This window comes from Lethenteron reissneri, chromosome 10 (assembly GCF_015708825.2).
Source record: "Lethenteron reissneri isolate LAM-NWPU_2019-01 chromosome 10, ASM1570882v1, whole genome shotgun sequence".
Lineage (NCBI taxonomy): Eukaryota > Metazoa > Chordata > Hyperoartia > Petromyzontiformes > Petromyzontidae > Lethenteron > Lethenteron reissneri.
The window spans coordinates 2963891-3035979 of NC_083788.1; the positions used below are offsets into that span (position 1 = coordinate 2963891).

Here is a 72089-nt window from a genome sequence, read left to right on the forward strand (position 1 = left end):
CGACGTTTCGGCCACAACGCAAGCAGCCGTCAGACGCTGTCTCCCCGACAGACCTGTTCTTCACCTGAGGACGGCTGCTTGCGTTGTGGCCGAAACGTCGTGAGAATTATTTTATTATGTTTATTTTATTATTTTATTATTATTTCCCTTCTACGTGACTTTACCGAAAGAACCAAGAAGATGAATCCCTGCAGTCACGAAAGCTTTAAATATTATGTTTTATTTTATTATTTTATTTTTTTTCTCTTCTACGTGACTTTACCGAAAGAACCAAGAAGATGAATCCCTGCAGTCACGAAAGCTTTAAATATTATGTTTTATTTTTATTATTTATTTTTCCCTTCTACGTGACTTTACCCAAAGAACCAAGAAGATGTTTACGATGTCTACGATATCCCCACGTGGCGGTGTTTACCTGGCGATGTCTCCTTTTGTCTCCCACGTGGCGATGTTTACACTTTCCAACTAAACTATAATTTCAATTTAAAGCTTTCGTGACTGCAGGGATTCATCTTCTTGGTTCTTTCGGTAAAGTCACGTAGAAGGGAAGTAATACAATAATAAAAATAAAACATAATAAAATAATATAATAATATTATGTTTTATTTTTATTATTTTATTACTTCCCTTCTACGTGACTTTACCGAAAGAACCAAGAAGATGAAACTATATTTTTGTGACCACGTAAGGCCCACTGAGTTGTGTGTAGCTCTTTTTTTTCAGAAGCGACTTGGCCACAAATAACAGCTCAACCAGGTGGCTTACCGCGTGGCAATGTATAGCAGCCGAATACCATCAAGGCATACTTCTAAACGTGGAGGGGAAAACCGGAGGACCCGGAGAAAAATCCACGCGACCACGGGGAGGAAATGCAAACTTCAAATATACAGGCGTATCAGGGTCAGGATTGAACCCATGACCTCCTGTATACCAGTCTATATATTAATATATTTACGCGATCTAACCCAAAAAAAAACCTCTTTTATAGTACTGTGTATGTTTTCACGTTTAAAAATATATTTTGTCTAAAGTGTATGGAAAAATGACGTCATAATTATTCGATAGGACCGCGTTTCATGACGTCAGTACAACCACCGCGTGCTCGATGGAACGTGACGTCGCAACTCTCTCCCGGTAATCCGTCCCGGTATACGAGTGCGTGACGTCACGCGCAGAACACTTTACGGGTTACATGACGTCACGCACACCCTGCCTCCCCCCCACTACATATAAAGAGTGACGTCACATCCGCCTTCTCTCTCTCCCGTGCCCGGCAGCCGAGGAAGCCATTAGTGAGTATTCCTCTCCGTTCCATCGCGCGCCATCCGCCTTCATCCGACACCATCCGCGCGTTTCGTCGCCATGTACGCGCGCCTCGATGTCGCGGCGAGCAGCCCGACTCATCACGTCGCTTTTGTTTTCGCAGGTAAACGAACGAAATGGCGGAGGCGGAGGCGTAAGTGTTTCACCGCTTTACACACCCGAGTTGATAACGCGCCGGACCTATAAGGTTGACCCGAGCATTGTAATAGGACTAGTTTACGTTCCCCCCTCAACCCACCCACCCCAGCTATTAATTGTAGCCGGAATCTGGGAACTTGTTAACAAAGTTTAGAAATAAACGTGTTGTTGTGTACGATTCTTAGGTTTCCCTGGTGGCACGTGAGGCGGTCGTGTAAGCCGAGTTTTCGAGTCTGCGCTTGAGACTTAAGGACATATTTGTGGTTTCAATTATCAACGTTAATGTTTCAGATTCGTAGTTCGACTCGGGCTGCTTTAGTAGTCCCCAAGTGCTGTGCCCCATGACTCGCAGTGCCAGAGTTAAGGGCTCTCTGGTTCCAATCGTTTGCGTTATAATTATTGAGGCCCGTAGAGCAAGCAGACTAAGTAGCCCTCGTAACATTTTACATTTTGCGTTGTGAATTATTGAGGGCCCAGACTGAGGTTAACTTTTGACCTATTAAAGTTCTGTGTTCATGTGCGAGGCGCGTAGTCCCAAAGTCTTTGTTCTTTTCAAATATCAGCAGAATTGTATTCCTCACATGTATATATACTTTAATAATATATTGACATATTTGGCTCTGTAGACCAATATTATCCAGCAGCATTTGTTTAAAACACGCAAACTTGTTTCAACATTTATATTGTTTTATCATTGTTTAGGCTTTAATTATGCCATGTTGAGTATTAATGTGATTGCGCTTTGAGTGGCATATTTGTTTTAATTCTAGATGCAAACAAAAATACAATCGGTCTGACAACCAGATGTAATTGGCAAGAGCACTTCGTGGATGGGGTAAAGTTTTAAGTCCCCAGGTAGTGCCACACACGAGAGGGCTATCTATGCGTTGGTTCACAATGCACAGTTTGCTCGCTTAAGCAAAATGCTGCTGGATAACATCGTTGTCGGAAGCCAACATAATACAAATATAAAACTAAATGTTATTGTTTTATATTGTATTATTTCCCTTCTACGTGACTTTACCGAAGAAACCAAGAATATGAATCCCTGCAGTCACGAAAGCTTTACATCGAAACGTACATTTAAGTTTGTGGAGTAGCACTCGATGGAGTTGTGCTCAGGGTAGTTTTTTCGGAGGCAGATTAAAACACACACGGGTTGCGATAGTTTTAAGGGTATTCTCTAGGGTTTCGGAGCCAGAACTCGGGCAACTCCTATGACTAAATTGGGAATGGGACGCAAGCGTAGGATTGATCACCCTGTCGCTGGCCGCCTTTGGGGAGCGTGTATAGTGTGAAAGGCCGAAACACCCTAGGAACCAAAGGTTCACTACTGACGATGCGCTCCCCAAATTTCACCAGGCTCACTGTTCATGAACTCTTGGAAGTGCTTGCACAAAGGATAGTAACATCTCATCCTGTGTTCTTGGAATCTACGATGATGTAGGCTTTGTTGTTAATGCACCAGGTTCTTTGAGCCAGGCTGAAGCCGCATTTTATTGACGAGGGCTCGTGGTGCCACACCAGGGCTCTCTAGGCCCAGTACCCGCGTAGCTGTGTTGATGAACTTGACGTCGGATTCCCAATCACTCATCGATGAGTGAGAACGTCTTCTGAGCAGGCAGCGGGGTAGATCCACTGGATGTGTTAGAAATGTCTCTACTCACGTGTGCCACTGCATCTGCACGAATGTCCCCACTAGGTTCGAGTAATTGGCTGCTCTTAATATCCACGTGATCAGCCACTAAGCTGAGCTATCGTTTGTGGCCAGGTCGCTTCTGAAAAAATTAACCCGTAAAAACAAAGTTTTTCACTATAAATCCTTTATATGCTTGCATCGGTTTTATTTTATTATTCATTTCTGTTTTTCTTGAGTAAGAGTTTCATTTTATCACATTGGTATTTTAAATTAAATATGAAAATTTTTTTTTCATAAAAAGTGGAAAATTTAGGAAAAATTTTCACGAAAATAAATTGTCACGCACATCGAGTCTGTGTGCAAAAATGTCAGCTCGATTGGATCACGGGAAGTGGGTTAAAAAACGACCGAAAGATTTGCACGGTCGTAAGCAAGCAAGTGAACTTAATATAAAGGATTTAAAAAGAGCTGTGTAGCGCAGTGGGCCTTGCCTGGTAAAATAAAAAGTTTAGTATCGTACTGGTGTCACTTTCACTGGTACCTTACCAGCAACACATACTCTGCTGAATACTAAAAAGTGATGCATTGCAGACTCACGGATTTAGGATGAGGTTAATTCCACAGTATATCATTGGGGATAATTATGATGAAGATAATCATTGACGATATACTCCTACAACCACGTGTACACGCCATCACCGCCACGAAGCTCAGCTATATTCATCTTGGTTCGGTAAAGCCACGCTGTCTTTCTGACAGACCTGTTCTTCACCTGAGGACGGCTGCTTGCGTTGTGGCCGAAACGTCGTGAGAATTATTATGTTTTATTTTTATTATTTCCCTTCTACGTGACTTTACCGAAAGAACCAAGAAGATGAATCCCTGCAGTCACCAAAGCTTTAATTCGAAATTTAACTCAGCTATATTGTTTGCAATAGTTTTAGTATCACTCTCACGTGTGCGTGTGTCACTGCGCGTGCGTCCTCAGTGTCAGCGGCGGACCCATGGACGTGAACACGGCCTTGCAGGAGGTTCTAAAGACGGCGCTGATCCACGACGGACTCGCCCGCGGTCTCCGCGAGGCGGCAAAGGCCCTCGACAAGTGAGGAGCGAGCGGCAGTGTGCAGATGCCACCCGCGGTCACGCTTACAAAATAATAGCCGCAGCCACACCCCTTCAATATCTAAAGGCCTCGCCACCAGATAACAACCTCAACAGCTCACGTCTCGTGCGTGTGCTCATTGGCCTTTGTGCGCGTGCTTGTGAGGATGTGCTCAAGTGGTGCAGTGTGATGTGTAAACGGCGCCACTCGGGAGATGAACGTCGGGCGTGGTGTTGGCCACCCACACGCTCGTGTACCGTGCCGGCCTTCAGAGGTGTTCCCTAACAGCACTTGCACAAAAGTTTAAGGCTACGTGGGGGGGGGGGGGGGGGGGGGGGGGGGGGGGGGGGCGGGATCTTTGTTTTCGCTCTGGTGGTGATAATAATGAAGTGATGCTACCCTTTGCTGATATATTTTGCGTGATATTGCGTGTACGTGCATTATTCCGTGTTGCGTGCATACGCATGCTTTTGCGTGTGTGATTGTTTAATGTGTACAATACTTTGGTTGTGTTGCGAGCATGCCGTATCTGTGCTCTTGCTTCAGAGCGCACATTGCCTGGCTCTAGCGCTGTTGTGACGTCCTACTCTTGACCCAACTATCCAGCTCGCCCACCTCGATGTATAATCGCAGTTCCGGCTCTTACGACAACATCGGCCAATACGAAGAAGTGGCAAATGGTTCTTGTGTTTTAACTTTGCCGCGGTGTCGTGTTTGCGTGTGCAGGCGGCACGCCCATCTGTGCGTCCTCGCCAGCAACTGCGATGAGCCCATGTTACGTGAAGCTGGTGGAGGCCCTGTGCAACGAGCACCAGATCACCTCATCAGGTCCGTCGTTGGATTGCGCGTTCTTTATCCCGGGAGATTCGGTAGCGCCCGTTATTTGGCGACGCTGCTGCGGTGTTGATAGTGGTGCGTGAGCGCGATGAACGAACTCGACACGTGCATCATAACATTGGTTTTACAAGGAAAAGTAATGTAACATGTTGTGAAGGGCCATTAAACTCGGAACGTAACCCATTCTAGGCGTTTACCTTTTTATAGCCACAATGTTATTGTTGTAATTTGTGGTGTTTGCAATGAACCCAGTGAGAGCCGTGAAACAACATTGCCTCTTGCCAGGGTGATTTGGGTGCATCTAGAGCAATTAAGTATGCATTTTCATGCGGACAACTTGTAATGCAGCAGCATTTGTTTAACAAACCTGACTTGATGCGACCTAGATTGTCGAAAACTGGTCGACTGTTTGCTCGCTTAAAGCAAATGCTGCTGGATAACATTGGTCTAGAAAGCTAAGAGAGGCTGATGGACTAAAACGTACATTTATGTTTGTGGAGTACACTTGATGTTTTTGGAGGCAGATTAAACGCAAGCCCCAATAGTTTTAAGGTTAATGCTTGAGGTTCTTAGAGCCAAACTCGGATACCCTTAGTATGGTGAAGGCTTTGTTGTTAATGCACCTGGTTCTTTGAGCCTGCTTTTATTTTTGAGGGCTCATAGTGCCACACCAGGGCTCTCTAGGCCCAGTACCCGCGTAGCTGTGTTGATGAACTTGACGTCGGATTCCCAATCACTCCTCTATGAGTGAGAACGTCTTCTGAGCAGCAACGTGGTTTGTCCCCCCCTCCCTAGGTCCACTCTGAAACCGGCTACCCGAGTTTGATTCCCGTTAAGGACCAACACCCGTGACATCTAAACCATTCCTGGGTCTCCCCCATGGCGAATCGGCCTTAAAGAGATTACCTGGTGCGGTGTCTATCACGAGGGAGACAAAGGTGGCCAGACATGGTGCTGGCCAACCACAACTTCATTAGCTTCGTTGGGCTTAATGGATGCTCGCTAACAGCACTTACCCCAAAAATATTTTAAATGTCATGGGGGATCTTTGTTTTGATGGTAGTTTATAGTGACGTTAATGATGGTGGCAGTGATGATGGTTATAGTGGTAGCAGTGTAACTGACGCTAACGATGACGGCGATGATGGTGTTGATGCACAACGCAGGTGGACGATAACAAGAAGCTTGGCGAGTGGTCGGGGCTCTGCAAGATCGACCGCGAGGGGAAACCACGCAAGGTGGTCGGATGCAGCTGCGTGGTCGTGAAGGTGCGTAAGATAAGTGGGCCTCTGCGGTCCAGCGTGTCATCACGAGCGTTGTGTTCTTGTGTGTGTGTGTGTGCGTGTGTGTTCGTTTGTGCGTGTTCGTGCATGCTCATTTGTGAGTCCTGTAATGTAACGGACTGGTGCGTCCCAGCATGTCATCACGAGGATTTTTGCACGTTTGTGTTTTTTCGTACTGGGAGTGTTAGTGTAATGCGTTGCCAACGTAACGAGCTGAGTTAGTCGCAGCCCAGACTAACAGTGATGAATGTCCTACCAGGCTGTGGGCCTCCGTAGGTCGACTGCTTTATTAAATGAGTACTACCTGGTGTTGCGTTTGTTAACATCGGTACTGCGAGGCGACACCACTCACCCCCCTCAAACCTGCGCCGTGCCGGCCTTCATAGGCGCTTGCTATCACAGCACTTGCCCCAAACGGCCTGTGTAGGCTACATGGGTGATCTTTGTATTTGTGTTCTCGCGTGCGCTTCCCCGTCCCCTCAAACCTGCGCCGTGCCGGCCTTCATAGGCGCTTGCTAATCACAGCACTTGCCCCAAACGGCCTGTGTAGGCTACATGGGTGATCTTTGTATTCTCGCGTGCGTTTCCCCGTCCCCTCAAACCTGCGCCGTGCCGGCCTTCATAGGCGCTTGCTTTCACAGCACTTGCCCCCAAACGGCCCCTGTGTAGGCTGCATGGGTGATGTTTGTATTTGTGTTTTCGCGTGCGCTTCCCTGCAGGACTACGGCAAGGAGACGCAAGCCAAGGACGTGCTGGAGGAGTACTTCAAGGGCAAGTGAAGCTCTTCCTGCTCCTCCTGCATCGTCCCGACGATCGCGATGGAACAATAAAAGTGTCACTCAACCTGCCGCCGTCTCCATCCTTGTTGTGTTTGTTTAGCTCCTCGAGCCGCGTAGCACAACCTCATGAACGCCACATTACACTGGTCAACACACTTTTTCTGGCATAAGGTATTCCAACGGGTTTAGGTAATTTTGGGGTGCTGATTCCAAATCTGGCATCGGTTTTTGAGATATCAAATATTGCATTTTCAATAAAAACTGCAGAAGAAAAATATTAAATAAATGTAGATATCTACATAAAATGATATTATAAACACACTATCCTAAAAATACAGCACCATATTTTAACACTAAAGCAGTCGCTGACATCGCAACAACTTGCAATCATAAGTGACAGAGTTAATTTCGGGTAAAATCGATGAAAATGGGGTATGCCGATAGCATAAAAATGAGATGTGATGGAGCAAATCTGAGATCAGATTTGGAATCCGCACCCTGAAATTAGTCTAAAACAGCTGCAAAAGTCCAGGCCAAAAAAAAAATGCTTTTTTTTGTTGACGCTGCGTTGGCAGTTGGGGGTGCGTAAGCACAAACGACAAGAAGAAACTCTACACGTTCGTCAAAAAACATCGTGGCCTTGCAAGGAAATATACGTAATAGGCCGCGTTTCAGGAAACGGTACTTCTCCATAGAACAAATGTGAGAATGACCATTGCCTGGAAACCTCAACTATTATATGATTTTCAAGGGCATGGTGTTATATGAGTTTATCATTAGAAATAATGGGATGGTCACATCAACTCCCTTTGATAATGGTGGCCTAAATGATAATACAGTTCTTTTGAGCTGGTGGTCTAGACAAGGCTGAGAGCATTGTAAGTGCAATTTGGTTGCACAAAATGCACGTGGATGTGAGTTGTCTGTGCAGCACACCTTTGCATGCGTCTGGTAAAAAATGTAGAGCGGCCAAATACTCTAACATGTTTGTAAATGTGGAGGGAAAACAGGAGGACCCGGCGAAAAATCAGCACAACCGTGGTGAAAGCATGCAAACTCCAAATATTCAAGACTTGTGGCTGAATCGACCACTGCATACCAGGCAAGCAGTGGCGGCTCGTGACATTTCCACTAGGAGGCGCTGTTGTGATCTGAATGTGTTGTAAGAGAAACCATGTTATTGGCCTTATGGTGAAAGTGATACAACTTATCTACCAACGGTAGGCATTTATAAACAAAGCATTCAAATGTCACCATGACCATCCAGGCAACACCATATAACTCCGTGGAAACTGCGAAAGCGTCGAGCGTGTAGACCGTGACCTATGTCTGCACAGTGCAACCTAGCGTTGTGACATCGTCATAGCAGCCATGGGCGCCTTTTTCATCGCCCTAAATGGGTCGCAAACGTGGTGGTTACATTGCGAAGCTCGTCGCAATGAAGGAATATCTTTCACTCGGATGCCTTCACAGCCGCTCCGAGACCTCGCCCGAGGCACAGATCAGACTTGCAGCGGTTTCTCATTAACTTAAAATGTTATCTTCTTGGTTTTTTCGGTAAAGATGAATCCCTGCAGTCACGAAAGCTTTAAATCGAAATTAAAAATGTTATCTTCATTAGAAAATTCTCCGCCAGCTCGCGGCGAGCGTGGAGAGAGAGAGAGAGACGCGACGGTGCAAGAGTCACGGCAGTAGAGAGGGAAGACATCCAGAGAGAGAGAGCAGAGCTGTGCAGTCGTTAATACTGGTAAGAACCCACTGGTTCCACCAGCCCACAGAAGATTATTGTGTCCGTCTGTCGTGCATACAAAATGGGAGGGGGTGGGGCTGGGTGGGGAGGGTGGGTTGGGGTGGGAGGGAGGGGCTGGGTGGGGAGGGTGGGGCTGGGTGTGGCTGGGTGGGGAGGGTGGGGCTGGGTGGGGAGGGTGGGGATGTGCGGTCAGGGGAGGCAGAGCCTCGGCTGTCAAACTCCAATCAAAATAGCTGTTACTAAAAGTAAAAAATTATTAAATCAAATGAAAATGAAGATTTTTTTCCCACTGCTCTGTGTTATAAATGTAATTTCTGTATGATTCCCAAAAAAATATATACTCAAAATCGCTAAATATGCGGAGCTCCGCTGCAAATGCAGGGAGAGACGGGAGGCGATTGCGCAACCCTTGAGACACTGGATGTAGCGCGGCAACAAGCGCGTTCGTGCCTGTTACCAATGATGACATTGCACCAATGATTACATTGGTGACATTTTTTTACTATAGAAAAATTTATTGGAATCATACAGAAATGACATTTATAACACAGATCGTTGGAAACATCTTAATATTTATTTTTCGTAAAAGCTATTTTCATTGGAGTATGTCAGGTGAGGATCTGCCCTCCCCTGGCCGCACCTGCCACGCACCGAGGCTCACCTGGGCGAGCCCCAAAGCTCTAACCGTAATTGCAGGGGCGGTGCGCAGGTGGGCGCCTTACCACGATGACCAGGTGATGCTCATTGCAGGCCGGCTTGTCCGCATTGTGCGGCTCTGTGATTCCTCGGCCCGGATAACTTTGGGCAGAACCGCGAGAGACCCTAACCGAGCTGTAGCGCTAAGATACGAACGTGACGTCAATGCGCCGTCCGTGTTCTTGAGTCACGCCTTAGCTCCGGCTTGCTCCTCCCTCACCCTCTCGGTTGCTTTCGACGGCAGAGGAGTAAGCGGCTCATCCTTGGCTCTGGGCTCAACTCATGTGAATATTGAGCATACCGTTAGGTTTTTTCGGTAAAGTCACGTAAGTAAAAAATAAAATTAAAAGTTAATAAAAGTAATAATGGAAATAAAATAAAAAATCACGTTTCGGAGGCAACACAAGTCTCCGTCATCAGGTGGGACCGTCACAGCTAAAATTACTGCATCAATTTTAGCTGTGACGGTCCCACCTGATGACGGAGACTTGTGTTGCCTCCAAAACGTCGTGATTTATTATTTGATTTCCATTATTACTTTTATTAACTTTTAATTTTATTTTTTACCTACGTGACTTTACCGAAAAAACCTAACAGTATGAATCCTTGCAGTCACGAAAGCTTCAAATCTAGAAATATTGAGCATGCTTGTGACCCATACTCGAGAGCTGGCTCCAGCATGGCTCCGAGCCAAGCCCGAGACGGGTTTCACAGTTCCAAATAAAGCATGTAATCTGACTCAAGTGTTTTAACCCTTAACATAGCCTTATTCTGGCTTTATGAATATGGCGTTACCGTCGTCTTTCTTGATGTTATAGTTTGGCTCCGTTGATAGCAGTGAAGTCTAGAAGTAACCTCAATATTCCACCACGAGGCGAGCATGGTGGCTCAGCGGTAGAGACAGTGGGCCACATCGGCAGGTTGAGCGTTCACATCGTGGTTGGAGGTTGACTCGTCCCTCGGACCTTTTGAGGTTTTCACACAAGAGTATGTCGTAACTTGCCGACCCACTCATACCGGACATCCGTGAAAGTTTAATAGCTTATTGGATTCTTCCAGTCGAAATAATCTGACTGCACACGCCGAGAGTTGAGGCATGTGCATAGCAGCTGGACAGCCAACAGAGCATAGCAGTCCACCAGGGGACATGAGCATTTATTAGTTTAATTGGTATACAAGTCATCCATTAAGTTAGTCTGATAATTAGTTTTTTACCCTTTTATCTGGCAACAAAACCGACACCTTTTTTACAAGGAGTCATGTTTGCATTGACCACAATACCTGCAGTCGGAATGCAAGCAAAAAACATAACTCTGATAATGTATGCACTATCCTTGAAATTGAGACTAGGCTCTAAAGGAAAGCTGTCTCGGGTGTGGACCAATCAACTTCAAGGACAGTGCCTACATTAGAGTTGTTTTTTGTTTGCATTCCGACTGCAGGTATTGTGGTCAATGCAAACATGACTCCTTGTAAAAAAGGTGTCAGTTTTGTTGCCAGATAAAGAGTAAAAAACCAATTATCATATTTTGCTACTGGCAAATGAGGTTCCAATGGTGTAAGTTAAAGTCCTAACTTATTTCAAGAAAAAACAATAAAACAAGTTTTCACGTCAGCAAGAGCCTGGCGTTTCAGCTAACTGGCTTTTTCACAAATGTATGCTTTACAAGATCAGGATGAAGAAAAACACACCAAACACCATCAGCCAACAAGCAAACAAGGCACTTCTAAATTTTTCATTTTTATTTTTCAAATTCTTTAACAAATGCACGTGGCATCGGTTCTCCACTGCTCGATGGCACTCGGTTTCCGCTGCACTCACTGCCCGACGCAACACCATCCCGCGTTAGCGTACAACGTGTACACTGTTGTGTGCACGCGCGCGCTATGCTTACTCAGTGTGGGTACGGTGTACACAATGTGCGAGTACCTGGTCACGCAGGCCCACCTGAGTGTTCCTTTACGTAATCAAACACACAAGCACGCGCTTACACGAGCGAGCAATCAAACGGGTGGGTGAGCGATCGGGCGAGTGAGCGAGTCATCGGGCGAGAGCCTAAGCGTCGGCGATGGTGACCTCCACCTCGACGCCTGGCTCGATGCTGATGGAGGTGATCTGCTTGACGATCTCGGAGGGGCTGTGCAGGTCGATGAGCCGCTTGTGGATGCGCATCTGGAAGCGATCCCACGTCTTGGAGCCCTCACCGCACGGGGTCTTGCGCGTTGTGATGCGCAGCACCTGCACAAAGCAGCGAGATCACCACCGTCGCCTGTCGTCATTGTCACCAGCCGTGAAACTATCCCAGCGCCGAATGGAGACCTCCCCAAAACCATCGCCGTCTTTCACGGGAGGGATGTGTTCCCGATTGTCAGATCAATCTGATCCAAAGTTTTTTTTGCATAGTTTCTGCACAGTGAAACGAAATCTTGCACTTGTCCTAGATACCCAGACATAGTCTTAGAGAGCAGACGCAGAGAAGTTGTGCAACCAAAACTGCAAAGATCGACTATCTTGCCTGGGAAAAAAAAAACATGGAACGATGATAAATAAAGTAGTAATAGTTTTTACCCTTTCAACTGGTACAAAAACTGACACCTTAATACAAGGCATCATGTTTGCAATACACACAACACAAGCAGTCAAAATGCAAACAAAAAGAAACAACTCTGATGATGATAATGATATGCGCTGTCCTGTTATCATCATCAGAGTTGTTTCTTTTTGTTTGCATTTTGACTGCTTGTGTTGTAGTTATTGCAAACATGATGCCTTGTATAAAGGTGTCAGTTTTTGTACCAGTTGAAAGGGTAAAAACATATTACTATAGTTTGCCACTGGTAAAGGAGGTAAAAGAGATCTCAGTGTAAATGCTTACCCCGAGCTCTCAATACTCTGATATTGCACTGTGTTTGAGTTGTACGCCTTCTGGTGTCATCTGGTCCAACACCAATGGGGACTAGGCTCTAAAGAAAGCCGTCTCGGGTGTGGACCAATCAACTTCAAGGACAGTGCATATTATTATCATTATCAGAGTTGCTTCTTTTTGTTTGCTTTTTGACTACTTGTGTTGTGGTTATTGCAAACATGATGCCTTGAACAAAGGTGTCAGTTTTGTACCAGTTTAAAAGGGTAAAAACCTACTACTGAGGTCTCATAGTGATGATAAATAAAGCAAGAAGAAAGCAGCGAGCAACTGGTGCAGGAGCCCCCACCTTGGTGGGCATGCGGACCGGTCCCTTCACGCGAAGATTCTTGTCCTTGGCGCCACGGATGAGGTCGGCGCAGACTGCCCAACGGAGAGACGCCCCGGGGAGGGAAATGATTAAGACAGCAAACGCAGTTATTGCCAATCAAGTGACTGCACACACCTCCTCTGCACCTGCGCAAGTTAACATTGTACATGTACAGCCCTTTTGTCACTCCACCACTGGAACAGAGACTCCCCCCACACACCTGGCAGACCGTGCGAGTTATTTCCCTTTTACACGCACCTTTACATCATCCGCACCTAGTTTACACAACAAAGGCTCATTCCTAACAGCGTGCTTCAGCCGCACCGGACCTCACAAAAATAATATTCAGGGCCTACCTTGGCTCCTCCCACCCTCAACCAGTATATATACAAGGACTGTTTTCTTGGAATTTTCTCACTTGACACAGCTATCGTGCTGTGACGGTTCCACCTGAAGACGGAAGCTTGTGTTGCCTCCGAAACGTCGTGATTTATATTTTATTTTATTAATTTTACATTTTTACCCACGCGACTTTACCGAAAAAACTAAGAGTATTTTACCATACTTCAACTTCAGCACGTTAATGTCAGTGTGGTTTAGTGAATGCTGGTGGGGGGGGGGGCGGGTGGGTTACCGGTTCAGCCATCACTCGTCACCGATGTTAGCCGTGGCAGGAAATCAACCACAGGTCACTGGATTCATCGTGCGGCATGTTAACCACCGTGGCACCACGTACCATGTTTTGGCAAATAATTATCACGAGTCGTAATAAAATTCTTCTCACGACGATTCGGCCACAACGCAAGCAGCTGTCCTCAGGTGAAGAACAGGTCTGTCGGAAAGACAGCGTCTGAGGACGGCTGCTTGCGCTGTGGCCGAAACGTCATGAGAATTATTTTATTATGTTTTATTTATTACTTTATTATTTCCCTTCTACGTGACTTTACCGAAAGAACCAAGAAGATGAATCCCTGCAGTCACGAAAGCTTTAAATCGAAATGTAATAGATTAATCAACATTTCGTTGATTGGCTTCCCACAAAGCGGTAACCATTTTATCGGCCGCGGAGGGATGATAAGTCGGCAAACACGAGCGGTGGGAGGTGTTTGGCTCAGAATAGCGTATAGGTGAATCACTGTGAATCATAGCTGTGGTTTGTCCTCATCGCCAAACGCCGCTCGCTATTACCGCATCAACTCCGCTGACCGTGTTAACAACACCTTGTGATATTAACGATCCCCTGCTCAAATGTTACCATTGTTAGAAATACCTGTAATAAAGATATCATTTTTATAGATACCTGTCAAAACTACCCGTTCTAAAGACACTTGCTTGAGCACTGTAGATTCTGGCTTGATGCTACCTTTAATGTTACGTTTACTAAAGTTACCAGCGCTCTGATGTTGTGTCAATTGGGAAGCAACAAAACATTGCGTTAACTGGTGAGTGGCTTTAGGTGAGTCGTGAGTATAGAGTATCATGTCACACGATTTATAGGACAGGCTAGCCACCAGCAAAAAAAACAAGAGGGTCACACTACATGGAGATGTTTGGCCATGAATTCCATTAGCGGGCGCGTTTGGCTTCATATCCACACTCAACGCCCCTCACAGATGGATTCAAGAATCAGCGGCCACTCACCCTTCTCCAGAGACTTGACATTGCGGCTGGTGAGGGTGATGCGGATGCGATGGATGGACACCTCCGAGTCCACGGGAGCCTTGCCTGCGTCTTTGTATGCCTGGCGGAGTCACACACACACACACACGGGTTACACACTACTGTATATCCAACACGTAACATACATGTACAGCAAGACGGCCCTTGCCTATGGACATCTGGCAGTACTCCAGAATTGGTTCAAGTAAGCCTAACTGCTGATGCGATGACGAACGTCAAAAACAGGCCCAGTTTGCTCGCATTAATCCGAAGCTGCTTAAATTATGCATTCCCGGATGACTGTGTTGCTGATGGGATGTATAAATTATATATATTCTTCATGTCGAGGGGCAAATTTGGGGCGATTAGTCGGTTAAGTAAACTAAAAATACAATCCAGTAAACCACTCGCTTCTGTGCATGACGTCAATCATATGTAATTGCATTTGAATAATTTAATATTTTAATTAATGTTAATTGCATCCCACAAGGCTTTACAATAATTCAGTGGTTCTTAACCTTGACTGCTACAGCCTTGCACACCTTTGATTCTAAATCGTAAAAAATGTACGTTAACAAACACATAGGTTTGATGAAACAAAGTTGTAACTTAACGTGCCCATACTTATATTCTTAGGTTTTTTCGGTAAAGTCACGTAGGTAAAACATTAAAATTAATAAAAGTAAAATAAAATAAAAAATCTTGATGCAGCAAATCTGGCTGTGACGGTCCCACCTGATGACGGAGACTTGTGTTGCCTCCGAAACGTCGTGATTTTTATCTTATTTTACTTTTATTAATTATAATGTTTAACCTACGTGACTTTACCGAAAAAAACCTAAGAATATGAATCCTTGCAGTCACGAAAGCTTCAAATCTAGAATTAGTGCCCATACTTAATTTGCGTTTCAACGATTTACCTTCGAAAACAAAATGCGGGAATTTCTCGCACCCCCATAAAGGGCATCTCGCACACCACAGGTTAAAAACCACTACAATAATTGTACACAGGGACCAAATACATATAGCGATGACAAAGAAGATGAAAACTTCCCGAACGTAAAAGTAAAAAAAAGCACAAAACATATATAAACACAAAGTTGTCACGCGAGAAAGTATTCCAAGTCACATCCTAGACCCAAAACTTAGGTCTCCCTGTTGATCCCACACCCTACTTTATCGACCGCGCAAGAGGCTGATGGATATTGCAATCGCTGCACACACACGTGCGCTGTAGCTGGGTGCGTTTGGCTCAGAATAGCGTATAGGTGAATCACCGTAAAAAAGTCATATCTACGATTTATCCTCATAGCCAAACGCAGCTCGCAACCACCACGGGCCAACGTATCCTTTATATATTGTTTTTATTTAAAAACGCGGGGAGAAAGTGCGTCTCTTACAATGCCTGCTGCCCAAAGGGGCTCGCATCGCACAGGCCGCAATGGCGGACCCAGTCGTTAAAATCCACCACCACGTCAACTTGCACCGCATGATACACCAAACAATTCGCGAGCGAGTGCCGGTAACGAGGCGAGAGACGCTCACCATCGTGACCGCCGGCCGACGTATTCGTCCCACAGACAATGAGTTGAACTCTCTGAAGCGACGAACAGCGGTGAGCCGGGCACGCGTCTTGCTCCTCCTCGTGCTGCTGCTGCTGCTGCGCGCGGGGGTGCTTGGGAAAGGGACGGCGTCACGTGACGCGGCGGCTTTTATAGCGCGAAGGGGGGTGGGGGGGAGGGGTGGGGAGGAGGCGGGGCAGTCGAGGGGTCCCGTGACATCATCGCGTAACGTAGACAGGCGGCGGCCATCTTACGTGAGGGTACGGGAGATATGGGGTGTTAACGGTTAAGTGTTGGGCGCCGCGGCCATCTTACGTGAGGGTACGGGAGATAGGGGGGGGGGGGGGTTAACGGTTAAATGTTGGGCGCCAGCGGCCATCTTACGTGAGGGTTACGAGCGATGTGGGGGGGGGGGGGTCACCGGTTGTGTTGGGCGCCGCGGCCATCTTACGTGAGGGTACGGGAGATGGGGGAGGGGGTCACCGGTTAAGAGTGTTGGGCGCCGCGGCCATCTTACGTGAGGGTACGAGCGATGAGGGGGGATCACCGGTTGTTGGGCGCCGCGGCCATCTTACGTGAGGGTACGGGAGATATGGGGGGGGGGGGGTTAACGGCTAAGTGTTGGGTGCCGCGGCCATCTTACGTGAGGGTACGAGCGATGTGGGGGGATCACCGGTTGTTGGGCGCCGCGGCCATCTTACGTGAGGGTACGGGAGTTGGGGGGAGGTCACCGGTGAAGTGTTGGATGCCGCGGCCATCTTACGTGAGGGTACGGGAGTTGGGGGGTCACTGGTTGTGTTGGGCGCCGCGGCCATCTTACGTGAGGGTACGGGAGATGGGGGAGGGGGTCATCGGTTAAGAGTGTTGGGCGCCGCGGCCATCTTACGTAAGGACTCAGAATGGGGATATTTATTTAGACTGCAGGAGGAAATCAGATGAGATTTGAAGTTCTTTGTCACAGATGTCAAGTGCGGCTGTGGTGAAAGAAGTCGCAGCACGCAGCGAACGGAACGTAGACTGATGGCCCCCACCAAACACAACATCTGAATATTTAAGAATACTCGAGGAGGAAATTTTTTTCCACAGAAGTCCAGTAGGGGGCAGGTCAAAACTTTGCTACAATAAATGATACATTATAAAATTGGAGTGCAAAGTACAGGAAAGGTAAACAAATCACTTAAATATACATACAAATAAAACTAAACTTTTTTTATTACCAGGTAAAGCCCACTGAGCTATTAGCTTATTTTTCAGAAGCGACCTGTCAACAAATGATAGCTCAACTTAGCGGCTTATCATGTGGAATTTTATAGCAGCACCTCAAAATGCATGTTATAATAATATTTCGAACTTCTTTCGCACCGTACGTAGCCGGCCGTGCTAATCTAACAGTGACATAAACACACGCACACAGAAAAAAGACAGTGAAAAACATGTGGGAGCATTACATTTACACTGGTTTTGGCTCGCGCGTGTTTCCTTTTGGACCGTCAAACACCTCGTTTGTTAGTTGTGCAATATTCCCTAAGTACCCTTGTCTCGTTCTCTACAATATATTGTTTTTTTTAAATCCTTTATATTAAGTTCACTTGCACGCTTGCTTGCTTGATCGCTTACGACCGTGCAAATCTTTCGGTCGTTTTTTAACCCACTTCCCGTGATCCAATCGAGCTGACACTTTCGACACAGACTCGTTGTGCGTGACAATTAATGTTCGTGAAATTTTTTTTCCTAAATTTTACACTTTTTAGGACAAAAATATATTTAATTACCAATTGCTTAATGGTGCCATGCAATCATCTAACCCATAGGTGGCAGCCATCTCAAGCCAGAGGACGAGAGGACTCTAGCCACCACGCATATAAAGGATTTATAGTGAAAAACTTTGTTTTTTACGGGTTATACTTGTCTTTGTGATTGTTGATGCTGTGCTCACGCACCACTGGATCTCCGTGTGTGAGTCCCTTCGCACTCACAACTTATGCCCCTGTCATTACATCCCGTGGCCACCAGTCCCATCGCACTCACAACTGACTCACTTGTCATTACCTCCCGTGGCCACCAGTCCCTTCACACTCACAACTGACTCCCTTGTCATTACCTCCCGTGGCCACAAGTCCCTTCGCACTCACAACTGATACCCCTGTCATTACCTCCCATGGCCACCAGTCCCTTCGCACTCACAGCTGGCTCCCCTGTCATTACCTCCCGTAGCCACCAGTCCCTTTGCACTCACAACTGACTCCCCTGTCATTACCTCCCGTGGCCACCAGTCCCATCGCACTCACAACTGACTCACTTGTCATTACCTCCCGTGGCCACCAGTCCCTTCGCACTCACAACTGACTTCCCTGTCATTACCTCCCGTGGCCACCAGTCCCGTCGCACTCACAACTGACTCCCCTGTCATTACCTCCCGTGGCCACCAGTCCTTCGCACTCACACCTGACTCCCCTGTCATTACCTCCCGTGGCCACCAGTCCCGTCGCACTCACAACTGACTCACCTGTCATTACCTCCCGTGACCACCAGTCCCTTCGCACTCACAACTGATACCCCTGTCATTACCTACCGTGGCCACCAGTCGCTTCGCACTCACAACTGATTCCCCTGTCATTACCTCCCATGGCCGCTGGTCCCTCCACACCGCAGCAGGCTCTATTGTCATTACACAAGGATAATATCCTTACACGTACATACATGAAAACGAGATCATTCGTGTAACGGATCAAATAAGTATTCTTTGGGTCTTTCGATAAAGTACTGATGACGAACGCTTGTGTTGCGATCGAAACGTTGTAGTTTTCTTGTTTTCTTTTGTCATTTTCTTTGAACCTATCTTCGTGACTTTACCGAAAGACCCAAAAAATATGAATTCCTGCAGTCACGAAAGCTTTATGTCAAGGATCAAATAAACTCAAACTCGAACGACACATTCGTCTATAACACAAACTTAAAAGGGGGGGGGGGGAAGTTTATTAAATATATCATAAACAACGTTTCGGACAACGGCCCGAATTCAGAGCATAAGATAAAACCAAATTACCATACTAGCTGTTTTATTTTGAGTGCAATAAAAACATGAATGGGACTGCGTTGACAAACAAGCACTCGTTTAAACTGAACATTCCCGCCATGAAAATGATTATCACTGCGCTGCAACAACAACAACATAAACGAACACGTATTTATCTGTAGGGGTGTCAGGGGAATGATTCCCACCAATAGGAGGGTTAGTGGGAGGGGTGATCGAGGGGATATTAGGGGAGAACGGGCGGGAAGAGGGGGCCTTTGGTGGGAACGAGATTGGGACGGCTGGGGACAGGTGTGGATGGGAGAAAATAATTAAAAGACGAACCCCCTGCAACCTTGCGTCGGCTCTCCTTTACATAAACATTAGTACAACATTTCAGATCCCCCTCCTTCATGTCGTTTGTCGAAAACGTTAGTCCCAAAATATTTACTTTCCCCCGAGTAACGCAGCGGGCACGCCGCGTTTGTTATTCCGTGCTGCGTTATACACAATCGGACAAATGTGACTCGATTCCAAATCGCGATTTCATTCAGAGGGTCGCACGAAGTCTGTCCGCTTTGGTTTGTCTCCGTTGGTCATTAACAAACCGAACGGCAGCAAACAAAGGCGCGACATCACGAGTAATCGCATCCGAGCTGCGCGCACAATGCGACGTGCGTGCATTCGTATAACGAGGCGGTGTCTGAATTCAGCAGTTCTAGATTTGAAGCTTTCGTGACTGCAAGGATTCGGTAAAGTCACGTAGGTAAAAAAATTAAAATTAAATAAAAATTAATAAAAGTAAAATTAAAATCACGACGTTTCGGAGGCAACACAAGCTTCCGTCTTCAGGTGGAACCGTCACAGCACGCTTGCTGTATCAAGTAAAAGAGAAATTCCAAGAGACCCGACCTTGTATATATACTGGTTGAGGGGGGAGGAGCCAGGGTAGGCCCCTGGATAGGAGTTTTTTTTATTATTATGATAAGCTTCAGCCGCACCAACCTTTTCATTTTATTTATACTTACGTTACTTTACCGAAAGAACCAAAGAGTTTGGGTGATTTGTTTATCTTTCTTGTACGTTGCACGACTATCATCTTTTTCTACTGTTTTTTGTAACATTGTTACCCGCTCCTACTGGACATCTGTGACAAAATAGCGTTTTTGCTCATCGGAATTCGCCAGTATAAATATTCTGATTCTGACTGAGATAACTGGCAGATGTGCTCCCCACTATGTAAACTTTCTGTGTTTTATTCGCCCGGCGCTCCGCTCGTTGTTGTGAGCGTCGCTCCCCTGCCCTCCGTCATTAGTGAGGTTCGGTGCGGCTGAAGCACGCTGTTAAGAATGGGCCTTTGTTGTGTAAACTAGGTGCGGATGATGTAAAGGTGCGTGTTAAAGGGACTGAGCCTTTTTGTTACGTAGAGATGATGCGGCCTACCTTGGCTCCTCCCACCCTCAACCAGTATATACAAATACTGTGTTCTTGGAATTTCTCTCACTTGATACAGCTATCGTGCTGGGACGGTTCCACCTGAAGACGGAAGCTTGTGTTGCCTCCGAAACGTCGTGATTTTTTTATTTCATTTTACTTTTATTAATTTTAATTTTTTACCTACGTGACTTTACGGAAAAAAAACCTAAGGATAGGTATTTGACCGTGAGTGATGGCACAGACGACGCGGGGGAGGCCCACATCCAGCAGTGGATAGACAACGATTTCTGCCATTACTCATGATGACGAGTGATGGCGATGATTGAGATAGTATGTCAACCGATTAGGACAGGAATGGAGAGAGACAAAATTCGTTCGCCTTTCTCGATAAGGGTGACAGGTTCTAAGGTAATACCAATCGCATTTACACTAACCTCTGCTGCTGTAACTTCTTCTAATGCTAAACGAATTCTGTCTAGAACAGCGGTCGGGAACCTATGGCTCGCGAGCCATATATGGCTCTTCTGGTGACGGCATATGGCTCCCAGACAATTTTGAGTTGAAAAAAAATACAAAAATCAGTTTGGAACTGATTTTAAAATACTTTGCTGAATAATACCGTGTCATTTTAAAGTAAACAGAAATTAGTTTTGAAGATAGATTTCACGGGTCACGGGGCCTCAACGCCTGCATGAAGCTCAACCTCACCACGTACGAACCAGACTACAAGGCCATCAGCAAAACCATGCAGCACCAGAAGTCGCATTAAAAGTAATACATATTTAATTTATTATACGTTAAAAATACTATATGGCTCTCAATGCAATATATTTAGAAATATTTGGCTTTTATGGCTCTCCCAGTCAAAAAGGTTCCCGACCCCTGGTCTAGAACTAGCTTAGCTCTTATCTCAGAGAAAATCAGACTTACGCGCACCGAACTAGATCACTTAGACAAGACACTCTACAAATCACACTTATCTTTAACTGAAATTCCTCTTGATATGCAAATTCTTTTGTCAAGGCGCCCTTCAACCCTTCCAACCCATCTTAAATAGACGCTCCAAGCGTGGTGGTGTTTCATTCAGACGCTGTCTCCCCGACAGACCTGGTCTTCACCTGAGGACGGCTGCTTGCGTTGTGGCCGAAACGTCGTGAGAATTATTTTATTATGTTTTATTTTTATTATTTTATTATTTCCCTTCTACGTGACTTTACCGAAAGAACCAATAAGGAAAAAATTAACCCGTAAAAACAAAGTTTTTCACTATTAAATCTTTATATGCGTGGCGGCTAGAGTCCTCTCGTCCTCTGGCTTTAGATGGCTGCCACCTATGGGTCAGATGATTGTCTGCCAGCATTAAGCAATTGGTAATGAAATATTTATTTATTTTTCCCTAAACAGTGTAAAATTTAGGAAAAAATTTTTCACGAAAATTAATTGTCACGCACAACGAGTCTGTGTGCAAAATGTCAGCTCGATTGGATCACGGGAAGTGGGTTAAAACAAGACCGAAATATTTGCACGGTCGTAAGCAAGCAAGCAAGCACGCAAGCAAGCAAGCAAGCGAAATTAATATAAAGAATTTAAAAAAGGGTGATAGGCTCGCAAAATGTCACTGTGGAGCCACCTGAGCTGGGAGGGATGACGGTGATGGAGCGTTCGATGCCTGCGTGTTGCGTCCGCCAAATTAAGACATTCCACAAATAAGCCCCAGCGTGTTCCAAAAATATGCACAATCACCAATAAAATGGCACCGTTCGCGTATTATTAGAATGGTTTTGGCAATTGCTGGCTGTGAAGTTGCCGATCGGTAGTCGAGTGAGACATTGAGTTGCGGCCAGAGAATTAGACGGAGTGTTTCTTTTTTGTTATTGTTGGAAGGCGCCAGCGGATTTAGCCCCCCCCCCCCACCTCTCTACCCCCCCCCCCCCACTTTTCTACCCTCCACCTCTCTACCCCCCCCCCACCTCTCTACCCCCCCCCTTTCTATTCTCCCCACCCAGCATTTTACCCCCCCCCCCACCTCTCTACCCTCCCCACCACCTTTCTACCCCCCCCCCCCACCCCTCTGTTTCCCCCCCCCCACCTTTTTATCCCGCCAACTCTCTATCCCCCCACCTCTTTGCCCCCCTCCTACCTTTCTACCCCCCCCCACCTCTCTTACCCTCCTCTACCTTTCTGCCCCCCCTCTCCCCCCCCCCCCGAGAATTAGAAAAAAACCAAAGACCCCCGTATAGCCGTAACAGACTGTTGGGGCAAGTGCTGTTAGCGAGCACCACAGAGACAAAGATCTCCCGTATAGCCGTAACAGACTGTTGGGGAAAGTGCTGTTAGCGAGCACCACAGAGACAAAGATCTCCCGTATAGCCGTAACAGACTGTTGGGGCAAGTGCTGTTAGCGAGCACCACAGAGACAAAGATCTCCCGTATAGCCGTAACAGACTGTTGGGGCAAGTGCTGTTAGCGAGCACCACAGAGACAAAGATCTCCCGTATAGCCGTACCAGACTGTCGGGGCAAGTGCTGTTAGCGAGCACCTATGAAGGCCGGAACGGCACACGAGGGAATGGGGTGGCCAGCACCACCCCCGGCCGCCTTTGTCTCTCGAGTAGCGATGTTTACACAGCGCCACCGGGGACTCATTTGAGGCCGAGTAGAGCCACTCCGCTGATACACAGAGCACACGGTTGATGATGATGATGGCAGTGATGATGCTGCTGCTATGATGAGGGTGATGATACCGTGATGATGGAAGTGATGCTGCTGCTAAATTGCTATGACAGTGATGCTGCTGCTATGCTAATGGTGTAAGTGTTGGCAATGGTAGTGATGCTGCAATGATTGTGATGGAGCCGTGTTAAAACGATGGTAGTGATGATGTTGCCATGGGAATGTGGAATTTCCACCACCGGCTCAGGGTTGTGAACGGGTGATTAGCACCGCGTCGATGCTAATTTCGCATCGATGCGGTGCGTTAGAACTGCTTTTTGTGTTGAGTTTGTTGTCCTTAGGGACCGTCCATAAATGACGTCACGCGATTTTGGACGATTTTTGACCCCCCCCCCCTCGTCACACGGCGTCACAAAAAGTCAGACCCCCCCTCAAATATGACGTCACAAAGCTCTGCCCCCCCCCAAAAATAAAAATGCTTCAAATCGCTTTAAACTATTGTCATTGTAGTGTGTTTTTAATGTGGCGCTGCACTCTGATGTTGTAGGAGAAAACATTTATAAAAAAAAGTCTAATTAAGTAAAACGTGTTGTCTATATTTATTTAAAGTTGCGCATTTTGATGTTACGTCACATTTCTCAACCCCCCCCCCCCTCGTCACACATCGTCACAAATGTCTGACCCCCCCCCCCAAGGTGCGTGACGTCATTTATGGACGGCCCCTTACCCCGCATCTACGATTAGCACGGTTGGCTACGTACAGTGCGAATAAAAGTTCAACATAAGTACCATCTTGGCAACAACAAAAAACACTCCGATCTTTTTGGGCTATTGCCCGAAACGTCGCCCTTTTTTTTTTCAAGCACAGAGCTGGTGATGGGGGTGAGGAGGAAGCCACGGGTGACCGAAACGGAAGGGTTAATCAATAACACAACTTAGTAACACTGCAGTCAATCATACTTATACATTGTGATGATTCACAGAATCGATTATGCTGTAATTGGTGGTGATGATGGTGGTGGTGGTAGTCGTGATGATGATAATGGTGATAATGGTGTTGATGGTGCGTTGCCGCTATGATCATAGTCATTATGACGCCTTGTTGATGATCGTGATGCTGCTGGCAACACATTCCTGCGGAAGGAGCTGGTAGGAACGTTGGGTTACTCGGTCAATGGCCAGGGTCAACGGCGGCGTGGTGTATTCCGCAAATATGCCTGACTATGAGGGCGGGCACAAGCCGGCGTGAGTAGGTTAAAAGTTGAGTTTTATAAGGGTACCACGGGGTGAGCAGCCCCTCCCCACCCAGCCCCACCCCTCCCACCCCCCACCCAGTCCCACCCCTCCAACCCAGCCCCTCCCCACCCTCCCCACCCAGCCCCTCAAGCCCCACCCTCCCCACCCAGCCCCTCCCCATCCTCCCCTCCCCACCCAGCCCCTCCCTCCCACCCAGCCCTCCCTGCACGACGGACACAATAATCCCCTGTGGGCTGGTGTAACCAGGAGGTTCCTACCAGTATATTGCAGCTATATTAGTAATTATGATTCTGCTGATATGACACTGGTGTATGTGTTGATGAGGGTAGTGATAGTGCTATGTTTGTGATTATTCCGTATTGATGACTAATGGGAGTGATGCTGCTAATACGATGATCGTGATGATGCTCTGTCGATGATGATGATGGTAGTAGCAGTGACAATGCTGTGTTGATGGTAGTGATGATGATGATAATGTTACTGTTATGATGATTGTGATGACGATACGTTTATGATGAGGATGGTACTGAAGCTGCTGATATGATGATCGTGATGATGCTCTGTCGATGATGATGGTAGTCGCAGTGCCAATGCTGCGTTGATGATGGCAGTGATGCTGCTGATATAATGATGATGATAGCGATGATGTGTTGAAGGTTGTGATGTTACTGCTATGATGATTGTGATGAAGATGCGTTGATGATGATGGTAGCAATACTGCTGATATGATGATCGTGATGATGCTCTGTTGATGATGATGGTAGTCGCAGTGCCAATGCTGCGTTGATGATGGCAGTGATGCTGCTGATATAATGATGATGATAGCGATGATGTGTTGAAGGTTGTGATGTTACTGCTATGATGATTGTGATGAAGATGCGTTGATGATGATGGTAGCAATACTGCTGATATGATGATCGTGATGATGCTCTGTTGATGATTATGGTAGTCGCAGTGCCAATGCTGCGTTGATGATGGCAGTGATGCTGCTGATATAATGATGATGATGATAGCGATGATGTGTTGAAGGTTGTGATGTTACTGCTATGATGATTGCGATAACGATGCGTTGATGATGATGGTAGCAATACTGCTGATATGATGATCGTGATGATGCTCTGTTGATGATGATGGTAGTCGCAGTGCCAATGCTGCGTTGATGATGGCAGTGATGCTGCTGATATAATGATGATGATAGCGATGATGTGTTGAAGGTTGTGATGTTACTGCTATGATGATTGTGATAACGATGCGTTGATGATGATGGTAGCAATACTGCTGATATGATGATCGTGATGATGCTCTGTTGATGATGATGATGGTAGTAGCAGTGACAATGCTGTGTTGATGGTAGTGATGATGATGATAATGTTACTGTTATGATGATTGTGATGACGATACGTTTATGATGAGGATGGTACTGAAGCTGCTGATATGATGATCGTGATGATGCTCTGTCGATGATGATGGTAGTCGCAGTGCCAATGCTGCGTTGATGATGGCAGTGATGCTGCTGATATAATGATGATGATAGCGATGATGTGTTGAAGGTTGTGATGTTACTGCTATGATGATTGTGATGAAGATGCGTTGATGATGATGGTAGCAATACTGCTGATATGATGATCGTGATGATGCTCTGTTGATGATGATGGTAGTCGCAGTGCCAATGCTGCGTTGATGATGGCAGTGATGCTGCTGATATAATGATGATGATAGCGATGATGTGTTGAAGGTTGTGATGTTACTGCTATGATGATTGTGATGAAGATGCGTTGATGATGATGGTAGCAATACTGCTGATATGATGATCGTGATGATGCTCTGTTGATGATGATGGTAGTCGCAGTGCCAATGCTGCGTTGATGATGGCAGTGATGCTGCTGATATAATGATGATGATGATAGCGATGATGTGTTGAAGGTTGTGATGTTACTGCTATGATGATTGCGATAACGATGCGTTGATGATGATGGTAGCAATACTGCCGATATGATGATCGTGATGATGCTCTGTTGATGATGATGGTAGTCGCAGTGCCAATGCTGCGTTGATGATGGCAGTGATGCTGCTGATATAATGATGATGATAGCGATGATGTGTTGAAGGTTGTGATGTTACTGCTATGATGATTGTGATGAAGATGCGTTGATGATGATGGTAGCAATACTGCTGATATGATGATCGTGATGATGCTCTGTTGATGATGATGGTAGTCGCAGTGCCAATGCTGCGTTGATGATCGCAGTGATGCTGCTGATATAATGATGATGATGATAGCGATGATGTGTTGAAGGTTGTGATGTTACTGCTATGATGATTGCGATAACGATGCGTTGATGATGATGGCAGCAATACTGCTGATATGATGACAGTGATGATGATGATGGTAAGGGTGATCGTGTTGAGGGCTGGACGCATCACCCGGCCCGGATCGCGCAGTCACTGGAGCGGAGTGCGAGTCGTGACCAGTGGCTCCACGGGGTAGGAACGGGGGAACTCGGTGTACAAAGGGGGTGGGGTGTGCACGTGTGTACACAGGTGAATTCTAGATTTGAAGCTTTCGTGACTGCAAGGATTCATATTCTTAGGTTTTTTTCGGTAAAGTCACGTAGGTAAAAAAATTTAAAATGAAAATTAATAAAAGTAAAATAAAAAATAAAATAAAAATCACGACGTTTCGGAGGCAACACAAGCTTCACCTGAAGACGGAAGCTTGTGTTGCCTCCGAAACGTCGTGATTTTCATTTTATTTTACTTTTATTAATTTAAATTTAAATATTTTACCTACGTGACTTTACCGAAAAAAACCTAAGAACACAGGTGAATGTTCACGGTGTGTATGTCATTACAGGTGTGTGTGTGTGTGTGTAGGAGTGTGTACATCACCACTGGGGAGACAAAGGCGGCCGGGCGTGGTGCTGGCCACCCACCCCCTCGTGTGCCGTGCCGGCCGTCATAGGTGCTGCTCGCTAACAGCACTTGCCCCGACAGTCTGTTAACGCTATAGGGGTGATCTTCACGTTTGTACGTGTGCGTATGAGATGGTACACATAGCTGGGTGTACACCAATCTGTGTGTACCCGCATGTGCACACACACACACCCGCGCGTACACACACACACACTCACGTTTACACACACACACGTGTACACAGGCTCGGATGTACACACACGTGTACACATCCCTAGGTGTATACACACACACGTGTACACACCCTCGGATGTACACACACATACATACGTGTATACATCCCCGGTCTACATATACACACACACGTGTACACACTCACGTGTACACACACACGTGTACACAGCCTCGGATGTACACACACGTGTATACATTCCTGGGTGTATATACACACACACACACACTGTGTACACACACATTCACGTGTACACACACACACGTGCACACATTCCTGGGTGTATACACACACGTGTACACACACACTCACGTGTACACACACACGTGTACACAGCCTCGGATGTACACACACGTGTACACATCCCTGGGTGTATACACACACACGTGTACACACACACACGTGTACACACACGTGTACACAGCCTCGGATGTACACACACGTGTACACATTCCTGGGTGTATACACACACACGTGTACACACACACACACACGTGTACACACACACACGTGTACACAGCCTCGGATGTACACACACGTGTACACATCCCTGGGTGTATATACACACACGTGTACACACACACACACGTGTACACACACACACGTGTACACAGCCTCGGATGTACACACACGTGTACACATCCCTGGGTGTATACACACACGTGTACACACACACACGTGTACACACACACGTGTACACAGCCTCGGATGTACACACACGTGTACACATTCCTGGGTGTATACACACACACGTGTACACACACACGTGTACACACACACACGTGTACACAGCCTCGGATGTACACACACGTGTACACATCCCTGGGTGTATATACACACACGTGTACACACACACACGTGTACACACACACACGTGTACACACACACACGTGTACACAGCCTCGGATGTACACACACGTGTACACATCCCTGGGTGTATATACACACACGTGTACACACACACACGTGTACACACACACACACGTGTACACAGCCTCGGATGTACACACACGTGTACACACACACTCACGTGTACATACACACACGTGTACACACACACGTGTACACACACACACGTGTACACAGCCTCGGATGTACACACACGTGTACACACACACTCACGTGTACACACACACACACACGTGTACACACACGTGTACACACACACACTCACGTGTACACACACACACGTGTACACACACACACGTGTGCACACACACACACGCACCGCGTGCTGCAGTCGTGTTATTTTCATTGCTTCGCTCTCTCTCCTCCGTCTGGCTCCGCGGGTGGTCGCCAAGGCAACCGCGCGATGAGCGTTTCCCTGGCGACGAGGCGCGCGGATGCTGGTCTGCGGGTCACGTGACCCCCCCCCATCCTCACCACCATCACCACCCCAGCACTCCTCCTCCTCCCACCTCACCGTCTCCCTCCCCATCCATCGCCATCCCTCCCTTCCTCTCTCTGCACACACGGCGCACACACACAGCGCGCTCTCTCACGACACACTCCGTGCGGATGTTCATCGGAGACGAGCGCACAACGCAGCCAACACCACCACCAACACCACCAACACCACCGCCACCAACACCACCACCGCCACAGACGGTGGTTGTTGTGACGGCGTCTGCACGGTGTGTATGCTACAAACCTCGGGGGGGGGGGGGGGGGGGGGGACATTTGATGTTTGGATAATTTAACAACCAAAAAAAATAACGAATTTCATTGTCGATTAGAATTATACATCGATCTGTTTTTTTGAGTTCGTCTTCATGATTTCTGTATTTTTTTTAGACGTTGCGGTTTCTGTGTTGCACGGATGCAGTTGTCAATAACCACTATAGCAATTTAAATGTATCCTGCATCATCATCATCATCAGCAGCGTGAGCCTTGATCTATCCACTGTTGAATGAAGTACTCCTCACCCCCCTGCTGCTCCCTCTTACGATCCATCTATCGATCCATCCTGAACCCCTTCACACACTCCATCTCCACGGGGGACGTACCCTCTCTCTCTCTCGTTCGCGTGGCTCCACATCTCCTTTGGCCGCCGTCGTCAGCACATTTAAAAAAACAATTTGTGTGTGTGGATTTGCTCTCCAACACACAAACCCGCCGTGTGCTCCACTAGTAACTGACTGGCACGTTCCGTTTACGTGACACACCTTAACGAATTGTCGGGTGGTGGCGAGTTTGACGACACACAAAAAAACCACCTCTACTACGGACGATGACATTGCTCGCGAAAGACACCGACGCGTTACACTGACACCGACAATTCTTCACCGTTCGCGTTTTGCGCTAGGCGGAGGTGGCGATTGTATTGGGGGGGAGATGCCTTCATCCAGCAGTGGATTGCACATGACTGATGGTCATTATTCATTTCTCTCCCCCCTCTTCCTCCTCCTACCCCCGTCTCAACTCCAGCCAGACGACGCCTCCATCGCCTCCCCCCCCGCCACGTCTCAGGGCGACGTGTCTAAGTTCAGTACAACGGCGTGGAGAGACGCACACGAGGAGCGATACGCAGCAGACACGAGGTGAGAGAGAGAGAGAGAGCGAGCGCCCTTGATGGCTTCCGTTCATCTTCAAAGGACCGTAAATACTAATCATACATATGGGGGGGTGAGCGAGCGGTGGCGCAGTGGTTAGCGCGCTGTGCTCTAAGAATCCCTGCCACAACATTCGTTCGATTCCCAACACGCAGCGGTTAATCTCTCCCCCCGCGTCCACCCTTCACGAACCCGCACTGACCAGCGCGGTGAAGTATGGTCAAACAACACCCTCCCCCCCCCAGCCCCCCATCCCATTCATCCCATGAGCGACACACACGGCGTAGGGGGGGGGGGCTTTAAATACCCGTCGGCCCCGTGAACGAAGCATCCGGGAAGCTAAGCAGGTAAGAGCCTGGATCGCGATTGGGTGGGTGACTACCACCGTGCAAAGGCAAAGATCCCCCGTATAGCCTCAACAGACTGGAGGGGCAAGTGCTATTGTAGCACCTATGAAGGCCGGCACGGCACACGAGGGGTGGGTGGCCAGCACCACGCCCCGGGCGCCTTTGTCTCCCCAGTGACGATGTTTACTACACACCGCACCAGGTACTCATTTTGAGGCTGAGTCGACCTAGGGGAGGCCCAGGACCGGTTCAGATAATCGTCACTGGGTGTTGGCCGTGTGCGGGAATCGAATTCGGGTCGCCGGGTTCGTAGCGCAGCGTAGCGCTAACCGCTACACCACCGCTCCCCACCTACCACCGTGCACCACAGGTGTTGCAGGCGTATTCCAGGCAGTGCCGTGGCGGTCAGCAGAGGGCAGTGCGGCCGAAATTCAATTGTTGTGTTGTACTTCTATGTTTCCGCACCTGCGATCTGTTGCCAGATAGAATGGTAAAAACAAATTATCATATTTTTTACTGGCAAATGAGGTTTCAATGGTGTAAATGCTTACCCTGAGCTCTCATACTCTGATGGTGCATTGTCTTTGAGTTGTGCGCATTTTGGCGTCATCTGGTCCAACCCATGTGAGACTAGGCTCTGAGGAAAGCTGTCTCGGGTGTGGACCAATCAACTTCAAGGACAGTGCATACATTATCAGAGTTATGTTTTTTGTTTGCATTATGGCTGCAGGTATTGTGGTCTATGCAAACATGACTCCTTGTAAAAAAAAAAAGGTGTCAGTTTTGTTGCCAGATAGAAGGGTAAAAAACAATTATCGTCTTCACCTTGTTAACCATACGAGGGTCAGGTGAGACGGTCAAGTTTGCCGGGCACGGCGATGACATCAGTTACTCGGGGCACGCACGACACCGGCTGACAACCGGCGTGGTGAAGTATGGCTGTGAGCAAACGGCCCACGAGCGACAAGGCGAAGTAAACTGCCCCTCGGTTCAACCAGCGGTGGATTGTAGGCGGCACTGGTGCAGTACAGGGCGGGGGTATGGAACATCGATTCTGATAATCATGATAACAATACCGATGAAGTATTAGATCCTCAAAGATGCATCGCACACACACATTGATGGCACTGGCCACGGCCCAGCGAGTGCTGTGCTTACGCACCTGCCTAGCCTCTAGCCCAGTGGCTCTTCACCTGGGGTGGCACGCACCCTCTGGGGTTGCGAGATGCCCTTTCTGTGCGTGCGAGACACGGACGGATTTTTTTTTATATATAGAAGGTAAATTATCGACACAAAAATTAATCACGGACACGTTAAGTTACAACTTACTTTAATAATAAGGGTTTTCCCCCTTTTTTTCTGGCAACAAAACTGAAACCTTTTTTTATAAGGAATCATGTGCGCATTAACCACAATACTTGTGGTCTAAATGCAACCAAAAACACACTGATAATATATCCATTGTCCTTGAAACTGATTGGTCCACACCAGAGACGGCTTTCGTTGTTAACGACTGAGTAGCAAAGGGGTCCAAGGCTGCAGTGAAAGGTGAAGAACCACTGCTCTCGATGGTGTTTTGGCCTACTCCTCCATCGTTGGCCAGGCGCCTGAGGGGCGACGGTGGGAAAGGTGTGGGGGAGGTGGAGTGGCGGAGGTGGGGGCATTTTTTTTTAAGGAAATAGCCATATTCTTTGGTTCTTTATGTAAATTATAGATTTGAAGCTTGCGTGACTGCAAGGATTCATATTCTTAGGTTTTTTCGCTAAAGTCACGTAGGTTAAAAATGTAAATTTAAATTAATAAAATTAAAATAAAATAAAACCGTCACAGCACGATTGCTGTAATCTTACTTGATACAGCTATCGTGCTGTGACGGTTCCACCTGAAGACGGAAGCTTGTGTTGCCTCCGAAACGTCGTGATTTTTATTTTATTTTTATTTTATTAATTGTAATGTTTTACCTACGTGACTTTACCGAAAAAACCTAAAAATATCTTTCGGTAAAGTCGCGTAGATATTAAAATAAAAATAAGTGAATAAAAAAAATGAAATGAAAATAATTGAAAAACAAAAAAACACGAATGTAGACTGTAGCCTGGTTCTTAATCGGAGTGAGGATACTGACAGTCTATAATGTAGACTGTAGCCTGGTTATTAAGCTGGGTGAGTGTACTGGCAGTCTATAATATAGACTATAGCCTGGTTATTGAGTTTGGTGAGTGTACTGGCAGTGTATAATATAGGACTGTAGCCTGGTTCTTAATCTTGTGAGCGTACTGACTGGCAATCTGTAATGTAGACCGTAGCTTGGTTATTAAGCTGGGTGAGTGTACTGGCAATCTATAACGTAGACTGTAGCCTGGTTATTAAGCTGGGTGAGTGTACTGGCAATCTATAACGTAGACTGTAACCTGGTTATTAAGCTGGGTGAGTGTACTGGCAGTCTATAATGTCGACTGTAGCCTGGTTCTTAATCTCGGTGAGCGTACTGGCAATCTATAACGTAGACTGTAGCCTGGTTCTTAATCTCGGTGAGCGTACTGGCAATCTATAACGTAGATTGTAGCCTGGTTATTAAGCTGGGTGAGCGTACTGGCAATCTATAACGTAGACTGTAGCAATGGTTATTAATCTCGGTGAGCGTACTGGCAATCTATAACGTAGACTGTAGCAATGGTTATTAATCTCGGTGAGCGTACTGGCAATCTATAACGTAGACTGTAGCCTGGTTTTTAAGCTTAAATGCCAATTCTATAAAACTGTCAGCTGCCGCGCTCCGGGAGAACGATGGACGCAGGTCGCTAAGCGCTCTCGCAGGGTCCTCCTGCGAATGAGCGTCAAGACTCAGCGGTCAGCGGTGTTCGGAGGGTGTTGTCATGATCGGGTGAGTGTTGCTTGGAATGAATGAATGAATGTAGAACGCAAGCGAATCGGATATAGAGGAATGATTTGGTCCAGAATGATCTCACGGGTGTTATCAGAACCTCTTGTGCAGTACTCGGAAAGCCACACGGTACGAGATAGACACGACGGGGGGGAGGGTGTGATGTACTGTACATGTCGCACACACAAAGTTCCCCCATATAGCCTTCAGGGGCAAGTGCTGTCCGCGAGAAGCACCTATGAAGGCCGGCACGACGCACGAGGGGGTGGGTGGCCAGCACCACGCCCGGCCGCCTTTGTCTGCCAAGTGGTGATGTTTACACACCCACGCCGGGTACTCATTTTGAGGCTGAGTCGATCCAGGGAAGGACTAGGACCGGTTCAGATAATCGCCACCGGTGTTGGCCGTGAGCCAGAAGCGAGCTCGGGTCGCGGGTTCGACTGCGCAGCGCACTGATCGCTGCGCAAATGTTCCCCGCTACAAAGACAAAGATCCCCCGTATAGTCTTAACAGATTTAAATTTCGATTTAAAGCTTTCGTGACTGCAGGGATTCATCTTCTTGGTTCTTTCGGTAAAGTCACGTAGAAGGGAAATAATAACATAATAAAAATGAAACGTAATAAAATAATTCTCACGACGTTTCGGCCACAACGCAATCAGCCGTCCTCAGGTGAAGACCAGGTCTGTCGGGGAGACAGCGTCTGAATGAAACACCACCACGCTTGGAGCGTATATTTAAGCTGGGTTGGAAGGGGGGAAGGGCGCCTTGACAAAAAAATTGCATATCAAGAGGAATTTAGCATATTTATGGGAAATGCAGGTATGTAATTAGTACTACGCCTTAACAGACTTTTGGGGCAAGTGCCATTAGCGTGGCACCTATGAAGGCCGGCACGGCACACGAGGGGGTGGGTGGCCACGCACATACACATCCAGACACACAAGAGTGGGAGATAATTATTGAATCAGCTTGTGAATTAGAAGAATCTATCCGTTTATCAGTGACGCATGTGTAAAGTGAGACAGGAGAGACGCGGAGAGAGAGAGAGATGGGGAGACATAGTCATGGAGACAGAGAGAGCGATATCCGTGTATAAAGTGTGTGTGTCTGTACCCTTATCGGTCGGGAGCGGTGGTACAGTGGTTGGCACGCTGCGCTACGAACCTGGTTCGATTCTCGCTCCCGATATTCGTCGCAATAAGAGTGACGATTTTCTAAACCGGTTCTGGGTCTCCCCTTAGGTCGACTCAGCCTCAAATGAGTGCCTGGTGCAATGTGTAAACATTGCCACTGCAGTGGCGTGGTTGGCCACCCACCCACTCGTGTGCCGTCGTTGATAGGTGCTCGCTCATAACACTTGCCCCAAAAGTCTGTTAAAGCTATACGGGGGGTCTTTGTCTTGTAGTAGACGTAAAACATAAAAACTTAAATATTTTAACGTTTTTTTATTTTACCAAGTAAAGCCCAACTCAGAAGCGACCTGGCCACAAATGATAACTCAACGAAGTGGCTTATCACGTGGAAAATACTTAAATGTGGAGGGAAAAACCGGAGGACCCAGAAAAAATCCAAACGACCACGGGGAGAGAAACACGCAAACTCCAAATATACAACAGCGGGCGTCAGGGTCGGGATCGAACCCACGACCTCCTGTAGACCACGCGAGGTAGTTAACATCTCTTAGCCACCGTGATGATGATGAGTGAGAGAGACACGCAAACTCCAAATATACAGCAGGCGTCAGTCAGGATCGAACCCACGACCATCCTGTATACCAGGCGAGGTTGTTAACATCTCGCCACGGTGGCGCTGTATCTCTTTCAGTGCAGAGACGGTGAAACAGATACGTAGAGATAGAGACAGAAAGACAGAGACGGGCAGATACAGGCAACCAAGAGATAACGACCCCGACAGAAATGATGACTTAGCACGGAGGCTTTCGCGACCAATAATATCCATAACAAATCTGGCTCTCGCCTGATTTTGTAAGTTGTGATTGCTGGCGAAACGTCGTACTCGAATTCTAAATGTTGTGCGTTTACTCTCCAACACATCGGTGTGCTGTACTAGTAACTAATTGGCATGTTTTTTTGACGTGACAAGCCTTAACTAATTGGCTGTGTCGGATGGTGGCGGGTTTAACAACACATTTATATTTACGCGATTTAACCCCCAAAAAAAACCCTCTATTATGGAGAGATGATTATCATTCCGCTTGTTGACCCAGCAAAGTTTCACTGAGTCTTATGACTCTTTTTCAGGAGGGTCCTGCCAGGCTCACGCAGAAGGGGGTGATGTTGATTGCTGCTGCTGCTGTGTGATTTTCTGAACCGGTCCTAGGCCCCTCCTACTGTAGGTCGACTCAGCCTCAAATGGGTACCTGGTACCGGCGTGGTTTTGGCCACACCACCTACAGCACCTCCTCATGTGCCGTGCCGGCCTTCATAGGTGCTCCTCGCTAACAGCACTTATCCTAACCGTCTCTTCAGGCTATAGGGGGGATCTTTGCCTTTGCTATCATTACACACAAAGTGCTTGACACAAAGGAACCACAATACCATGCTGATCTCGTCAAGCAGCATAAACCATCACGCGAACTACGGTGGTCATCCTCGTAGCAGCGGCTTTTCGCTGCGAGCCATCGAACAAAGACGGTCACTCCTTCGCGCGGCGCTTTCAGATGCACTTCTGCGGCCGTCTGGAACGCTCTTCCTTCCGATATTAGGAAGCCACTGGAGCTATGCAATTTTAAATCATCATCTAGTTTGACAAACTAATTTCTTTAGAACTGCTTCTTGTTGTGTTTAGTGGTGTTGTCCTTCCTCCGCACCTCCGATTAGCACGGTTGGCTACGTACGGTGCAAAAGAAGTCCAACATATTCTTAGGTTTTTTCGGTAAAGTCACGTAGGTACCTACGTGACTTTACCGAAAAAACCTAAGAATATGAATCCTTGCAGTCACGAAAGCTTCAAATCTAGAAGTTCAACATACTTGCATACATTGAGTCATTTTAGAGATATATAGACAGAGACGGGCAGCATCAAAGAGAGCGAGACGAACACAGAGGCAGGCAGGCAGAAACAGACACGAGTAGAGACAGACACAAACAGACGGAGGTTTTGTGGGTGGGGGGGGGTGATGTCGTCAAACTCTGTGGGTGGGACGAGACTGGGCATAGGCAGGGAGAAATACAAAGGTTTCATCTTCTTGGTTCTTTCGGTAAAGTCACGTAGAAGGGAAGTAATACATTATTATATTATTATATTATTTTAGTATGTTTTATTTTTATTGTTTTTTTATTTTATTACTTCCCTTCTACGTGACTTTACCGAAAGAACCAAGAAGATGAATCCCTGCAGTCACGAAAGCTTTAAATCGAAAACAAAATACAAAGGTGGCGAGGAGGAGAGAGTGAAGAGAGAGGGGAGAGATGGGGGAGGCGAGAGAGAGGTAAACTCGGTGAGCGGTAATGCTGTAATGAGAATAGTTAACGGAGCGTTGGAAATCGGGTTTCTAGCGCAGTGTGCTCACTGCTGCGCCACCGCTCCCACCACCTACCCCACCCACCATATCGCGGTGACCTTCACGATGATGGATCGTTTGCGGTCAGCGATGGTGTCGATGTTGATGGCAGTAACACTGGCGATGTCAACGATGATGATGATGATGAAGAATGTATGATGATGTCAACGATGGTGTTAATGATGGCAATTTAACTTTGATGGTGATAATGATCAGTGCCGGATTATCCTAGTTGCACAAGTAGCTACAAATGCTACGGGCCGCGCACTTTCAAGCTATCAATTCCGGTTCAGTGATTCTGCACTTGCTCTATTACTATAGTACTATACCGCCTTCAACTTTTATGAACGACTGGGTGTTTAAGGTTAGCGATTTGTCGTATTATCTGGTTGTATAGCAAATGAAAAAATACGATTGCTTTACTATGCAAGTAAAAAAATGTGTGTTTTAATAATTAGGTGTTATTTTATTTTAGGGCCCCTTTATAACATATGCTACAGGCCCCGCACTAGCTTAATCCGGCACTGATAATAATGCGGATGTTGTCGATGATGATTTTTGTTATTGATGATGATGATGATAATAGCAACGCTACTCGCGGCGACCACGTTGTTGACGATGTTGTTGTTGTTGTTGTCGGTAATTATTCCGATGTTGACGTCGGCCATGAGTAACAGTGAGGGCCGTAAATGTTGTTGCTATTCACGGCGACGGCGTGGGTGATGTCAGTGACGGTGATGTCAAGCAGCGACGTTGCCGTTCGCCATGCTGCGAGCCTCCTTGATGCGCACGTGAAGATGTTGCTGTCGACCTCGATGCTCACGGTGTCGATGTGGGTGCCGTTGAGGAGGTTAGCGATGATGTGGCGTTGCAAGCGGTTTCAGTTTCAGTTTATTAGGTATAGCCCTCTTCTTGGTTCTTTCGGTAAAGTCACGTAGGAAGGGAAATAATAAAATAATGAAAATAAAAGAGAGAATTATTTTATTATGTTTTATTTTTATTATTTTATTATTTCCCTTCTACGTGACTTTACCAAAAGAACCGAGAAGATGAATCCCTGCAGTCACGAAAGCTTTAAATCGAAGGTATAGCCCTGTGAGCCATTCGGCTCTTGAATCGGGTGCAACCGCAACAAACAGAAAACATGAACAAAAAAACATCTTAAAGTGACTGCGCGCAACAGAAAAATCCAGGAAAAAACAGCAAAGTCTTCCAGGAAAAGCACCGTGTATCAATGCTGTGTGCAAAACAATAACAACAACCATAAGACAATTTAGATTAAAATGATCAGTCTAACTCTGTACTACAACAAACAAACATTGCTAAACCAAAACGTTTTCGAAATCACCCAGCGACTCGAGTTCCATTCGCGCTCACGGCCACCAACACCAGTGACGAAATCTGAACCGCTCCTGTGCCTCCTTTAGGTCGACTCAGCCTCGAATGAGTACCTGGTGCGGTGTGTAGTTAACAATCGCCACTGCGGTGAGACAAAGGCGGCCGGGCGTGGTGCTGGCCACCCACCCCGTCGTGTGCCGTGTCGGCCTTTAACGAACAGCACTTGCCCCCCCCCCCAACAGTCTGCGAAGGCTATACGGGGGATCTTTGTCTTTGCTCATGTCAATGGTGGTGTTCCTCAGGCCCACGGCGATGGGAAAGCAACGCCTGACGCTGGGACTCCGTCTCCCACGCTCCACTCCCCGCAGGAACAGCCTCTCGTCTTCCCTGGAGGCGCTCTCCCTCTACCTGCCCTGCCTCTCGCCTCCCGGCTCGCACCCCGGTGCGGGTGCGTGCATGCGTCTAGGTCGACTCAGCCTCGAATGGGTACCTGGTGCGGTGTGTTGTAAACATCGCCGCTGGGGTGAGACAAATGCGGCCGGGCGTGGTGTTGGCCACCCACCCCCTCGTGCTCCGTGCCGGCCCCTTCATAAGTGTTGCTCGCTAACAGCACTTGCCCCGACGGTCTGTGAAGGCTACCCGGGGTGCCTTTGTCTTTGTATGCGATGTTTGCCGAGTGAAGTGGGGAGCGGTGGTGTGGCGGTCAGCGCGCTGCGCTACGAACCCGGCAAACCCGAGTTCGATTCCCGCTCACGGCCCACCAATGCCAGCGACGATTCTCTGAACCGCCTAAAATGAGCACCCGGTGCGGTGTCGTTAACATGAGTACTGGAGAGACAAAGGCGGCCGGGCGTGGTGTTGGCCACCCAGCCCCCTCGTGCACCAGAGTGCGTGGCCTTCGTACAGTGAGGGAAACAAGTATTTGATCCCCTGCTGATTTTGTACGTTTGCCCACTGACAAAGAAATGATCAGTCTATAATTTTAATGGTAGGTTTATTTGAACAGTGAGAGACAGAATAACAACAACAAAATCCAGAAAAACGCATGTCAAAAATGTTATAAATTGATTTGCATTTTAACGAGGGATATAAGTATTTAACCCCTCTGCAAAACATGACTTAGTACTTGGTGACAAAACCCTTGTTGGCAATCACAGAGGTCAGACGTTTTTTGTAGTTGGCCACCAGGTTTGCACACATCTCAGGAGGGATTTTGTCCCACTCCTCTTTGCAGATCTCCAAGTCATTAAGGTTTCGAGGCTGACGTTTGGCAACTCGAACCTTCAGCTGCTCGGTAACAGCACTTGCCCCAACACTCTGTTGAAGGCTATACGGGGGATCTTTGTTTTGCTGGACACGCGTGTGTAGTAGGGTTAGGTGGCGGCTAACCACGTGACCTCTAGTCCATCACCGTGGAGGCAACAGCAAGGGATTGGTGGATAACACAGACATGTTGCGAAACTTCCCTTCCCCTGGGTGGGCGTCGAGGAGGAGCCGTACCCCATGGCTCTGCCAGGAGAAGGCGGCACAGCAAAGATGTGGGCTCCCATCTGTTCCGCCTGCACGGGGATAGAGCGTTTCCCCCTCGCGTGCGTGGGCTTTCTCTGGGCGCTCCGCTTTCCTGCCACGCGTAAACATTCATTATTGGCACCACGGTGGCAAGATGTTAACTACCTTGCCTGATTTAAATTTCGATTTAAAGCTTTCGTGACTGCAGGGATTCATCTTCTTGGTTCTTTCGGTAAAGTCACGTAGAATGGAAAGAATAAAATAATAAACATAAAACATAATAAAATAATTCTCACGACGTTTTGGCCACAACGCAAGCAGCCGGGTTCGATCCTGACCCTGACGCCTGCTGTATATTTTGAATTTGCATGTTCTCCCCAATAGCACATTCATATAAACAGTGGAGCGCAGAGCTTGGGCAATTGTTGGTAGCGCTGGCTTCTAATCACCGCGTGGCTGCTGTCGCTGCCTCCCCACTCGTCTGTGGTTCCTTCTCCTGGTGCCTCTGAGTCGTCCCCCCTCCTCTCTCTCTTTGAGTCGTCCCCTCTCTGAGTCATCCCCCCTCTGAGTCGTCCCCTCTGACTCGTCCCCTCTCTGAGTCGTCTCCTCTCTCTCTGAGCCGTCCCCCCTCACTCTCTCTGAGTCGTCCCCTCTCTGAGTCGTCCTCTCTCTCTCTCTGAGTCGTCCCCTCTCTCTCTGAGTCGTCCCCTCTCTCTCTGAGTCGTCCCCTCTATGAGTCGTCCCCTCTCTCTCTGAGTCGTCCTCTCTCTCTCTCTCTGAGCCGCCCCCCCTCTCTCTGAGTCGTCCCCTCTATGAGTCGTCCTCTCTCTCTCTCTGAGCCGTCCCCCCTCACTTTCTCTGAGTCGTCCTCTCTCTCTCTCTCTCTCTGAGTCGTCCCCTCTGAGTCGTCCCCTTTCTCTGAGTTATCCCCCCTCTGAGTCGTCCCCTCTATGAGTCGTACCCCCTCTCTCTGTCTGAGTCATCCTTTTCTCTGAGTTGTCCCCTCTATGTGTCGTCCCCTCTCTCTCTCTGAGTCGTCCCTGAGTCGTCCTCTCTCTGAGTCGCCCCCTCTCTCTATGACTCGTCCCCTCTCTCTGAGTCGTCCCTTCTCTCTCTCTGAGCCGTCCCCTCTATGAGTCGTCCCCCCTCTCCCTGAGTCGTCCTCTCCTATCTCTACGAGAGCGAGGAGCGGATATCGTGCAGCAGCGCAGCGTTACGAGTTGAGCTCATTATGATTACAGTATTATTGCCCTAACCCAGTTTCCTTCACTCATTTTCAGGGGGCGGGGGTGGTGGGACACTTTCGCCGATAAGACATAATCCGTTTTGAGGGCCTGGCACGCATTTGAATCCATTAGGGTGTTATATTTAAAAAAAAACGTTAAAATTAAAACACATACATGTTTTACTTGCATAGTAAAGTAATTGTATTTTTTTCATTTGCTATACAACCGGATAATACGACAAATCGCAAACCTTAAACACCCAGTCGTTCACACAAGTTGAAGGCGGTATAGTACTATAGTAATAGAGCAAGTACAGAATCACTGAACCGGAATTGATAGCTTCAAAGCATTTAGCGCGGGGCCCTTTAAAGTGCGGGCCCCGTAGCTACTACATGTAGTAGCTACTACATATGAAGTAGCTACTATCTTCTTGGTTCTTTCGGTAAAGTCACGTGGAAGGGAAATAATAAAAAGAATAAAAAGAAAACATAATTAAATGTTTGATTTTAATTTTTATTATTTTATTATGTTTTATTTTTATTATTTTATTATTTCCCTTCTACGTGACTTTACCGAAAGAACCAAGACGATTAATCACTGCAGTCACGAAAGCTTTAAATCGAAATTTAGTAGTTACTACTTGTGCTGCTAGGATAAACCGGCACTGACGTCATGGGGTCGCACTAAAGGCCATTAAGGGGCCGCCATTGGCCAGCGGGGAGGGCCTTGCAATGACGAAACGCTGCCAACTAAAACCGTGGCGAATCACGGCTGCAACGGCCACCTCCTCGCGACGCGCACGGGGCGAGCCGTGGGGATAGGGAGCCTCAGGACATCGGTGAGCGCGCGTGTCCCACCAACCCCTCGAAGCCGCTGCATCCGCTACCGCTGTGTTGCAGGCGGCCACGTGTAGCATCGCCCCCCCCCCCCCCCCCCAGCTGCGCGTCGTGGGCCACACGGGGAGATCTTTAAAACTCGACTAATTTTTATTATACCAGGTAAGGCCCACTGAGCTATGTAGCTTTTTAAATTTTCGGACGTGACCTGGCCGCCACAAATGACAGCTCAACGTGGAAATGTTTTTGCGGGAGCCGAATACTCCGAAGAAAAGGCATGATGTTCATTCTAAATGTGGAGGGGAAAACCCGGAGGACCCGATGAAAAATTCACGCGACCACGGGGAGAGAAAGAGAGAGAGACACACTGCAAACTCTAAATATACAGCAGCAGCAGGTGTCAGGGTCGGGATCGAACCCACGACCTCCTGCATACCAGCCGAGGGAGTTAACATCTCATAGCCACCGTGATGATGATGATGAGAGAGAGACACGCAAACTCTAAACATACAGCAGCAGGTGTCAGGGTCGGGATCGAACCCACCACCTCCTGCATACCAGGCGAGGGAGTTAACATCTCATAGCCACCGTGGCACCCAAAGGTCAGGAGATGGCAGCACCGTTACCCAAAAGTAAGGGGTGCCATGGTGGCTAGGAGATGTTAACTACCTCGCCTGGTATGCATGAGGTCATGGGGTAGATCCCGACCCTGACGCCTGCTGCTGTATATTAGTAATTTGCGGTGTCTCTCTCTCTCATCATCATCACGGTGGCTAGGAGATGTTAACTACCTCGCCTGGTACACAGGAGGTCATGTGTTAGATCCCGACCCTGACGCCTGCTGCTGTATATTTGGAATCTGCGGTATCCCTTTCTCTCTCTCCCCGTGGTCGCGTGGATTCTTCTCCGGGTCCTCCGGTGTTTTCCCCTGCACATTTAGAATCAACGTCGCGCGTTTAGAGTATTTGGGCTGCTGTACATTTCCACACACTGATGACCAGCAACTTCGCTGAGCTGTCGTTTGTGATGGCCAGGCCGCTTCTGAAGAAGAGCCACATAGCTCAGTGGGGCCTTACCTGGTAACATAGAATTTTTTTTAATTATGAATACTTTTTGTCTGTCCCCCCCCCCCCATGCCCCCCAATTTACCCCCTCCCAATGCCCTCCTCCCAATGCCCCCCATGCTCTCCCCACAATGCCCCCCATGCCCTCCCTCCAATGCCCCCCATGCCCCCCAATTTACCCCCTCCCATGCCCTCTCCCCATGCCCTCCCCCCATGCCCTCCCCACAATGCCCCCTCCCCCAGGTGTGCGTCGGCACAGCACGGTGCGGCGCAGCACGGAGACGGGTTTGGCCGCGGAGCCCCCCACGCGCTCCCCGCGGGGGGGGGCGCCCCCCCCTGCCGGCCTCTCCCCCCGGCCCACCCCCACCCCGCACCCCCGCGCCTCCGTCTCCAGCCGAGCTCACAGCCTGCCCTGCGAGTCCACTCTGTACGCGGGCCACAGCACGGGGGGGAGGGAGGGGGGCACGTGGGGCACGGGGGGGGGGGGCAGCACGTGGGGCACGGGGGGGGGGCAGCACGTGGAGAGAAGCACACGGGGCAGCACGCGAGTGGGGGGGGGGGGTGAGCACAGAGCAGCAGAGGAAGATCGGGGGCAGCGTGGGGGCAGTACACAGAGCAACAGCTGAGGCATGGGGAAAGCAGAGGAAGGTCTGGGCAGCATGGGGCAGTGGGGGCAGCAGGAGCAATGCAGCAGGAGCAGCTGTAAGGTGGGCATAGTGTTAGGGTGAGTTTAGTAGGGAGCACAGAACAGGGCAGGGTTGAGTGGTTAAAGGTAAGGGTGGCTAGGCCGTAGCTAGTTGACGCAGGGCGCTGTACCCCCCCAATAGTAATTGTTGTGGTTGTTGTGGTTGTGGCAGGGCGCTGTACCCCCCCAATAGTAATTGTTGTGGTGGTTGTTGTGGTTGTGGCAGGGCGCTGTACCCCCCAATAGTAATTGTTGTGGTTGTTGTGGTTGTGGTAGGGCGCTGTGCCCCCCCAATAGTAATTGTTGTGGTTGTTGTGGTTGTGGCAGGGCGCTGTACCCCCCAATAGTAATTGTTGTGGTTGTTGTGGTTGTGGTAGGGCGCTGTGCCCCCCCAATAGTAATTGTTGTGGTTGTTGTGGTTGTGGTAGGGCACTGTACCCCCCCAATAGTAATTGTTGTGGTTGTTGTGGTTGTGGCAGGGCACTGTACCCCCCCAATAGTAATTGTTGTGGTGGTTGTTGTGGTTGTGGCAGGGCACTGTACCCCACAATAGTAATTGTTGTGGTGGTTGTTGTGGTTGTGGCAGGGCGCTGTACCCCCCAATAGTAATTGTTGTGGTTGTTGTGGTTGTGGCAGGGCACTGTACCCCCCAATATTAATTGTTGTGGTTGTTGTGGTTGTGGCAGGGCGCTGTATCCCCCAATAGTAATTGTTGTGGTTGTGGCAGGGCGTTGTGCCCCCAATAGTAATTGTTGTGGTGGTTGTGGTGGTTGTTGTGGTTGTGATAGGGACCTGTACCCCCCAATAGTAATTGTTGTTGTGGTTGTTGTGGTGGTTGTTGTGGTTGTGGCAGGGCGTTGTGCCCCCCAATAGTAATTGTTGTGGTGGTTGTTGTTGTGGTTGTGGCAGGGCGCTGTACCCTCCAATAGTAATTGTTGTGGTTGTTGTGGTGGTTGTGGTTGTGGTTGTTGTGGTTGTGGCAGGGCGCTGTACCCCACAATAGTAATTGTTGTGGTGGTTGTTGTGGTTGTGGCAGGGCGCTGTACCCCCAGGTGAGGCTGCACTCCCACGCTGAGCTGAGCGGCTTTCTGGACGGACTGGGGCCGGGCCAAGTGGCAGGGAGACAGAGCCTGGCCACCCTCTCCCTCGGTACGGCAACCACCAACAACAACAACAACACCACCACCAACAACACCACCAATACTAATACCAACACCACCACCAACAACACCACCACCACCACCAACAACAACACCAATACTAATGCCAACACCACCACCACCAACAACAACACCAATACTAATACCAATACCACCACCAACAACACCACCTCCAATACTAATACCAAAACCACCAACAACACCACTATCAATACTACCAATAGCACCACTGCCAATGCCACAACCACCATCACCACCAAAAATTACACCACTGCCACCAACACCACTATCACCATCAACAACAACACCACCACCAACAACAACACTACTAATACCGCCAACACGACCATCCAATACTAATAACAACACCACCACCAATACTAATACCAACACTACCACCAACAACACCACCACCAATACTAATACCAACACCACCAACAAGACCACAACCAACACCACTATCAATACCACCAAGAGCACCACTGCCAATGCCACAACCACCATCACCACCGACAATAACACCACCAACACCACTATCACCACTATCACCACCACCAATACCACCACCAACAACACCCCCAATACCACCAACACCACCATCACCACCATCACCACCACCAAAATTAGCACAACACCAACAACAAGTACAATAATATCACCACTAACGCAACACTACCACCGTGCGCAATGAATGGGGTGTGTACGTGGTGGTATGTGAATGTGCTGTGTGTGCTGTGTTGGTGTGTGCTGTGTCTTGGTGTGTGCTGTCTTGGTGTGTGTTGTGTGTGGTGGTGGTGTGTGCTGTGTGTGGTGGTGGTATGTGTGGTGGTGGTGTGTGCTGTGTGTGGTGGTGCTGTGTGTGGTGGTGGTATGTGTGGTGGTGGTGTGTGCTGTGTATTGGTCAGTCCCTCCAGAAAAACGCGATTATGCGATCGCAAGATTCCACGCAAAATCAGCCAAAGTTCGCATATTTATGCGGGGGGCGCGTTTTTTCAAATACGCCGCACTTTCGCCGCATAAATTGCAGATTTCCGCGCGCAAAATATGCGGGCTTGCATGATTTCATAATCCCCGCATTTTCGTTGCAAAAAGTCACATATATCTTAGCAGAAAGTTGAAAAATGTTGCGTTTACTTCACACAAGCGCAGCCATTTCCCCTGTTGCCATGGGAACGTTATGAAGTGTTAGAGGCTACGTAGTTAGTTTTATTTAGGAGTTTATGCAACTTTACAGTTGTAAGATTGCACTTTTTTGTTAGTAGTATGTAAATTTACATTACTGTAAGACTGTACTGTTACTGTATTGCTTACGTTACTGTGCACTGAAAACACTTATTTTAACAGAAGATGTCTGTTTTGTATAGCTACCTCTGTAAAACAGGAAGCACACATTTTATTTTTTTATATTTTATTTATTCATTTTTACAGAAGTTGTAGCATATTCATTTTGTAAAGCTACAGAACTTGTTCGACTCAATGTTTTGTAAGTTTGAGCCATCTGGTTGTTAAGGTCTGAAATAAAACAAGATGAGAACTTAAATATTCCCAGCACTTGCTGTGATGTAGTATGCTTGCTTATCATAGGAAGTAATAAGAAATGACTCTTTACATTAAAATAGTAGCCTAGTGAATAGGGTGTTGGGGGAATCACTTTTTTTTCTCTTTTTCATCAAACCGCAGTTTTTGCAAGTTCCCGCAATTTAATCGCATAAAATTGAATAAATATCCCGCATATTCCATCGCATTTTTTAAGAAAACGTGCCACATAATCAACGATTTTTGCCCGCAACAATCACCAAAAAACTCCGCGTTTTTCTGGAGGGACTGATTGGTGTGTGCTGTGTGTGGTGATGACCCGAGTGTGTGTATGTGGTGGTGTATGTGGTGTGTGTTGGTGTGTGCTGTGTGTGGTGGTGCTGTGTGTGGTGGTGTGTGCTGTGTGTGGTGGTGGTGTGTGCCGTGTGTGGTGATGACCAGAGCGTGTGTATGTGGTGGTGGTGTATGTACTGTGTGTGGTGGTGGTGTGTGTTTGTGGTGTGTGCTGCGTGTTGTTGTGTGTGGTGGTGGTGGTGGTGTGTGTGCTGCGTGTTGGTGTGTATGGTGGTGGTGCTGTGTGTTGGTGGTGACCGGAGTGTGTGTATGTGGTGGTGGTGTATGTACTGTGTGTGGTGGTGGTGTGTGTTGGTGGTGTGTGCTGAGTGTTGTTGTGTGTGGTGGTGGTGGTGTGTGTGCTGCGTGTTGGTGTGTGTGGTGGTGGTGCTGTGTGTTGGTGGTGACCGGAGTGTGTGTATGTGGTGGTGGTGTGTGTGCTGTGTGTGGTGGTGGTGTGTGTACTGTGTGTGGTGGTGGTGTGTGTGGTGGTGTGTGTGATTGTGTGTGGTGTATGTGGTGGTGGTGTATGTGGTGTGCGTAGGGGACGTGGAGCTGGGCGTCTCTCTGAAGGACGAGGGCCTCACTGTGGATCTGCTGCGAGCCCGCAACCTCGTTCCGAAACCCGGAGCCAAGACACTGCCACGTGAGAGCCACAACCACGACCACGCCACAACCATGCCACAATCACGCCACAACCACAACCACACCACAACCACGACCACGCCACAACCATGCCACAACCACGCCACAACCACAACCACACCACAACCACGACCACACCACAACCATGCCACAACCACGCCACAACCACAACCACGCTACAACCACAACCATGCCACAACCACACCACAACCATGCCACAACCACGCCACAACCATGCCACAACCATGCCACAACCACACCACAACCATGCCACAACCACGCCACAACCACAACCACCCCACAACCATGCCACAACCATGCCACAACCAATGCCACAATCACCCGACAAGCATGCCATGCCACACCACAACCACACCACAACCATGCCACAACCATGCCACAACCACAACCACACCACAACCATGCCACAACCACTCCACAACCAATGCCACAATCACCCGACAAGCATGCCATGCCACACCACTCCACAACCATGCCACAACCATGCCACAACCACACCACAACCATGCCACAACCACTCCACAACCAATGCCACAATCACCCAACAAGCATGTCATGCCACACCACACCACAACCACCTCGCAACCAAAGCACAACCACGTTATGGCACACCACGCCACAACCACGCCACAACCACACCACAACCACGCCACATCCATAGCAGAGCACAACAACCCCACAACAAACCCACACACCAGCACAACCACATCACAACCACAGCACGCCACAACCAAACCACAACCAAACCCACACCACACTACAACCACGCCATAACCACACCACAACCACCCCACACAACAGCACAACCACACCACAACCATAGCACGCCACAACCAAACCACAACCAAACCCACACCACACTACCACGCCACAACCACCCCACAACCAACCCACACAACAGCACAACCACACCACAACCACAGCATGCCACAACCAAACCACAACCAAACCCACACCACGCCACAACCACCCCACAACCAAGCCACAACCACGCCACAACAGATGAAGCGATGAAACGGAGACTGTGTGTGTGTGTGGAACTCTGTGTGTGTGTGTTTGATTGTTCAGCGCTTACAGCGCTGCGCTATGAACCCAGCAACCCGAGTTCGATTCCCACTCACGGCCAATATCAGTGTGAACATCACACGAGGTACTCATTGGTGATACAGTAAAGTCAGCCGGGCGTAGTGCTGGCCACCCCCTTGTGTGCCATGGCGGCCTTCATCAACGCTGCTCGCTCACACACCCCCATCGGTGCGTGGAGGCTACCCGGGGGATCTTTGCCTGTGCCTGTGTCCTCACTTGCCCCGGTCGGTGTGTGGAGGCTACGCTGGGGATCTTTGCCTGTTCATAATCAACGTACTGATTGGCCGTGTCGGGTGGTGGAGGGTTACGACACATTTATAAATAAACGCGATCTAAACCCAAAAACGTTGATTATGAATAACATTGGTCGCGAAAGCCTACGTGTTAAACTGATCTTTGCCTGTGTCTGTGTGTGGCAGTGCTCACGGTGAAGGTGTACCTGCTGTGCGGGGGGGCGTGCGTGGACAAGCGCAAGGTGCGTGCCGCGCAGCGCTCGCTCGAGCCGGACTTCCACCACAAGCTGACCTTCGACGAGACCCCGCGCGGGAAGGTCCTCCAGGTGAGGTCGCACTCACCACCAGCGGCCACGCTCACCACACTCACCACACTCGCCACGCTCAACACACTCACCACGCTCACCACACTCACCACACTCACCACGCTCACCACACTCACCACACTCACCACGCTCACCACACTCACCACACTCACCACGCTCACCACACTCACCACACTCACCACGCTCACCACACTCACCACACTCGCCACGCTCAACACACTCACCACGCTCACCACACTCATCACACTCACCACGCTCACCACACTCACCACACTCACCACGCTCACCACACTCACCACACTCACCACGCTCACCACGCTCACCACACTCGCCACGCTCAACACACTCACCACGCTCACCACACTCGCCACGCTCACCACACTCGCCACACTCACCACGCTCACCACGCTCACCACACTCGCCACGCTCACCACCCTCAACACACTCACCACAATCAACACACTCACCACGCTCACCACACTCATCACGCTAACCACAGTCCCCGGCTCGCCACACTCGCTACGCTCAACACACTCACCACGCTCACCACGCTCAACACACTCACCACGCTCACCACACTCGCCACGCTCAACACACTCACCACACTCACCACACTCACCACGCTCAACACACTCACCATGCTCACCACGCTCAACACACTCGCCACGCTCAACACACTCGCCACGCTCGCCGCACTCACCACGTTCGCCGCACTCGCCACTCGCCAACTCACCACACTCGCGACACTCCCCGACTCACCACGCTCGCCAGACTGGCCAGGGCGAGCTCACAACAACGGCGGCAGCAACAAGAAAAGCCGCAGTTCGCCACCAAGTGCAGATGGCGTACCCACCACGGCGCCTGCGCCAGGCTAGGTGCACTTTGAGGCCACGTGACGTGTGGGCTCTTTGCTGGCAGGAGGTCATGGTGCAGACCCAGGTGCTGTGAGTTGACCGACCGAGACGACCGTTTTATCCGCCCGGCGCTCCGCTCATTGTTGTGAGCGTGGCTCCGTTGTTGCCGTAGGGGGGTAGGGGGTGGCTGCTGCCTCCAACTGCCCAGTGGCTCCCTCCCAGTGGCTCCCTCCCAGTGGCTCCCTCCCAGTGGCTCCCTCCCAGTGGCTCCCTCCCTCCCAGGTGGTGCTGTGGGGCGACTACAGCCGGCGCGACAGCAAGTCCTTCATGGGGCTGGCTCAGATCGCTCTGGACGAGCTGGGCCTGCACCCTGCCTCCTCGACCGGCGACGAAGACGAAGAGGAGGGCGGCGGCGGTGGCGGCGGCGCCAACAACAACAACAACAGCAGCGGTGCCAACGCCGGCGACGCCGGCGACTCCGGGGGCACGGACGCCGCGGCCGCCGGTGCTACCGGTGCCGCCGGCGCCCCCCCCGTCTCGACCGTCGCTGCCGCCGAGTGCCACGCCCCGGCGTGGTACCGGCTGTTCCCGCGCGGCGCCGGCGCCCTGCTGGCGGGGCGGCCCACGGCGCGCGCCATCTCCGAGTCGTCGCTGGAGAGCGCGTCGGCGCTCGACCCCAGCTCGCCGGGCTACGAGTCGCTCTCGCCGGGCGTGGAGTCGCTCTCGCCGAGCCCCTTCGGCTCGCGCTCGCTCATCACGCCGAGCCCCAGCTTCGAGGGCCACGCGGCCGGAGGGGCCGCGGCGGCGGCGGCGCCGATGGCCGGCGCGAGTTCGCTGGAGCGGCCGCTGAGTTACGGCGAGGTGAGAGGAGAAGCGTCGTGAAGGGGGCCGAGAGGCCCGAGGGAGGCGACGATGCTGCTGCTGCTGCGTCGCGCCGTGAGGGAGACGCTGCCACGGGAGACGGAGGGAGCAGGGGGGGGCAGGGGGGGAGGTGCGTGGGAGAGCGAGTCTCTGATACTGATGTTCCACAGTTTTTATTAATTTTTATTACGATCGTAGGGGAGATTTTTTTGTCCCGAGGTTGTTGCGTTTCCGCCCATTCGCTGCCCTATTCACTATTTTGCGTCGGTAGCCCCCAGCTCATGGAATACGGAGGGGGAAGCCCCTTGGTTGGTGTCTGTGGAGTGTTCGGGATAGAGCTTAGCGCTAGCTGTTGTTACTCTGGAGGGTTAGCGTTAGGGTTTTGAGTTAAGGCTGATGGGGTATAGGGGTTAGGCTGCAGCGTTAGGGTTACTAATTAATTAGAGCTTAGCGGTTAGGGTTAAGGATTAGTGTTAGGAACCACCCCTCGCAGCAGGAACCACCTATTTGTTCTAGATTCAACGACTAATGCCAGCAGACTCGTTTCTGAGATCAGAGGCAATACACGGGCCACAAGACTTCCCCAACACGATCTTCTAAGATGATCATTACCGTCAAAATGACCCCCTCCACCCCCGTCGCCCAATTCGCCGAACGTCGTTGCGTTGTCGGGGGCGGACGTTGAGCGAGCGAGAAGCGAGGTCAGAACGGACGCGAGAGGGAGTGGAGGACGAGACGGTGGTGGTCGCGGTGGTGGCGGCGGTGGCGGCAGTGGTGCGGTTAAAATCTGCGATGTGCACCTCCCGTCATCGTCGTCGTCGTCAGCTGCTGCTGCTGCTGCTGCTCCGCTATCCTGATCAGGGCCGTCCAGACAGGTTGGGGGTGTAGGGGGCGGTGGCGGTAAGCAAAGCGCCACTTGGCACCGGACCTCACACGAAAGAGGGGACCCCCGCGGCACTGATGCCGATTGATCTTTACAAAAGAATAATAATAATTAAGAATCTTACCGAAGCATTCATTATTTATTAATATCCGTCCAACAAAAAAGGGCTGTCCCGTCGCGGTCTTCGCGCTCCGGCCAGCCAGCCAGCGAGCCATTGGAACTTTGCGCAACACGGACAACGCCACGGGTGACAACGCCGACCGCCTGTGGCGGCTCTGCATTTAAAGAACGGAGCGCTCTGAACGTCGGGGATCCAGGGCTCCGTCGGGCGCACGGCAGAGGTCGCAAACGGGTTTTGATTCCTTACCCGTACCCGTACCCGGCCGCACCAGGGTCGCAAACGGGTACCCGTTCCCTACCCGTACTCGTACCCTACCCGAAATGAGTGACAAACGGTTACTCACCAGTGACTCACAGCCTACCCGTACCCGGCCGCACCAGGGTCGCAAACGGGTACCCGTACCCGGCCGGGTACGGGTAGCCGGGTATCGGGTAGGGTACGGGTATCGGGTACCCGGTTGCGACCTCTGGCTGCTGCGCGTCGCGACGCTTCCGGCCGTGCGCCAAAGCCTCTGGCCAAGCGTGGCACGCAAGTCGGACGCTTCTCGATTTTAAAGTTTCCCGTCACGGTTCTTGGGTGGGCTCCGGGGGAGGTGGGGGGGGTCGTAGGTTCCGAGCCGGCGCCGCCAAACTCCTGGGTTCGAATCTGGGGGTCCAGCCGCAGCGATGGAGCCGAGGACTCGAGTCGTACCGACGTCGACGATCTCAGCCCGGTCACCCGAAGACCGCCGAAACAAAAAACCACTCGCTCGCATTCGATTTAACGGAAAGTTTGAGCTTCCTTTGGCTAAATCAGAAATCCGAGAATTGAAAAAAATATCTTTCGATTTAAAGCTTTCGTGACTGCAGGGATTCATCGTCTTGGTTCTTTCGGGAAAGTCACGTAGAAGGGAAATAATAACATAAAATAAAAAAGTTTTATTATGTATTTATTTATTTTATTTATTCCCTTCTACGTGACTTTACCGAAAGAACCAAGAAGATGAAAAAAGATCGATCGGTTCAACTGCCGTGCGACGAGCATTTCCATCCGCGGCAGAACGAGCGCCGCCCCATCGTGCACACGCGTGCGTGCGGATGAAAACAGGCACACCATTGGAACCTCATTTGCCAGTAAAAAATATGATTATTGTTTTTTTACCCTCTTATCTGGCAACAAAACTGACACCTTTTTTACGAGGAGTCATGTTTGCATAGACCACAATACCTGGAGTCATAATGCAAACAAAAAACATAACTCTGATAATGCATGCACTGTCCTTGAAGTTGAATGGTCCACACCCGAGACAGCTTTCCTTAGAGCCTAGTCTCACATGGGTTGGACCAGATGACGCCAAAAGGCGCACAACTCAAAGACGATGCACCATCAGAGTATGAGAGCTCGGGGTAAGCATATACACCATTGGCACATTTGAAGGGATCTCAGAAGTAGCTCTGCCATGTCCGCTTCGGCGGGGTCGTTCCCTAACACGTGGGGTGACGCAACTCCGCTCTGCGAGAGTTCCGAATTGGTTCCCTCCCGGTTCATAGCACAATGGCGAGAGCACAATCAGAAAGTGTCAAATGCAGCTGAATCCCTCTCAACGACGGTGATTGGTTCCACGGAACCGGTCGTCAAGTGATTTGGTCGTTAAGCGAGTACAGGAAATGCACGTTAAAGGTTTCATGAGTTCCGATAGCATCGAAAATTGCCATCTTTGACCCGATAAAACGTACTTTATCATATTTAAATACTGGCTATTCATACATAAAGATACCAACAACAGTATAAACACACAATAATATTAAAATAAACAGTTAATTAATCCATTAATTATTATTTACTGTAGCTACAACAGCTTGTCGTTAACAGGGGAATGGTCGGTAAGCGAACACATTGGGCTCTATGGAGGCACTACACTACTTTACACTACACTATACACTACACTACTATAAACTACACTATACACTACACTATACACTACACATTGGGCTCTATGGAGGCACTACACTACTTTACACTACACTATACACTACACTACTTTACACTACACTATACACTACTATACACTTCACTACTATACACTACCATTCACTATACAACTATACACTACACTACTATACACTACAAATTGGACTCTATGGAGGCCCAAGAACCAAGAATATGAATCCCTGCAGTCACGAAAGCTTTAAATAAAAAAATACACAATTATATTTACGCGATCTAACCCCCAAAACATCGTTACGAATCGGAACTAACTTGGGAGTGGTGGGGGGGAAAGGCCACGACACTTAAGAAAAAAGCGAACACGACGACAGGTCGATTACTCGATGGCGCGGGGTGTGTGACGTCACAGTGCGTAGCGTTTCCGTGGCGACCCCTCCATTGATGTCGCCAACGGTATCGGGGTCGCGACTTCACGGAAAACCTTTAGGAACGCCCGAGTTAACGGTGGAGGTGGTGATCAATCAGCCGGACTTGCTTCAACTCCTGCGTGTATATATGTCGGCTAGAAAGCTGGACGAAAAAAAAAATGTATGCTTACAAAGTCGGGCGAGCGCAGCCTGGCTGTCGCCTGGGTACATTTCTCCACGTGGACTCGAGACATCGAACTCCCTTTCCTCTCTCGCTCCATCCCTGGCTCCGTCTCTTCCCCGTCTCTCCCTCTCCGCGCGCTCTCCCACCCCGACTCCTCTACGTGTGTACGCGTGCGTTTTTGTATGGAGTCCTGTTTTGCACATTTTCTTACGTTTTTTTCTAGTATTTTGTAACCGTGAGCCGCAGAACTGCGTGTGTGTGCGTTTGTGTCTTTGTGCTACGGTGTGTAAGTGTGCTTGTGTGGGGTGTGGGGAGCGGTGGCGTAGCGGTGAGCGCGCTGCGCTACGAATCCGGCGACCCGAGTTAGAGTCCCCCTTCGCGGCCACCAACACCCGGTGACGATTATCTGAACTGGTCCTGGGCCCCCTCTAGGTCGACTCAGCCTCAAACGAGTACCTGGTGCGATGTGTAAACATCGCCACGGGGGAGACGAAGGCGACCGGGCATGCTGCTGGCCACACCACCCGCTCGTGTGCCGTGTCGGACTTCATCGGTGCTACTCGCCAACAACACTGGCCCCCAAAAGTCTACGAAACCTATACGGGAGGTGGATGTGGTGCGTATGTTCGCGAACATCACTTACTTAGGCCACCAGGCGACTGCGATCATCCACGCGGGTGGCTCTCAATGGGCTCCACCGCGATGCACCGCCAGAAAGCTGTGGTCAACAATCGCCCCGGGTGGATAGATGTTTTGTTAAGAGACAGAAAACGTAATCATATCTGAAATTTACTAATAGGGTTTTTCCCCTTTTTTCTGGCAACAAAACTGACACCTTTTGCAAGGAATCAAAAGGTGTCAGTTTTGTTGCCAGAAAAAAGGGGAAAAACCCTATTAGTATATTTTGGTACTGGCTTAGGAGGTCCCATGATAATATCTGAAATTTGTTTAAACTTAAAATCCACGGTCTGCTACCGTGATATTTAAAACAACCGCCTCATGACGGAGTGGCAGCTGAGGTAGGGAGCCAGACGGGGGTGTTGGGGGGGATGACTATGGCGGACAATCACCGCTGCGGTATTGTTGAGAGGTGGTGGTGATGTGGGGGGAGGGGGGGGGCGCCTTCGTCCAGCAGTGGATTGACCATGGCCGACGATAAAAAAACGATTAACTGATGAGTATCGATCCGAGAGGCGGTGATTCGGCCGCATCGTTCCTGTCCGTGCGCGTCGAGGGCTCGTGGGTTGGCACGTGGCACCTGCGGCCACTAGAGGCGGCCATATTGGCCGCATACACAAAATGATGGATTTCTTCAATGGAACTGCGATGATTCGGGGGCGGTCAGGGTCACATTACAAATTCAGTATTATTTTTCACTCCGTTTACTGTAATGAGATTACAAAAATGGGCTCCTGTGTTCCAGTATTATCAGTCCAACTTTTTCAACGTGTAATGAGATTACAGTTTCTTAGCATCTGCCGGTGAATTACTGTCTTGGGATTATTTTCACTTGCGGGGATCTTGTTGTTGTTGTTAATGATGAATCTATTAGAAGAACAGACAAAATCTGAGTTTGCAGCCTGGGTAAATGAGGGTACCAGGTGCAAATACAAGCGTTGGCATGTTTACCGAATCAGAAACTTTACGTAGACTGGTAGAGAAATCTGATGAGCTATGAAGCTTTTTTTGTTTTGTTACACACAGATGTCCAGTGTGGGTGGGTCAGCAAGTTGAGCAGTGGTGGTCAGAGCAGTCGATGTTGATACGAAGCAAAAGTAATCATAAAATAGTCATCCGATTACCTTGCTTTTTAAATCCTTTATATTAAGTTCACTTGCTTGCTTGCTTGCGCGCTTACGACTGTGCAAATCTTTCGGTCGTTTTTTAACCCACTTCTCGTGATCCAATCGAGCTGATATTTTGCACACAGACTCGTTGTGCGTGACAATTAATTTTCGTGAAATTTTTTTCTCCAAATTTGTACACTTTTTAGGAAAAATAAAATTATATTTAATTACCAATTTCTTAATGGTGGCAGGCAATCATCTGACCCATAGGTGGCAGCCATCTCAAGCCAGAGGACGAGAGGACTCTAGCCGCCACGCATATAAAGGATTTATAGTGAAAAACTTTGTTTTTAAAGTCCCGATCCGCAGGATTACAATGCGCTATTGGCTACACGGCCTGCAGTCACAGCACAGCGCAGCGCCGCTTGTCAACGCAATGTGAGGTCGTACAGCCGCACTAAGCACTCTTGGGTGACCTTTGTATATTGGTATGCACGTGTCTGTTTGTATGGTGGTGGTGGTGATGATGATGATATCAGCCACGATGAGCCGGCTGATGTCGTGTGATAGACGAGTGGGATCTGTAAAAACGGCAATAGCTCAGTGGGATTTACCTGGTTAAGTAAGATAGTTGAGTTAAATATCAATCATAACTGGTGGTGGTTTAACGCGTATTAAACAAGGGTCAGTGTGATGGAATCGGTCCACCGGCCTCCAAAGACAAAGCTCCCCCGTGTAGCCTTAACAGACCGTCGGGGGCAAGTGCTCTTCGCGAGTAGCAACCGGATGAAGTCCCGGAATGGAACAACGTCGGGGTGGGTGGCCAGGACCACACCCGACCGCCTTTGTATCCCCGGTGTTCAATGTTTTTTTTACCACACCGCACCGGCTACTCATTTGAGGCCTGACTCGACCTAGGGGCAGGCCCAGGGCCGGGTCAGATAATCGTCGACGGTGTTGGCCTTGAGCGGGAATCGAACTCGGGTCCGCCGGGTTCGTAGCGCTGCTCAGCGGCCCCACCACAGAGAGCCTCCCCCCCCCGACCCCCCACGGCACCGGCCTATCCGCTGTAGAATTTAGAAACGCGCCTCTGCATCGCGTCTCCGGGCTACTGTAGATGGTAGAGCGGATGGGTAGCATCATCGTCCGTCAGGTCCGACAAGACGAATTCTAGTCAAGTTCGTTCATTGCGTTTCTTTGAGCCAACTGGGCGGGATCGCGCCAAAACTTCGCCCCGCTTTTCACCCAGGCAACTGGAGAGCGCGCAGCGGCGGCGGTGGCGGTACCACCAACAACGGACTAAGGCAACAAAACCCTCGGCTCAAAGCGTCCACGTTGCTCACCGCATGCGCGCACGGCACCGCGAGCTTTCGAACGACTCGGGATGTTCGTCGGTATCGCCTGGACCAGCGGAGCTTTCTTCTTACTCAGGGGTTGCTCGCACCGCAGGGGTTGCTCGCTGCACCCTGGGGGTGTGAGATGCCCTTTCTGGGGGATGTGCGAGACATGGCCATATTTTTAAAAAATATATATATAATTCTAGATTTGAAGCTTTCGTGACTGCAAGGATTAGTGCTCTTAGTTTTTTCGGTAAAGTCACGTGGGTAAAAAATGAAATTAAAATTAATACAAATAAAATAATAAAAATCACGACGTTTCGGAGGCAACACAAGTCTCCGTCATCAGGTGGGACCGTCACAGCCAGATTTGCTGTATCAAGTGAGGCAGAGATTCCAAGATGCAAGTTCTTAAATATATATAAGAAGGAAAATTATGGAAAACACAAATTAAGCACGGGGCACGCTAAGTAACAACTCACTTTGTTTCGATTTAAAGCTTTCGTGACTGCAGGGATTCATATTCTTGGTTCTTTCGGTAAAGTCACGTAGAAGGGAAATAACAAAATAATACAAATATAAAACGTCGTGAGAATTTTATTGTTTTATTTTTTATTATTGTTATTTCCCTTCTACGTGACTTTACCGAAAGAACCAAGAATATGAATATTACTTTGTTTCATCAACCCTTTATTAACATTGTACTTTTTTTGACCATTGAGAACCAAAAGGGATGCAAGGCTGCAGGAAGGGTGAAGAGCCAACGATCTGGACAAATGTACAAACACACGTACCCAGTGCCAGTATTAAGCGAGTGCTGGGCCTGTAGCATATGTTATAAAGGGGTCCTAAATTTGAAACAAAAACAAATATTAAAACACAACTTTGTTTTACTTGCCTAGTAAAGTAATTGTATGACATAATTTGCTATACAGCCAGATGATACGACAAATCGCTAACCTTAAACACTCAGTCGTTCATAAAAGTTGAAGGCGGTATAGTACTATAGTAATAGAGCTAGTGCAGAATCTCTGAACCGGAATTGATTGCTTGAAAGCATTTAGCGCGGGGCCCTTGAAAGTGCGGGGCCTGTAGCATATGTAGCAGCTACTACAGATGTAGTAGATGTAGTAGCTACCACATATGTAGCTACTACATATGTAGTACATATGTAGTAGCTACACATGTAGTAGCTACTACAGATGTACTACAGATGTACTACACATGTAGTAGCTACTACATATGTAGCTACTACATGTAGTAGCTACACATGTAGTAGCTACTACAGATGTACTACAGATGTAGTAGCTACTACATATGTAGCTACATATACACAGATGTACTACAGATGTAGTAGCTACTACATCTGTAGCTACATATACACATGTAGTAGCTAATACAGATCTAGCTACATATACACATGTAGTAGCTAATACAGATCTAGCTACATATACACATGTAGTAGCTACTACATATGTAGCTACTACCATGTAGTAGCTACTACAGATGTACTACAGATGTAGTAGCTACTACATATGTAGCTACATATACACATGTAGTAGCTACTACTAGTAGCTACTACTAGTAGCTACTAGTAGTAGCTACTACATATACACATGTAGTAGCTACTACATATGTAGCTACTTGTGCTACTGGGACAATCCGGCCCTGCACGTACCCGAGACGCCATGCATACAGGCACTTTACATGCGGACTCATCGCTCGTTATTGTTTCAGTTCAGTCCGCAGCTACTGCCGAACACCCGACAGAGCCACAGTGATGGCATCACCTTTACCCCCCACCCGCCCCAACCCCATCTACTGAAGACCGAAACAAGACCAGGAATTAATTCTAGATTTGAAGCTTTCGTGACTGCAAGAATTACTCTTAGTTCTTTCGGTAAAGTCACGTAGGTAAAAAATGAAATTAAAATTAATTAAAAAAAAACAATAAAATCACGACGTTTCAGAGGCAAACACAAGCTTCCGTCTTCAGGTGCTAACAGATAGGTGAAATTCCTCCCCGTAGAGGGTATTAATTCTAGATTTGAAGCTTTCGTGACTGCAAGGATTACTCTTAGTTCTTTCGGTAAAGTCACGTAGGTAAAAAATATCTGTTAGCACCTGAAGACGGAAGCTTGTGTTGCCTCCGAAACGTCGTGATTTAATTGTTTTATTTTTATTAATTTTTATTTCATTTTTTACCTACGTGACTTTACCGAAAGAACTAAGAGTAAGAGCAGGAATTCTCCACAATTCTGACGAATCGCCTAATGCGGCTAGCTGTTGTTATTGTTGTAGTCACCGGAGAAACCTCACAGTGCTGGGAGTCTCTCAATGTTGCGTGGAGTTGAACTCTCCAACGCGCAACCGGCGAGTGCTGCAGCAGTCACTAAATTGGCACGTTTTTGTTTCCGCGACGAACCTTCACTAATTGGCTGTGTGTCGGGTGGTGGCGGCTCAAACGACACAGTTACATATCTTCGTTATGTTTAACACTGGCTTTTGCCCTCATTGGGAATTGTCACATTTATATTGACGCGATCTAACTCCCCAAAAATTACTTTATTATTATGCTGAACATTGGTTTGACCCCTCATTGGGAATTGCCTGTGCTCCACTGCCACAGGTTATGCTCTGGGCATTGTTGCATGGAACGAGCCCGGCCTTTCGTGCCTAAATGACACCCCCTTACACTCGGGGCGAGCGGCTTCTCGCCTGTGAGCAATAATGACAAGCCGTGCGACGCGTCTATGGTGGCTCCTAGGGTGTTTGCCAACTTTCCACGTTCCCACCGGGGTGTTTCTGATTTTGAACTGCGCGAGTCCCGTTCCATGCCTCTGAGATCCGACGCCGGAGGTTGTTTTTGACGCACGTGCGCCACAACACGGCGTGGATCGTGTTTGGTGGAACGTGGAGTGGAGCACGTTTGTGTAGAGTTGGTACCCACAACACGGCGTGGATCGTGTTTGGTGGAACGTGGAGTGGAGCACGTTTGTGTTGTGTAGCGTTTGACTGACAACACGGCGTGGATCGTGTTTGGTGGAACATGGAGTGGAGCACGTGTGTGTTGTGTAGAGTTGGTACCCACAACACGGAGTGGATCGTGTTTGGTGGAACATGGAGTGGAGCACGTTTGTGTTGTGTAGAGATGATACCCACAACACGGAGTGGATCGTCTTTGGTGGAACATGGAGTGGAGCACGTTTGTGTTGTGTAGAGATGATACCCACAACACGGAGTGGATCGTCTTTGGTGGAACGTGGAGTGGAGCACGTCTGTGTAGAGATGGTACCCACAACACGGCGTGGATCATGTTTGGTGGAACGTGGAGTGGAGCACGTTTGTGTTGTGTAGAGATGATACCCACAACACGGCGTGGATCGTGTTTGGTGGAACATGGAGTGGAGGCACGTTTGTGTTGTGTAGAGTTGGTACCCACAATACGGCATGGATCGTGTTTGGTGGAACGTGGAGTGGAGCACGTTTGTGTTATGTAGAGTTGGACTCACAACACGGCGTGGATCGTGTTTGGTGGAACATGGAGTGGAGGCACGTTTGTGTTGTGTAGAGATGATACCCACAACACGGAGTGGATCGTCTTTGGTGGAACGTGGAGTGGAGCACGTTTGTGTTGTGTAGAGTTGGTACCCACAACACGGAGTGGATCGTCTTTGGTGGAACATGGAGTGGAGCACGTTTGTGTTGTGTTGAGTTGGTACCCACAACACGGCGTGGATCGTGTTTGGTGGAACGTGGAGTGGAGCACGTTTGTGTTGTGTTGAGTTGGTACCCACAACACGGCGTGGATCGTGTTTGGTGGAACATGGAGTGGAGCACGTTTGTGTTGTGTTGAGTTGGTACCCACAACACGGCGTGGATCGTGTTTGGTGGAACATGGAGTGGAGTACGTTTGTGTTATGTAGAGTTGGTACCCACAACACGGAGTGGATCGTGTTTGGTGGAACATGGAGTGGAGCACGTTTGTGTTGTGTAGAGTTGGTACCCACAACACGGCGTGGATCGTGTTTGGTGGAACATGGAGTGGAGCACGTTTGTGTTGTGTAGAGTTGGACTCACAACACGGCGTGGATCGTGTTTGGTGGAACATGGAGTGGAGTACGTGTGCATTGTGCATAGCCGAAACCCACAACACGGCGTGGGAAATGATTCGTAGGGAGTGTAACGTACTTGCACCGTGTATAGGCTTTAACCAAAACGTGTCATGGAGCATGCGTCGTGGAACATGGAGCGGAGGACATTACGTAATGTGAAGTCGATAGAAATAAAAAAAAAGTGTCTCAACATTGATTCATTTTTCAACCCATAAGCCTAATTGATTGAGATGTTCCACCATGCAGTCTGCCGCCCCACCCACACCACCACTCTGCCATCACCACTCGAGTTTGTCAGTTTTTAAAATAGAAATTAGAAAGTTGGCAAACCTAGCAACCGTCTTTCTTTTATGCATATCAAAATTCGTAATTTTCTCTCGTATATTTTTGTTTAAAGTTGGCAATAACAAGGTGGCATTCGCTTGCGACCTTCACTTGTAAGACGATGGGTGCCAACGCCTCTTTTTTTCCATTGTACAACCGGTGCCATGCCAAGCCAGCCCGGCGCCAGGTTGCTTTTCCACTGCAGAAGGCGAGCCGTGCCACAGACATCGTCCGGGACGTCCGGGACGATGTCTGTTGAGTTGGACTGACTGACGTTGGATGCAATGGATGAGTCATTAGCTGTGCCCGGGTGCTGGCCCTGTGTTGCCCCGATCCAAATCACAGCTTTGTTCTGGTTCGGCACTGCAAACAGTCAGTGGAAAAATAATCGCCCGTACCGTGAGGCCCCCGCGTTGGATTGGCTTGGATGTTGCATTGGAACAGGGGTATAAGAGGCCCAACGTGAGAGAGATTAGTTGCCGATCGAAAAAGGTTTGGGATTCCTGAAATGGGAGCTTTGCATTGTGGGTAGGTGGTTGTGGCAGTCGTGATGTTGGGGATTGTGCTCTGGGATGTGACTTAATGGACTCATTTATCTGTTGTGATAACTTGCTTGTGACTTGTGCCTTTTATTTTGGTGCCATTTCTTGATTCGTTTTCACATTCTTATTTTCTGAGCGTTTTCATTTGCTCGGTAGTTGCTATAAATAGGATTTGGCCCCTATATATATATAATTAATGTACAGCGTTGTGGGATAGCATGAATGACGCTAGAAAAAATGTAATTAATTGTTATTTAAAAACAAAAAAAGTTGTATTTACGACGGAAAAATGTTCCAATGCAAACTGCTAAACACATCTTGGTGCCACAAAGCAAAAAATGGCCGCTTGAATGCGGCCATGCTTTATTTTACCCACAATGCAAGTGAGGAAAGCCACCTTGTCCCGTGATCGACGCAGCGTTTCTTCACCGCTCCTTGGTCTCGCTCGACAGTTCAACTTGGGTGCTACCGACGCAAACGCGGAGAGAGGTTCAAGTTTATTTTCTTTATTTGCAACCGGTTCACGCTGGTGGCAGTTGATCGTTAGCCCGATGGGCAGCGTCATCGCTGGCTCGCTGCACGCCGCGCGCTGGCCTCAAGGTGGCAGTACAGCAAGTGGGATTGCGAACTCGTCTGGGTAGCAGATTTTTTTGCGAGTGCTGTCCCGTTCCCTCGTACGCGTGGTGGGGTTTCCTCCGGGTACTTTGCTTTGCTCCTCCATTATGTGAACATTAAAGCCCGCACATGTATCGTAAATAAACGAACCGTCCAGACGTGTCGATGTTGCAGGACCCTCCTGAAAACGAGTCTGTTCCAGACTCCGGCGGGGCTTTCCTGGATAAAAAAAAATGTCATTAATATTATTACCGTGTTGTTATTCATAGTTAAGGAGCATCTGGTGACGCCTTAATCAAAGATGTATAATGATTATTGACAATTATGCAATCTTTAATCAGATTTGCAGAGGCATAAAAATTACATTCAATCAACGGCAGGTGCATAGGGTTTCGGGGGGGGTGGGAAGGGTTTAACGCACAATATTTCTGCTTGCGAAGCACAATTGACGATTAAAGCACTTGTCCAATTTGGAAGAAATGTGAAACACGAATATATATCTATATACAAATTGTGATATATATATCGAGCTTATATATAAAAACACAGTTATAAAGGGGATGGTTTGGAATATTTTGTTTTACTTCGAATCCTCAAAGGTCAGAGTTAAAAGCAATTTGGGAAACATTTTGTGTTCGTCTGAGTTCGGTGATGACTTGTGTTGCATGAACCTTTGCACGTGGTTTTTGCACGTTCGGGACCACGTTTTTAGAACGTTTTGCGGTTGAATCTGCGGGGGTGGAGGGAGGGGGGGTTGTGGAAACGTCGAAGGAGGAATCCAACTGTGTGTTTTTTTGTAGAATTGCAAACGCTTAGATGTGGAATGAACGGGAATGAGGTGATGGTTAACAATTTAATTCCTGTTCTTGAGAATACGGTTTGCGATGATTTTTGTTCAGAGCAGACGATCCTATACAGAATCAGAACCCTCGTCTCATCCGAGACAGAATCCTTGTCTCATCCCATACAGAACCCTGACCTCATCCCATACAGAACCCTTGACTCATCCCATACAGAACCCTGACCTCATCCGATACAGAACCCTGACCTCATCCCATACAGAACCCTTGTCTCATCCCATACAGAACCCTGACCTCATGCGATACAGAACCCTTGACTCATCCCATACAAAACTCTTGTCTCATCCCATACAGAACCCTCACCTCGTCCGATACAGAACCCTCGTCCTGTCAGTGTGCCTTAGTTTGTGGCTCAATGAGTGTTGATTAATCCGTCTCGGTCGCATGACAACTCTTGACGCTGAAAGACTGTGTTGTTTAAGCACCATGAACACCACCGCTACCAACTGAACCCCGATTCAACGGCGATTGTAATGTCTGTAACGATGCAACGAGATTCATCGATTCATATGAATCCCCCCGGCCTCGCGACACATCCCATCCCATACATCGAATCGCGCGCCCAAAAGGAGGCGCATTTGGATCCGCATTTGTCATCGTTCCTCAAACTCCGGTCCCCTCGCAACTGAAGGAGCCGTCCGGATTTCCCTCGTTTGCCAATCGCCTCCGTTCGCATGCAAAGGGAGGGATCGCGCAACTCGGCAACGCCTGATGATTTCTAAACGGGAGCTCCACGCGATGCAGAACGCAGTTTCATAATTTAGGCAGCCATCGTCTGTGTGTAGCACCCCCCAGTGTGCCGTGGCGGTCTTCATAGGTGCTACTCACTAACGGCACTTGCCCCAAAAGTCTGTTAAGGCTATATGGGGGATCTTTGTCATGTAGCCTGCCCAGCCACCGCATGTCCAAAGAAGCTTCTGTCTGGCCAGTTCGAGGAGACTAAATGGGCGCGGTTCAGGCTGGAGAAGAGATGGACTGATTTGGTACTGGAGGATGTGGAGCTGAGTGGACTTGCTGATGACTGGTACCAGCGGTGTCAAGATCGGCCTCTGTGGAGGACGAGGCTCGTGAAGGACGCTACTGGGCAGTTGGAGGCAGTCGCCCTCCAGCAACAGCAGAGGGCGGAGGAGCGACGCTCACAACGAGCGGAGTGCAGGGTGGCTAAAATGTAACAGGTTGGCGCAGTCGATAGCATAGGTGGTGTATCTGCGGTCATCTCAGTCAACCCATGGCACCTGGGTCTGTCCCATACTCTCCTCCTGCCAGCAGCGAGCCTGCCACACTTCACGTGGCCTCAAAGCGCACCGAGCCTGGCACAAGTGCTGGTGGTGATGTCACTACCACTTCGTGGCAGCTGTTATTATCTGCGTCCCACGTGACGTGGGCTGGCTGCTTCAAGTTAAATCACCTGGCTCTCCAATTACGAGTTTCACAATCATCAGGCGTGGGCAGCTTGAATCTGATCTATGTGCGCTGAAACGGAGGTCAATTGGTCTAATCGGAAAGTTTGGGAAATCCTGGTGTTCACGTGACTCCCGCAGCAACCAGAGGCCGCTAACATTCACCACAATGTCAAAAAACAATAAAGGATTCTCGAATGGAATCGTGAAACTGAACCGCGACAATTCATCGAATCGCTGGGATGGTGAATCGTTGCGCCGCTGAGTTTCACTATCGTTACACTCGTCGCCATCCACCTGCATGCGTCGTCCGAAACTGAGAAAACCCGAGGCGGAATTTTACCTCTTTTCCACTGTACAAACCGAGCCGCGCCGGGGCTGTGCCGAGCCGGTCCGACGCGGCCCAGGAGGTGCCAGATCGTTGTTTGTTTGTTTCTTTTCACTGCAACAATCGAGCCGAGACGAATGATATCCTACTGGACATCTGTGGAAACTACAGGACACCTGTGAAAAAGAGCTTTACAGCTCAACGGATCCCTCCAAAATAAATATATATTCTGATTCTGAATGTACTCGTGCCGACATCACGCGCAGTGAAATCGTAGCGACAACAACGCTGCATTGGAGGTTCCGGCTTGCAACGGCAAATATCCAGTGGCAACCCACCGGGACCCTGATCCCCCGAGCAGTCTCTTGTTGGCTCGGCTCGGATGTGCCAGTGGATAAGGGGTACTAGCCTCCTCTACCCGCAGCCTCCTTTGGCCTACTCATCCTCCACGCGCGTCAACACTGCTGCCTCTGTATACGCTCCTGCATGACCTCCTCATCCTCCTCCTCCTCTTCACGAGAGGTGCCAACGTTTTATGTGCCGCGACATAATCGCAAAAAAATGGGCGAGTTGTCGTCCTCGCGATGGGCTTTTTATCTGTGACGACGCCTGTCCTAGCTCCACACTATGCAGATCCGGCCGCGTGTATCGCCAGCTTTTTCTTACCAAACGCTCTATCGTTTTCTACCAGACGATTTATTTTTTATTGCTGCATTCGGTGAAGATGTAGAGACAAAGAGACAGAGGCGTGGGTCAGGTGGACGGTAGATCAATGCCACGTGCGCCCCCATAGGTGCTCACATTCGTAGGTTATCCGAAGAACGGGTGCTGCCTATGTTCTGTAGGAAGAATAAGTTGCCATTGTTTTTTCTTTGTCCGTGTGGCCGTTTATCACTGATTATCGGTGGCAAATGATTAATTTATTTTGTATTATCACGCTTGTGAGTTATGGATCATCGATCAAGCGCAGGTGGGGGTACGAACTGGGTGCTCTACCCCATGTATGGCAAAACAAGTATTTTGCTCGTAGGCTTTCGCAACCAATGTTACGATTCACGATATATATACTTTTTTGTTTGGGTCGGATCGCGCGAGCGAGCAAAATGTGTGTTGTTACACCGTACTCCACCCGACAGCCAATGAATAAAGTTGTCACGTGATGAACAAACAATTCTGGCAGCTGTCCGATGCTGCTGCTTGTAACCACCAGCGAAATGCCTGTAGCAGTTGTGAAATCTTGACTTAAAGCTTTCGTGATGGCAGGAATTCATATTCTATGGGTCTTTCGGTAAGTCACGTAGAAAGGATCAAAGAAATAGCAAAAAATAACGAAAAAACTATGACGTTTCGATCACAACGGAAGCGGTCGACCGAAAGACCCATAGAATACAGTTGTGAAATGTTGTGCGGATCACTGTCCAACAACAACACACTGGTGATGTTGCTGAAGCAGAACGTTCATCACGTGACAACTTTATGAATTGGCTGCGGGACGGTGGAGGGTGTAACAACACATTTAATCACCCGGCGATCTGACCTTTAAAAAGTAAATTGTGAATCCTAGAAGTATTCCAACTTGTATGTCAACAGGTGCGTCGATGATTTGTCAAAGCAGCAAACCCGAATTGCGTGACATTGCAAGACCTCTTACCCTAGGTGTGCAGCATGTGGCATTGGCCTACCCCTGGCCCCCCTGTTGAAGCTTCGATACGGAGAGCTCTTTGCAGACAGCGCTGTAGCAGAACCGTCAAGCGTTCTCTGTTATGCCGGTGGATGGTTCTTGCAAGACAGAAGTGTAAACTAAACAGTGGACGGGTTTCCAAAATGTACCTTTGAATGTGAAACGTGGTCCCAGAGAGATCTTCTTAAGGCCACGTACGCTCCTCCAGGAGGCCAAGTAGTCTCCGCCAGTAGACTCATGACTCTCCTCCAGGAGGAAGACAGTTATTATTCTCCTTGGAAGCCGAGTACTTCCTTCCAAAGGATGAAATACTCTCTTCCAGGAAGCGGAGTAATCTTCTTAATGGGAGTGAATACTCTCCTCCAGGAGGCCAAGAACTCTCCTACAGGAGACCCAAATACAGAGAGGTATTTAATGATGCCTGTACAAGCAATGATGGAGATCATTTATAATCCCAAAGTCGTAACAACAAAACATAAAGCGATGTATAAATGTGCAATTAAAACATAACACAGAATGTATTCAAGTTTTGGAAACCCACCACATGTGTGTGTCTCCAGAGACCGTTATGTTCAACGTTATCAGACAAATCATAGGGCATGCTAATATGAGTGACTTTGGTTGTACGGTCTTAACTTTTGAGTAAATATACTCAATTCCTAGGGTGAACATCGAAAGTGAAGTGTTTTTTTTCCTTTGCTGATGAAACGTGATTACTTTGGGAATTTTAAAAATACGATCATATATATGACGTTTAGGAGAAGATGTCAAGGAGCTTTGAGAACTTTGAAAAAGCCTGCAAAGGTTGAAGGCCGCATCATATTTCACGATTTCACAACCTTCTTGGTTTTTTCGGTAAAGTCACGTAGAAGGGAAGTAACAAAATAATAAAAATAAAACATAATAAAATAATTCTCACGACGTTTCGGCTACAACGCAAGCAGCCGTCTTCAGGTGAAGAATGAGACACTGCCAAGTTAGGAGCTCATTCTTCACCTGAAGACGGCTGCTTGCGTTGTAGCCGAAACGTCATGAGAATTATTTTATTATGTTTGATTTTTATTATTTTGTTACTTCCCTTCTACGTGACTTTACCGAAAAAACCAAGAAGTTGAATCCCTGCAGTCACGAAAGCTTTAAATCGAGATTTCACAACCGTTTCACATTCAGTCCTTGGCGTTGCCATCGATACACAGTTACCCCCCCTACCCCCTCCAGAGCAAAAAAGTGGAGTGCATTTGTTAGCTCATGGGTTTGTTCACGGTGGTCACGTCTTGGCCAACGCATAGACGCAGCTGAGAGCCTGGGTTCGACTCCTGGGGTTTGGCATCGAGGTTCTTGTCTGCACTCAGTTCGATTCACAATCAGAATGTGTGTTTCTACTGGAAGAATCCGATAAACTATAAAGCTATTTTTTCACAGATGTCCAGTAGTGGCGGATCAGAAACGTTACAACAACAAACAATTTTTAAACGATAAGAGTGCAAAGTATCGGAAAGGTAAGCAAATCACTTTAAAAATATATACAAATGAAACTAAACTTTTTTTTTGTTTTACCAGGTAAAACCCGTTGTGCTATGAGGTTATTTTTCAGAAGCGATCTGGCCACAAATGATAGCTAAACGAAGTCGCCAATCTTTTGGAAATGTACACATTGCCTCGGCCTGGTCGCTAATAACGTCATATTAATAGGATGTTTTTTTTTAAATTTGGGGCTTGAGTCAGCTGTGAGAGGACTCATTCAGCAGATACGTGGCAAGGCTGTAAGACAGTCGTGGTGGTGGTAAGGGAGGCCCTTAGGATTCTATTAATGACCTGTCCATGGTGCCTTTCCAGTTGCATTCCATAATGAAATGTAATTTCTCATGCCGAAAATAGACTTAGAAAGAAAAAGCTGGATCTTTGCACCCACACACTGACAGCGGGCGGCTGTTGTGACAAATGTGGTGAACAAAAATGCGAACGACGATAATAATTAAACAGACGAAGAGTAATAATGCTGCAGTAGATGATACCCTCCCAGTCTCCACGGTCATCCTCCCATGGACTCATTCAATTAGTTATCGCATCATCGTCATCATCACCGTCTTCATATCTATAACGTTCACCGCGCCCATTCCATCTGGTCCCATGCCCCACAGTGTGTTTTTGTCCCGTCGTTAATTCACTGTACAGCGCTTTGGTTAACGCGCTTATTTTTCATACTTTCATACTGGCAAAACAATTCTTATGATATAGCTGCTCACCCAGATCTATAAATGCTCTGATACGTGCATGGTCTTCATGCTGTTTGCCTTTTGGCATCCTCTGGTCTGGCACTTTTGAGAGTAGGCCATAAAGAAGACTGTCTCTGGTGTAGGCCAATCAGTTTTAAAAAAACAATGCATATATTAGCGGAGCATGTTCACCACAAGTACGTGTGGTTAATGCGGACTTGATTCCTTGAAAAAGGTATCTGCTTGGTGTTTGAACATCTTAACACCACCTGTTGTATTACCAGAAAGGTTAAAACCTCTTCAACACGTCGGCTTTCGCGAATATAAATGTGGCGTTAAAGCAGCCACCACCAGACACAGCCAATTAGTAAGGTTTGCCACGTAAACAAAACATATCAAATTTCGATTTAAAGCTTTCGTGACTGCAGGGATTCATCTTCTTGGTTTTTTCGGTAAAGTCACGTAGAAGGGAAGTAATAAAATAATAAAAATAAAACATAATAAAATAATTCTCACGACGTTTCGGCTACAACGCAAGCAGCCGTCTTCAGGTGAAGACGTTTCGGCTACAACGCAAGCAGCCGTCTTCAGGTGAAGATGTTTCGGCTACAACGCAAGCAGCCGTCTTCAGGTGAAGACGGCTGCTTGCGTTGTAGCCGAAACGTCGTGAGAATTATTTTATTATGTTTTATTTTTATTATTTTATTACTTCCCTTCTACGTGACTTTACTGAAAAAACCAAGAAGAAAAAAACATATCAATTCGTTACTAGTATAGCACACCGGTGTGTTGGAAAGTAAACCCACAACATTTACAATTCGATTACGACGTTTTGCCAGTAATTGCAACTAGCATCATCGGGCGACAGACAGATTTGTGGAGAAATCCTCCTGTTTCGTTCTTAAAATGAGGGATACATATGATGTCGTCACTTGTGATCCAATCTATTCTTAAACCTATTCTTATTTTTCATATGACATGGAGCATTTGGCTGCTATACATTTCTAAGTGACAATAGTTAGCCACTTCGTTGAGCTATCATTTGTGATGGTCTGGTCGCGTCTCAAAAATAGCTACATTGCACAGTCGGCCTTACCTGGTAAAAATTTAAAATGAGTTTTGAATATTACTTGGTTAAAATAGTTTTAAATAGCTACATTGCACAGTCGGCCTGACCTGGTAAAAATAAAAAGTAGTTTTGAATATTACTTGGTTAAAATAGTTTTAAATATTACTTTGTAAAATAAAATAAAAATAAACCTCCAAGACGATCTGCACCAGCATGGAAGGGGGGGATGCTCTAAAGAGCTCCCGCTATAGTCGAGGCCCCTATCGCAAGGCAATGTGGTGTGAGCATTTGCAGGGCTGCGTCTTTACCTTTTTGTTGTTGTTGTTGTCCGAGACGTGGTATGCAAAAGCAGTTCACGTCACATCTGCAGCCAATCAGAAGCGCTATCGATTGACGGCAGCGTTCAAAGGGGATTCTGAAAGAATCGAATCACGATCTCGAATCGATCCTTGTCACAATCAATCGATTATCTATCAGCATCACGATTATCCATAATAAAGGTGTTTTGTGGGTTCGATCGGGTAATTGCCAGATGGTGGTGGTTGTTATCGTCACAGTACTCGGGTTGTAAATGTTGTAGTGGGTTTACTCTCCAACACACAACCGGTGAGTGCTGAACTAGTAACTAAATTGCCACGTTTTGTTTACGTGACAAACCGTAAATTAATTGTCACTGTCGGGTGGTGGCGGGTTTTACGACACATATTTACGCAATCTAACCCCCCCTCCTCCACCAAAACAAACAACCATCTTTATTATGGCTATTACGTGTCTGGTGGTGGTACTTGTGTAGTGACTAACTCGGAGACACGAAGAGTAGGAGGCACTCTATTTATTCAACAGCCTTAGCAGTTCACACTTTAGCAACTTCGGTTCCCGCTTAGGACAGCTGGCAGACTGCCTCACTGGCGACGCCGCCGCGACGGTGAAAGCGGCGACAGCGACGAAGACTCCAGCAGCAGCACAACGGAGATCCCACTCCAAACGACAGCCCCGAGGTCCCCTCCCGGGGCCCCTCCTACACTGTGGGTGTGGCCTGCTGGCTCCGCCCCCAAGGCCACGCCCACTTTCTGGAACCCACGAGCGGTTTCTCGATGTGCCCCTTCCGTGACCTTTCCCCTACATCCCTCTCTCTGGTCTATCACGTGACCTGCTGTCAGTCAGGGCTGCTGTAAGCTGCAGATCCCCCTTCCCTACCAGCAACCAGCGCTGTGCTGCCACGTGACCAATTCTATGTCACTACACTTGTATCAATATATCAGAAAATGTATTGATACAGGAGGAATCCAATCAGCTATAAAGCTATTTTTTCACACATGTCCAGTCGGGGTGGGTATCCACAGTTCTCAAAGCTCCTGACCGTATTCTCATGCATGTGTGTGTGTGGACGTGTGCATATGTGCGTGCGCGCGCGTGTGTATATATATTTGAGGGCAGTGGTAATATTAATGCCTAAGGGTTAATCTGTTATATTTGCTTCATATTTTAAAATATGCATTTCGCTGTCGCATTAAAACACCCTTCTCGTCACGCTTTTTTCAAACATCGCTCCGCCGCGAACGGTGGCCCAACGAGTGACTACCTGCAGTGGTTGTACAAAAGACTCGCCCCCCTCCCCCCGTCATATGAACGTGGACAACCATTGGCTCAGAGCGCTGTAAACATCATGATGAGCACTACCACAACACCTTTTAGCCGTACGGCGCGCCGCTCTTTGTTGTGAGCGTCGCTCCTCCACCCTCCGTT

General features: G+C 48.4%; 3 protein-coding genes and 2 non-coding genes across 5 annotated transcripts; 2 read left to right on the forward strand and 3 right to left on the reverse strand.

Annotated features, from left to right (window-relative positions):
• Positions 1 to 1186: 1186 nt before the first annotated feature.
• Positions 1187 to 7170, forward strand: LOC133340756 (small ribosomal subunit protein eS12-like). Its single transcript, XM_061549140.1, is given in 7 exon segments — positions 1187 to 1292; positions 1427 to 1456; positions 4089 to 4202; positions 4929 to 4977; positions 4979 to 5025; positions 6199 to 6307; positions 7042 to 7170. Coding segments are annotated over 6 exon segments (396 nt in total). The 5' UTR covers positions 1187 to 1292; positions 1427 to 1439; the 3' UTR covers positions 7102 to 7170.
• A 4102-nt stretch (positions 7171 to 11272) lies between these two features.
• On the reverse strand, positions 11273 to 16143 carry LOC133340824 (small ribosomal subunit protein uS10). Its single transcript, XM_061549246.1, has 4 exons — positions 15986 to 16143; positions 14423 to 14522; positions 12761 to 12834; positions 11273 to 11786 (listed from the first exon to the last, which is right to left on the reverse strand). The coding sequence occupies exons 1-4, from the start codon at positions 15986 to 15988 to the stop codon at positions 11604 to 11606; spliced, it is 360 nt and encodes a 119-aa protein (XP_061405230.1). The 5' UTR covers positions 15989 to 16143; the 3' UTR covers positions 11273 to 11603.
• LOC133341047 (small nucleolar RNA U54) lies at positions 13886 to 13951 on the reverse strand. The gene has a single exon (XR_009754969.1). It is a non-coding gene; the product is annotated as a small nucleolar RNA U54 (small nucleolar RNA).
• LOC133341049 (small nucleolar RNA U54) lies at positions 15686 to 15755 on the reverse strand. The gene has a single exon (XR_009754971.1). It is a non-coding gene; the product is annotated as a small nucleolar RNA U54 (small nucleolar RNA).
• A 12784-nt stretch (positions 16144 to 28927) lies between the features above and the next one.
• Positions 28928 to 53593, forward strand: LOC133340826 (regulating synaptic membrane exocytosis protein 4-like). The gene is made up of 8 exons (XM_061549247.1): positions 28928 to 29160; positions 29955 to 30067; positions 38476 to 38621; positions 43052 to 43235; positions 44530 to 44642; positions 47067 to 47168; positions 48694 to 48833; positions 49970 to 53593. Exons 3-8 carry the CDS (start codon positions 38486 to 38488, stop codon positions 50567 to 50569), a joined length of 1275 nt encoding a protein of 424 aa, XP_061405231.1. The 5' UTR covers positions 28928 to 29160; positions 29955 to 30067; positions 38476 to 38485; the 3' UTR covers positions 50570 to 53593.
• The last annotated feature ends 18496 nt before the right edge of the window (positions 53594 to 72089 follow it).

What these genes read in the sequence shown, in the direction of transcription:
- LOC133340824 (XM_061549246.1), bottom strand. An exon ending in TGTCAAGTCTCTGGAGAAGG is followed by an intron (nt 12,835 to 14,422) that starts GTGAGTGGCCGC and finishes TCCGTTGGGCAG; the next exon opens with TCTGCGCCGACCTCATCCGT. An exon ending in CGGTCCGCATGCCCACCAAG is followed by an intron (nt 11,787 to 12,760) that starts GTGGGGGCTCCT and finishes TGCTTTGTGCAG; the next exon opens with GTGCTGCGCATCACAACGCG.
- LOC133340826 (XM_061549247.1), top strand. Translation starts at nt 38,486, where the DNA reads ATGGGAAAGCAACGCCTGACGCTGGGACTCCGTCTCCCACGCTCCACT. An exon ending in CTGCCCTGCGAGTCCACTCT is followed by an intron (nt 43,236 to 44,529) that starts GTACGCGGGCCA and finishes TGGTTGTGGCAG; the next exon opens with GGCGCTGTACCCCCAGGTGA. An exon ending in CCTGGCCACCCTCTCCCTCG is followed by an intron (nt 44,643 to 47,066) that starts GTACGGCAACCA and finishes TGGTGTGCGTAG; the next exon opens with GGGACGTGGAGCTGGGCGTC.